At 37.6% G+C, this 72,089-nt stretch overlaps 2 protein-coding genes across 2 annotated transcripts; both read right to left on the reverse strand.

Moving 5' to 3' along the window:
• Positions 1-3,014: 3,014 nt before the first annotated feature.
• Positions 3,015-8,621, reverse strand: LOC124157859 (proteasome subunit beta type-3). Its single transcript, XM_046532908.1, has 6 exons — positions 8,512-8,621; positions 8,262-8,378; positions 7,979-8,154; positions 3,946-4,060; positions 3,437-3,594; positions 3,015-3,130 (listed from the first exon to the last, which is right to left on the reverse strand). The coding sequence occupies exons 1-6, from the start codon at positions 8,512-8,514 to the stop codon at positions 3,082-3,084; spliced, it is 618 nt and encodes a 205-aa protein (XP_046388864.1). The 5' UTR covers positions 8,515-8,621; the 3' UTR covers positions 3,015-3,081.
• A 4,097-nt stretch (positions 8,622-12,718) lies between these two features.
• Positions 12,719-31,820, reverse strand: LOC124157860 (DNA helicase MCM8). The gene is made up of 14 exons (XM_046532909.1): positions 31,589-31,820; positions 31,272-31,424; positions 30,959-31,191; positions 30,002-30,155; positions 27,340-27,596; positions 26,847-26,951; positions 26,119-26,277; positions 24,115-24,364; positions 22,680-22,840; positions 21,838-22,050; positions 21,017-21,147; positions 15,060-15,282; positions 13,998-14,159; positions 12,719-13,591 (listed from the first exon to the last, which is right to left on the reverse strand). The coding sequence occupies exons 1-14, from the start codon at positions 31,710-31,712 to the stop codon at positions 13,388-13,390; spliced, it is 2,529 nt and encodes an 842-aa protein (XP_046388865.1). The 5' UTR covers positions 31,713-31,820; the 3' UTR covers positions 12,719-13,387.
• Positions 31,821-72,089: the final 40,269 nt, after the last annotated feature.

The following is a 72,089-nucleotide window of genomic DNA, read 5'->3' on the forward strand; positions in this document are numbered from 1 at the left end:
TACTTAGCTATTATTTTGTTCACTAAGCTCAATCTGAATGCTAGGTGATCTTTGTTATTACCAGCCTTACGGTATAAAATGTACACAATTAACACAGCCGTATTAACTAAGTGGTTGAATAATTTCTTGTACCACACTTTTGTCCTTTTTCTTTCCAGCAGGAACGATTCTAAAAGTTGATCTTTTAAATCTACACCACCCATATATTTATTATATTCTGTTACACACATAGGTTTGTTTACATTCTATCCTGCCCTTTCGACTTACGGGTTGCATTTGGTCTGAATGTTTTGTAGTCAGCAATGCAACATCGCGTTTATCCTTCAACTTCAAAGCAACCAATTTCCCATACTTTGCACTAACAACTTCTCCTTTCTTTAGTTTCTTTTTGAGGTTTACTAGCATACCTTTACGCGTGATTTTCACGGTTCCAACAGTATCTGTTGTCCTCTGAACTAACCTATGGAAAAGATCAGGACTACTATAAAAATTGTCCATATAAACACATCTACCAGAGTCTAATAGTGTCTCACACAAACTTAGAACAACTTTTGTTGAAAAAAGATGTGTCCTTTGTGATTTCACAGCCCAATTTTGTCCCTGAGCCACAGTAAATAATAAAGTTCCATAAATACCCTGCGGAGTCACAAAGTTCAAACAATTTTATCCCTAACCGTGAAGCTTTCATGGGAATATACTGTTTCCACAACAGTCTACTTTTCCACAACAACAAAGACTCATCTACACTGATTTCCTTACCGGGTATATACACTTTATGGAAATTATTTTTCAAATATTCAGTAATTGGTAAAATTTTATACAGTTTTGTATCCTTTTTTTACAAATTCCTCATCGGTATTATCTACAAAATGGAGAAATTTGGTGAGCAATGAAAATCATTGCTCACTCATTACCTTGGGAAAAAATGGAGTCTCTAATAAATGCTTTCTGGTAAAATACATTCTGAGGCTTGGTTTCTGAATTATTCCCATCAACATCACCAAATCTAAATATGTACACCCTTATTTCCCCCAGAGTTGTGGGGACCCACTTTTGGAAGCACGATTTTTTTTGCTTCGTAATTTTCTCTTTCTCACGAGCAAGCAACTGTGCTGCGTAGCGGTTTGTCTCAGTCACTATAATTTCATCATCAAAAAATAACTCAAAAAATGCCAAGGGATCATCTATACATGGAACAGGCAATATTTTTTTTCCCACTAATCCACACGCAAAAGGTTGAGGAGGGTCAGCACTGTCGATCTCTTGCCAATTATTTTCTTGAAGATTCACAGAAAAATGAGAAGGTCCTTCGCTCTCTTCGGAACTGGAATCCAGAGAGTATCCAATTGGATTTTCCGAAGTAGTATCTGAGCATCCTGTGCTCTCTTCTTCCAAAGCATCAAGCACTTGCTCATCGCACAACTCAGGCGAGCTAGAAGCCATGGTCAACTAAAGAGGGGTATAGATATGGAGTGGATTCAAGGCCAAAAAAAAATTTAAAAAATCACCAAAGCAAGCGTAGGTGTGAAAACACCCCAACCCTTAGCCTCAAACGTCGTAAATAAGATACCAAGATGTGGGGATGCTGGCCGGTCTTTGAGGGTCTGAGAGGCATTGAGTGACAATGTCTGGACGGTCCATGCCTTCACTATCATTGCCTCGATGAAAGAGAAAGGAAACGATGAGGCAGAGAAGCAGATGATAATGAACCAGAGACGAAAGCATTCAGCATCCCCACACGTCACACACAATCGCTAAGAAAGCACATAAACCAGAGCGTGAGTGGAAGGATATCTTTCATTAGCACCCACCAGACGCTGACCCTAGAGGAAACATTTCTTTCCTGACATCAGCTAGAAAAAAATATTCTAAAAACTACGAGAACGCAAACACAGACCACACAGGGGCACAGAACGATAGCAGGCAGATGTGTCTCACATATATACTCACTAAAACTACATATATGGAAGCTTAAGAGATAGGAATACCTAATGAAACATTCAGACGCCTAGGGTGTGTCGTGCACTCTTGAGGCATGGCAATCAGATGACACAAACACTGTGTCGCACACACTGAGAGAAGGTCCACGGGCATTTAAAGTCACGCTTGAGGGGTTAAATGGCAAGTTCCGATCCTCAGAAACACTGCCTTTCTTTTCACTCCACATTCCCACCCGCTCCTTCCGTAATAACCAACTACTACACCAACCTAAATTCCATCTTTCTCTCTCTCAGAGATCACTTTTTTACAGACTCCCTACCTCTTTCAATACAATTTCGACTACTCACCCTTCCCTGGATCTTTCCATGCCCTTTCAGATCATTCAAGAGGCAGCTTCGAAAAGTCATCCTCTGAATTCCTTTTTTTTCTTTTTTATATCCTTTTTATAGTTTTTTTATAGTTTATATTTGTTAAAGCTGCAGTTTTTATGTTGTGTATTCAATGTAAAGGCCGTTTTGTCCATTTTTGAATAATTCGATAAATAAATAAATGGAACAAATCCAGCTACATTAGATATCAGACTTAAGTAAATTTGTAGATTACCTGAGATCCCTAAATTGTTTAGCATGTTGCTGATCGTCCATTCAATTTTTGTTATTTTTTTTGGCCAGTGTTTCTGTATTCCAAGGAACCAAATCTAATGATGACCTAAGATCTAGATATGATCTACACAAAAATAATAACAACCCCAACATATGGGAAAACAAAATCCCCAACCCTCACTGTGACCAAATTCTTCAAAACTATTTCATTTCCCAACTTTTAGTCCACCTTACTATAAGCTAGATTTGGCTAATCACATGATATTGAAGAACTTGATCTAAAAATTTTCACAGATTATTTTCCAACAATTGAGACATAAAAATTGTATTTCCCATACCCCTACAGATTCTTTTTCATGTGAAAGTATGACAGCTTGAGGATACATGTACTATAAGGTACCTAATAGTACATAATCTAAACAATAAAACATTTTGAAACCAAATAAAAAATTCAAGGACAACTTCAAAGAATGAGTTGAATTTGGAAATATTTATTTACCTTACAAGGGATAAAAAGAATTTTAAGGAAAAGGGGAATTTAATCCATTCTTGTTTTAAGGTGCTTAGTGGTGATTTTATCTTTCTCCCTGAAAAGAAGAGTAAAAAATAACTTTACCATTTAGAAATTAAGAGAGGTAATTTTAACATACTTATTAAACTAAACCATACTCATGATCACTACAGAGCAGAGCACATAACCACGTCACAACAATGCATCTTATGAAGAAAGGCTTATCAAACAACTTTGCAACATGCCTTTAGGCATGCCTTTACAACATAGATTTCCAAAAACAACATGCCTTTAGGCATAAACATACAATTACAAACTACACTATGAAGGCTATATTCAAAGCATTTTAAAATATGTTGAAGAGAGAAAATAAAATACTCACAGAATATGAACCACAGCACCCCAACCTGAAATTGCATCACGATCACATGCATTCACTAATGCCTGAGAAATTGTCTCAAAGAGATCTTCTGGTTCCAAATCAGGCTCCCAAAGAGCCTCACACATACCATACAGCTGCTCGGTACAAGTACCACCAACCTAAAAGAAGAATTAGAATCAAATATACTGGACGTAATTATTGAAGAATCCTGGATTCACACATATATGCATAAACTGGCTATCTCATGGGCTATTTTTACTGAAAGAGGGAGTGATTACTCCGCTAATACATATAAACAAACATCGAACACAAACATGCCTAGCCCTAAAGAAATCAGCTCACTAAAAGACAGAATCTCAGCATGGAATACACACAAGTTGAATCACTCGATACATATGTACATATATAAAAACATTTAATATTGACAAAAAATATACACATGCAATACCAAAAAACAAACTTCTAAGTTCAAAAATACATTTATTTGAGAAATAAACCTGAAAACATACCACAAAATCTTCAGGATTGTTGGGACACCCTATCAGATCCATATTGCAAACAAATGGTTCAGATGTCACAGGATCGAGACCTGCAATAACTGGTTCAATGAAATAGGGGCCAAACCTGAGAAAGAATTGAGAAAAATACTATGACTATGCATATAATTAACAGAGAATAGCTGGTTGAGTGAAATTCATGTAGCAGGTCTTAACAAATTAACAGTGAAACAATATCCCAATTGGCAGAGCATATTAAAAAACAGGAATGATAAAAAGGCAAGTAGCGTACCAATTTCACACCCAAAGTATGTGTATAATATATTCTGAGTCTGAGAAATCAACATATATCCACTCAAGGGAATGGGTTGATTCTATCTCTTTAAACAAAGGTGAAATTTTGTTCAAATTCCTACGCATGTAATGTGAGAGCAGTCAAAAGTTTCACCTTCATTTGTGAGACTACGATGGGATTCCTTGACCTTCACCAATACTCATCAATGATGAGCTTCTAATAGAAGAGCAAATGCATGTCAAAAAATTAGGAAATAATTACCTAAGCTTATCAAATACATTAAGAAAGAGGTAAATCATTTTACCAGAAAGAGCAACCAACGTTACTGGTGCAATTATTACACTAATTATCATCTGCCTGTCCTATTCCCCAGATCACTTAAATTATAAGCCTCTATCTGCTTACCTAACAGGTAAAAGGAAAAAAGTTGCCCGAGGCTACAGATACGAAAACCTTTGGAAATGAAAGGGCCAATAAAATCTGAGGAAAGACCTCAGTAATATTACAATGCACTTCAAGGTTCTATGAAACTTAACTGAACATGAATAAGACAGGAATAGTCGGCACAAAAAGGTCATAATAGCAGGCCAAAAGTACGTACAACACACAAAATATCACTGCAGGATTAATTCAAAAGCCCAAAACTTTCTTTCAAACTTGAAAACTTCAAAACAGCGGTGTGCCTCCACTCCTCTTGAGCAAGTATACTGTATACTTAAGTCCACATACATATCTACTGGAGTACGCATTTCACGCTCTTAGATTTTCGAATGACGATATCTATTTTTTGCGATGAAAGGAAAAGTGAAAATTTTCAAGCACACGAAAACGCGACGGCTAAGTAGGAATGCTGGGAAAGGTTCGATGACATACTTCTGATTCCATCTGTCCCCGTGTGAGGTGACCTTGGGGCAAGGATGTGTACGCTGCTGAGATGCAGGCTGCTAACCGGTAGCAGAGTACCCTGCTAGCAGGTAGCGCTTGGCTTAAATAAGGATTATTATTACCCTATCAAACGAAGAAAACTTTCCGAACTTAGGTAATCTTAATGGGTGATTATTAGCTAGCCCTAAGCTCTATGCCTCATGCATGCATTGGCAATCTCAGACAATGTAAAACTCTTATCTACTCGTACAGAAACTAGGTTCCTGTGACGTCACGTTGAGTGGAATCGCATGGGCGCCAATCTGGCCTTTTCCAAATGAGGTTAAAATTGACCAATTGTCATTCGCCTTAACTGGGATTTCTCTAAAACCAAATAATTAGTATATTATTAATACACTAATGGTGGGTAACGAGTCACAATCAATGCATTTCGTTTTCTTTGATGAAGGAAACTACCCTATTATGATTGTGATTTACTTTGCAACATAAGGGCAATCTTAGGAAAATATAAATTGTGATTAACTACCCTCAATGGCAGACCTTAATTCCCTGCTGACTCTTACACCCTTTTAAGGCTACACCTAGCCACACCAGTCTATGTCCCTTCTCCAGCCACACAGCAATTTCCTAAGTCTTTCGCAGCAAGGTAAGGGCTTATACATCCATCATTCCATCCCAATCTGTAACATTCTTGAATCTAAACATAAATGAGACCTAATTTGGCACAGTGCAAAACAATGTTTTGTCAATCATGCTTAACCCTTTCCTGCTGGCACATACAATTAGAAAATGTTTTCTGAGCTACAAGTAGCATGAGAATCTTTTAAACCTCTCTGTATGGAGCTCTTTTTTGGGTGGAGTTACCCTGGTATTTTCGTCCATCATATCTGAGACCCAGTTCAACCGTCCATGGGACACCATCACCCAATATTTGATACCAAACACTTCACTTATGCACAATATCCTATCTCGCCACAGTCAGGTAACAGAGCCTAATGAGATTCACATATGACCTATTCCTGCTCCTGGTGCACATAACAACGCTTAATACCGGCCTGCCTACATTGCTACCTTACTTAGCTTTGATATAGCACCAACTTTTTAACGATATGTACCTGTTTTTCAGAGCTTTTTATCCCATTGTTGGCATCTGAATGCAGGTAATTTTGAAATTATTGCAAAGCATTACTGTACATATTATTTTATATCTCCTGACAGTCAATTTGATTTTTTTCCAATGTAGTATAGTTTAACACGAAGAATAAAATATATTTTTTCACAAAGTTTGAAGGCGACACGTTTTGAGATATTCGAGGTCTAAGGTCAACGTCACTAACCTGTGAGCATTCTTCAATACGACAAAATTGCACATCATTGAAAAGCTTATTTCAAGACTTTTCCAATACATACTACCTATTTCAATGTTCTACCTTTATTAGAACTGAGGCTACAGTCGTTTATCTCATGAGTGTTTGTCAAATTTTTCGCACATTTTTAGAGCTTTGAGAGGCACTATTAGTCCATTACTCTTACGCTACTGGTGATCAAATTCAGTGACTTGGTATTTTTCATTCTCTTATTATGTGCAATGAACACCCCATTCCCAAATTCCATGAAAATCAAAGAGGGTAAGGTTGAAAATTGTACTTCACTGCGTTGAATTGGAATGGAATGATCCTGATGTCTTATGTTTGTTACTATGTATGGTGCGACCGGAGTTGGAGCCCCTTATTCGCCAATTGGCGGATTGGCGGCGGTTTCTAGAACTATTTTCCCCATGTATTATGGTTACTAAATTTTTATCAACAAATCAAAAATGTTATCAAATTTTATTTGTAATTACATATCTGTCATATTGTACTTTTGCATACACTACCCTTATCATTGACTAGTCCATTTTAAAATGTGACTTATACTTAGATGACTATTGAAAAACCAAGAACCCTTTCTTAAAGATCGTGAACATTCATGCGGATTATTTTGAGTTTGATTTTTACATACCCATCAGTCTTCATTGGTCTCTTATTTGATTTCATTTGCCTTTCACACGAAGGACATTCATAACTTGACGCAATCAAACATTCATTTATACACCATTTTAACACACACTTTTGTCCGTAAACAGGCAATAAAGCGAAATATCCGCTAGAGTATTTAACCTCTCTTGAAAAATATTCATCCAATTTTTTTTGTAATCCACTTCCATCAAGGTCATGTTCGAACGTTTCATGAAATGGTAGCTTCGATAATAAATCCGATTTGTTGATAAAAATTTAGTAACCATAACGCGCGGGGAAAATAGTTTTAGAAACCGCCGCCAATCCGCCAATTGGCGAATAAGGGGCTCCAACTCTGGTTCACCCTTACGTATTTTCTTACTTTCATATTGCAGTAATCTACTACTGTAGTAATGCATATTGTCATGTCTTATAGCGTTCCTTTCTGTTTGTATGATAATATTTCACATTCATACATTTATTGTTGCTACATGCATGTCCTTGCCATCTTGGAATGTATATCATATGTAAATTGGCTGCTTCTTTAGGTAAATAAATAAAATAATAAAAAATGAATGCTTGGTGTTTTAGTTATTTTCATAGATCGCCATCGTTAACAGCGCGTCAATCCTCTTTGAGTCATATTCCACATCCCCACACACTTACAAAAAGTTAGTTATTTTTTATTTCACTACCAAAATAATCACTAGAAATAATTTATAAGGCAAAACAACGTTTGCTCGATCAGCTGGTAATAATAACAAAATTACATGCACTAAAACATTCGGGCTCCCATATAAGAACCAAGTATGAAGTCAACGACACCCCTTGACACTGTCATAACAAACTCAACCATGACAAAGCTTACCTTCTCTCGTACAGCAAATTAGAAACCATAGCAGCAAAGGTTTTCGGGTGTATCCTACGATTTTCCCGCAATTCGTACAAATTCAAACGAAATTTCAGCCTCTGATGAACCGTCTGTGTATCAGTTGCGAGTCCAGGTAATCCCAAATACAAGTGTGGACCCATTTCGAAAATTTTCTGAAATAATAAAGTAATTCATAAGTCTAAGTAAAGTACTAACAAACAAATGGCAGCTGCATCGAAACCTCATCGAAGTAGCTTAGCACATCATAGTCAGTACTTGCCTGAAAATCTAGAGCTAACGTTTGAGCTTGAATACCGAAACGTTTATCGGCAGCAATTGCTACACAGTTCTTCCCCTTCATGGCCACAATGGCCCCACCATTATATGCCATAATAGACTGAAACGTAAACATCATGAGCTAAGAAAATCTGCTCAAATGAATTACACCGTTTATTTACGCTCTCCAAGTAATAGGAAGGCTTGGGTATCAATTCTCTATTACCCAGAGATAAAATACTAGCATTACTTACCATTTTGGCTGTTTAAGAAATGACACTTTCTTTAATAAAACAAAATTCTTCAAAAGGGAGTTCGTGATGACAAGGATTCCACCAAGCAAACCTCGCCGTGACAATTGAGAATCGAATTCTAACCCGGTATCGATTACTATTCGCAACGTCGATATATAGTATGTATCGTATCTATCGAAATTGGCGTACTTTTGGCGGTTTACTCAAATTCATTTTTCCTCGGGATTCCTTAGGTTTACTTTTGACACAAAAGAAATACACACAATTTGTAAGGTTTTTCTTTTCAATAATTTTTCTTAACCTCAATAGATATATGGTGGGAAGTGGTGGAACACCAGCCACCTTCCATACTAAACAAAATGGTAAGGTGATTAGTGCAAAGCCCAAAATTTATTAAGCAGTAGCAGACCGATCATGGAGATTTCCGTGTTTTCACATATGATGACAGAACTTATTCTGCTTCTTTCAGTATTGATTATTTATGTCCCCATTGGCATCTGGTGTATTTGAGAATGAGCTTTCAATGAATTAGATTAGTTTTATACAATTCAAACGCAAGGGCGTACCCACAGGATCAAAACTCGCGAGAGGTTCCAATATTCAGGAAGAATCCCCAGTAGACACCCTACCATCACCTCCTGCTCCAACAGCAGGCTGTCAGTTGAAAATAAACTCTTTTTTCCTGAAACATTATACTTGAGTCATTGATTCCTAAATTTCCCAGCCGGTCCATTTCAATTAATATGAATGTCTAGAAAATATCTTCTCAAGTTATCTTGTAGATATCAGAAAAGCAGACATTCAGATATTTACAAGATATCCAGAAGATATTACAAGATATTTTCTAGGCATTAGCTGAAGTCGTTCTAGATATTGCGCCCAGGGGCGGATGCAGGATTTTTTTCTGGGAGGGGCACAAGCAAGGCCGTATCCAGGATTTTGTTCTGGGTGGGGCACAAGGATACCTCCTGATACAAAACGAACGCAATGATAATGGGACCGAATTAAAAATCTTGCATATTTTTGAGGGTCTGGGGGGGGGCACGTGCCCCCGTGCCCCCCCCCTGGATCCGCCTATGATTGCGCCCGATTTTATTTTTTTATAGAAATTGTGGCAAACGTCAAAAGGAACTTTAACTCGAGCAAGGATAATCCACAAACTGGATAAACTGCAGCCTGATAATTGGGAGTCTGCTGTATTCACAAAAAACTGGAAAATGAAAAAATGTCACTCATTTTAATTAATTTGCTCTGCGGGAACAGATTTGAACACATTTGGAATTCTTGGCATCTCCATGAGGTGGACAAAGAAAGTTCTTTAGTGATTAATCAACAGTGCCCCATTAAATTCTTTTGTGCTGTAAAAAATGTTGAACCCATCTACTCTTGTGACTTTCAAAAATATTATTTATTTTAAGTACCCAAGGGTTGGGCTAAATGTGAGGAAAGAAGAAGTGAGTCTTCCTGCAGTGACGAATTAGACAGCAAGAGATATAGGCCAACTCAGCAAGCACCTTGTCAAGATAACCCGGCAAGACTGGTGGGAAAATGGTGAAACACAAACAGAGGCTAGTAGTATGGGAAGAAGAAATATCCATCACGGATGAGTCAATTTTGTTCTGCTAATAAACTTACGAAGGAAACTCAGTATATTTGTGGATTCTGCAATACTACCCCTTACTCAGGGCCATATTTCACCATATACTGTGCAAAAGTACTAAATTCTTTGGTGTGTAAAACGCTTCAAATTTTATTAAAATAAGATAATTATTAAGCATACTGGACCTGTTTCTATGTATTCACAAGATTTAGGTTAAACTCCTCAGAGTTAATTTAGACTCCTTCATATACCATGTCCTACCCGAAGAGATTGGATAGAAATACCCAGTCTGCAAGGTGTTAAAATCCTTTATTGTCCACGAGGAAAACAAATTTGTATAAGTACCTATCCATTCGGCATAATACCTCATACTTTGGACCTGGAAAAATAATGCAGTTCTAAGATTATAATGATGCTCTCCATGTCACTCATTAAGGTATAACCGATCTGTTCCAAATGACCCAATATTTTACATTAAAGTGATACATGAAGGCATGAAAGATTATTACAAGGTTTTATTACAATAAAAAATGTAGAAAGACTTCAATTGTACACAAGGGCGAACCCAGGATCAAAACTCGAGGGGGGGCAAGCCATGGTCGTTGTAGTACAGAAAAGGTTAAGGAAACCAAAATTTTAAGAAAATTATAACACTGCTTTTTTAGTTTTTAAAATCATTTGCTCGAGAATAAAATATTTTTATTTTAATTACATGTTTTATATTAATATCACTTTTCTTGGATTTAAAGAAATTTTTTCAAAACTTTCGTTTTGAACTGAATTTACTTTCACTTCTAGGAGGGCAGCTGCCCCCTCCTGGGTACACCCATGATTGTACACAGATGGAAAAGAAGAGACTAGATTTTTGACATATTCTTACCATAAAATGGAATTCTTTTTCGATACTCTTTTATTGTAAAAAAATATTGCAATAATCTTTCATGCGTCTATTTGATGTAACCATTATCATTCATAGCTCTGAATAAGATAAAAGGAATACCTCGAAATGTCGGCAAACAATTTTGCATTACCATTCTCAGACCTATACTCCGAGACGTTGATCATGGCTCCGGGGCATAGCCAGGAATTTCACTTGGGGGGTGTCCAAAACCAGGGGGAAAATTTTTGAAAAATGGGGTACTAAGTATGTATTGGGTTTAAACTAATTTAAACGCTTTTCATAATCGAAAAAACTTCATTTGTAAATTTATGATTTTTCTGATGATAATGATAAACATATTATTTTGCTTTCTTTTACAGAGAAAAATTATTAGGTTTTTATTTTTCGTGGGCGGTCCAGGTCCCCCCCCCCTTGGCTATGTCACTGGTTGATCACCATTGGTATTACCCTGAATGCTTCCTCTACAGTTAGAGAATGCTTCATGAACATCTGAAAAACACCTCATGAACAGCTGGGAAACCCCTCGTGAACAGCTTATTGGAAGTTTGTATCACTTCATTTGGGCCAAAATAGTCCATGAACAGTTCCACAACAGTTCATGAACACTTTGGGAACAGGTTCTGAACATTTGGTGTAACACTTCCGGAACGGTTCCTGAACAGTTCATTTTCACCAGGGTGGCCATTGATCACGAGATGTGGGTATGAATAATGTTGAGTCTAATGATTTTTTCACAGCACTTTCCCTACTTGGGTGGACAATTAAGTACATAAGTAAAAATTTACTTGTTTTTGCAGTGCTTTGAAACTCATCAAAAGAATTTGAAGGACTGATGAATAGGGACAACCTTTTTTATATTCTAAGTAATCAGTGGCATAACTATAGGGGGGAATGAGAGGGATAGATTTCTCCCCCCACCCCCAGAGCCTCATAGAAATAAAAAAATTATTTAACACTATTGTCCAGTTTCGATAAATAACTGCATTTGCAGTGAAACCCAAATTTTAACTCCCAAAATGATGTAAGATGTAGGTATTTCCAGGCATGTCATTTTTCAAAAATTTTTCTCTGTCTATCCCCTCTCAAAGCACATTCCTAGTTACGCCACCGACAGTAATTGGTCTTGAGGCCTGTGATGGCTGCAATAATGGCTCCTCATAGATCACTACGATGATTCATGGAATTTTCATTTTGAGTTGTAGTTATTCCATAAAATTAATTATTTTAAATAGGCGAATGCAGCATCAATCTAGCTTTAGAGAAAGGGACTTTTTAATGGCTTACCTGCGAAAAAGAGTCATAAAACTTATCATTTCTTCGGGGTAAATCTCTACTTCATACTAATGCTCATTAACTTTGGAATTTTTCCACCATGTTAACTATGAACTGTTATTACACACACAAAATTTTAGCTAGCTAATAAAACATAGGTATCGTATTGTATTTGGAGGAGGCGACCGACAGCTTAGGTCAGCTGAGAGAAGGGTAGGTAAGGAAGGGTGGAGAGAAACACAGCATCAGCATTAGCTTTCTCTTAAAGAAAGACACCAAGGGGGCCACAGCTTAATATCCCATCCAACGGACAGAGTGCTGCACTTGAAATGTCCTCCAAATAGCATTCAAGCAGGGATCAGGCAGTCTCTGAAAATTTTCTGCCACCGCCGGGTTTTGAACCTGAGCCCATGGCGTGGGAAATTACACACAGGTTTGAATAAAAATATAACTCATGGAAAAATATATTTTGTACACATTTTTGAATAGTACTTAATAAATAGCAACCATTTTCAACATGTCTCAACCCAAATGAGATCACTGAAGTTTCAATCTCACTCTCCCTCATCATTATAAATTGCTCGTAGATAAAATATTTTGAACAATCAAGTTTTTGCAAACACATAGAACAAATATACAAGAAATAAGGGACAACAAACAATAAAATATGTAGTAGTCTGCATAGTTTAGAAGGAGTGACAACTAAAATCTTTGCCATTATGAAGTGAAAGTGTACCTTAGTACCTCAATATTTGTTACGAATTAGATTTTGTCTTGTAAAGTCATCATCAGGTTCTGGGGATGAGAATTATTTCTTAATTAAATATGTAATAGGTTTTTAACAATATATATGTAAAATTACTCCGTTACTAACAATTCAAAGGGGTAACAAGATTCAACAAATTTTTACAGGCACAACCAGTCTGCAAAAGTAGACTAATTTTGAATAGAAGGAGAATTATGGAATTTCATTGACATCAATGAATTCACCCATTCCACCATTTGATAAGATATTAAATGACGTCAAACATGACATTAAATTGAATAAGTTGAGAAAATAGCAAAATCTAACAGGAGTTTAGGAGGTTACATGATGAGTCGGCTCAATAGTCAACTGTTAATAGCTGATAAACCTGACTACCTTTTTTTATCAAAAAACCCTGAGTGTTGAGGGAGGTGAGAAAGGAGAAGAAATCAGTAATCTGTATTCCACATGTCTTCACAACTTGCTTCATCTCAGCAACAGTGAATACAGAGCGAGACTGCATTTCAGCCAGCCGCTGCAGGGCAGCTATGAATTTCTTCACCTGCAATGATTTTGAGATAAATTTTAGCCTCAGCAAAGCCTTTTACAATTCACCAAAAAGAAACTTTTCACAATAAGAATAAAGTAAAAAATAAGTCACATAAAATATTTAAGGCAACACTATGTAAAAACATCAGCACCTTTCTACAGCTTACAGCATAGTGATTAGTAAAGCTCTATAGCCTGGGTTAGTGGTTTATAGCTTCGAGGTTATAGAGAAACCTAGCCAAAATCCTTTTCTGATCAACAGACAAAATATCTGCAAATATTCATTTTATAAGGCTTAGCATACTAAAGATGATGAGAGTAAAACTGATTATAACGTGAAATGCTGACATTCATATCATATCCCACTAATTTTGGCAGCTGGAATAGAAGGACCACAAATCACTTCTTAAATTACTAACCTGGTTTTTACTGCTCATGCCAGAACCATTCTGGGATCGCCTAAAATCAAGGCTTCCAAATTCATCAGCAAATGTGTCAACTAGGCTGCATCTCATGATTTCAACTACATCTATGGCATCCTGCTCAGTAACATCTTCTCGAAGTTCAGCCTTAGCACGAGCCTGGAATAATATTCAAAGCAAATACAGAGTTATGATTCAAGATGACATGAACTACCAAGCACCTACAGCAAATATTCCATTTCATCCCATTTACACAGACTTAAACTGCAAACAGTCCCACAAATTATCAATAAATATTTTGAAATTTTTCGGAACTCTTAGATACATTTCATGCCTGCCGAATGAACAGCTCCGCAAATAAGTAAATATAAATAAGTAAAAATAACAGTAATGGTCACAAGAAAAAATAAAATATTACCATGGGAATCAAAGCACCTGGGCAGTATTGTGATATGCTCAGTTTTGCAGAAAGACTTAGGTCCATAGTTTGGTTTCTGGTCTAGAAAAACTTTTTTTCCCCTAGTCAATTAATGTGATTTTGAAAGTCATGCATACAATCAATACAACTGACTCTAAACAGGTGAAAAGAAGAAATACTGATCCAAAAATGATAGATTACACAGATCACTTCACCGCAAGTTATAACAATAGCAGAGTTGGATTAACACCTCCACAACTACATTTGGCACAGTACATCAGGGCAAAAAAAATAAGATACAGAAATAAAACCTCAAATATCCTTAAGCAGAGACCTGGTGGGCACAAGCCAAAGTCGGAAAGACCATGAAAAGAGGTCAAGCCTAAAATATTAATTTAAAAACAGTAGAAAGCCAGAGCAGAATTAGGAAAAGGGAAAGTACAGTCACCAGTCCAGGAAAGGCAGTAGCAAAGGGACTCTAATAAAAAAAATAAAAAAAATAAAAATGAGTGGGTTCCATGTCTCAGCCCCTTCCAAAGTTGACTAGATAAAATTATCTCCAAATAGCATTATCAGATTTGCAAAAGGTGTATTAAGAAATGGGGCAAGCTGTTTGGGGTAAGAAGGAGAAAGTCAAACACCTCTGATAGCCGAATAAGTGACTCTAGCTGCCGGGTTGTAACTGGTGTACAATCCGGGCCCTGATGCTTCTCTCGTAGCTTAAGGTAGAAACGCCTCAGTACTTCACCAGCTTCTGGACTGACTTTTGGATGGACATATTTGCGTGCATAGGCAATGTACTTCCTCAGCAGCTGATGAGGGATGACATCCAGGTTCTCATTAGGATTAACCTTCAGTCTTTCACTGCAAAGCAAAAAATGTTATAACACAACTGAGCCAATATCTGCACATACACCTTTATACCAAGTTCTCTTTACTTCCTTTTGCTTTTCATTTCAATCAATTCCATTTCAGTCCATTTACTCTCCAGTGTAACTTGAAAATTAATTAGAGATAATTTAAATGTAAAACTACTTTTTCAGAAAAACATATTTCCTTAATGACCCCTCACAGACATATTGATACAGTGCACAAAACAACATTCAAAGAAAGAAGATAGAGCCCAAGGGCAAAGAGAAAGCATAAAAAGCCTTATTTCATGAACTGCTCTGGGCTAGTCGTGCACGACTCATACATCTCTGAATGCCCTATTTGAGTAAGATATGACGTTTTATACAAATGTTCATGAAATATTTGAAAATTCAATGATTATTCATAACACATATATATATTTCCAAAAAGCCTAGAATAATATCATACCATTAAAGAGAACAAATGAATAAGTCCAGAAGAAGTTTGCCAAAACAAGAATGGTCTAAAGTAAGGGTAGTGCTATAGCGAGGGATTTTTTTGTTGTTGGGGGTCACTCTATGAATCATAGGATAATCATCCTACTATAACGACCGTTCGTGTTTGCATTAGCACTATACTGAGTCCATATCCCTGTGGATGTTACCCAGGATGTATATAAACTCACACTAAAATTTGACCGTAGGATAGTTGTAAGTCCATTTCAGATGCATTTCACCAAGGTAAGGCACCATTGGGGAAGGCAAATGAAACCAATCTTCTCCTATACAAGTCATTATTATCATCATTCACTGTACGTCTTATTTCCATGCAAGGGATCACCTTGAAGATAGATGCAGATGAAAACCATATTGAATCTAAGAGTCCAGCATGTAGTGGCACAGCTGCTCAAAGAATTTAATAAGATTACAGTGTAGTGATGGCATAAATGACTCTTTTTGTGGAGCTGCCTCACCGCTCACAGCACACTCCTGAGAGCCACTCGCACAGTGCGACTCAGCAAAGAGCTCTTGGGTTGAGGAGAGAAGAGGGGAGTGGAAGAAGGGGGAGCAGGGGAAGGTGGTGAGGGGGGCATTTCTGAACAAATATTTAAAATGCCACATTTCCCAAATCACAATTTGAAAATTTGATTTCAAATCAATCACGTATTGCATAGTCACAATGTTTAACAGGTGATATAACTGAGGAGTGTGTGCAAAAAGGAGTCGTGTGCGTATGGAGTCCAACTCCCACTGCACACATTGTGCGCTAAGGGAGTCGTGAGCACCGGGAGTCTTAACCTTGCCTGGCACAATTCCAGCATACAATGTGCGTTAAGTAAGTCGTGTGCGCATGGAGACAACTTCTACCACTCACGACTCCAACACAGATAGTGTGTGCGGAGGGAGTTGTTTGCAGAGGGGAGGGAGTCGCGTGCGGTCTGCGGAGGGGAGGGAGTCGAGACTCACCAAATGAGACTCTCTCACCTCACAGCTCCATCTGCTGAGTCGCACATTTGAACTGACTCACTCGCACAGTGCCCATCACTACTACTGCAGCAATCATCCATGCATTTTTTCCAGACTTTCGAGCCTTCTCCTGCAAACCCTCACACAAATAATGTTTGGCAAACCCTTGCCACCACCTCGACGTGGCACTCATCATGTCACGCTCGGCCTTTACAACCTCGAGACTTCACAGATACAGTAAACTCTTGATTTTACGAAGCAGGATTTTACGAAGTTTTCGATTATACGAAGTGATATTGCGGTCCCGGTGAAAAGCCTATGCTAAATACATGGCGCTATTCGATCATACGAAGTTTCGATTATACGAAATTTTTTAAATTTACGAACCTCGGCTCGGTCCCTAGGAGCAAATGGCATTCGTTTATACGAACTACGGCGAAAAATTTGTCAACAAAACTAGTTACACCGGCGTAAGTAGCTAAAAAATCAGCGCTTCCAACTTTGGTCCATCAAAAGTGCGAAATCGTAAATGATAATGCAACTTTGGAGAGAAATGGGTCGCCAAAAACCTCACTGTGGGAATTTAGGGGGAGTAGGAGTTCAGTTAAAATATCGCGGCTGACATTATGCCCCTATTTACGTGCCTGTTCGTAAACATAGCATCGACAATAATTCGTAGTTTAACATGTCAGGAAGGTCGCGCGGAGTATTTCGTACACCCCTAATTAACCCTTTGCACTGCTGTGAACGTACTTCGAAGACTACTTGACTACTTTTCGCCGAAGCACTTCGAAGGGTCCCTAATTCGGGACCCTTTCCTCGACGAGCTCACCCTCGTTGGCCCCTGAAACTGGGCTATTTTTTAATGCATTACCTGACGCAACCCTGGGTTTCAAAGGGCAAAGGTGCCATGGGGGGAAAAAGAGTAAAGTGCGTGTTACTGGGGGGCTGTGCGTCAACCAAACGGGCACGGACAAAATAAGCCCGTTGTCATTGGGAAATTTGAAAGGCCACGGTGCTTAAAACATGTAAAATTGGAAGCCCTCCCCGTTTTTTACCATGCAAATAAAAACAGCTGGATGACCCGAGAAATTTTCCAGCAAACGGTTATACGTCTACAGAGAAAAATTGCTGGAGAGAACAGCAAAATTGTTTTAATAATGGATAATGCCACCGTTCATAAATACGTGGAAGATCTAAAATTGGCTAATGTTCGAGTCCTCTTTTTACCCCCGAACTCGACTAGCAAGTCCCAGCCCTTGGACCAAGGCATTATCCAGGATTTTAAAGTCCAATTCCGGAAGAAGCTTGAGCGGTATTACTTGCGATGGATCGGTTTGTATACATTCATCTATTTTGCTCATGTGCGTTTGGATATCGATTTAGATATTTTTATTCATGATTATCATTCTTTCAAATCTATTTGCTACTTTTATAAATGGGAACAGAAATTAATAACATCCCGAAATGGACGTTGATACATGCAATCCGCGCCATAATATCTTTTCGTGTATATATTGGCCTTTGTGAATGAACAACTTAAATATCTTAAGTACTGGGCTCTATTTACCGCCAATTTATATTTCAGGCTTCTCGTAATGAAGACGCACTTCCAAGTCTAACCATGAACTTTCTTCTCACACGCTTCCCCGTTCTCCCATGCTGGGGTTCTGTCTTTCCAAAGCCGTCCCTTCCCTCCTGCCGCCTTTGGCTGATCTTGCTGACACCCACCTTACGCATCCCAAACCCCTCCTTCCCCAGCATTTCCCATTCACTCCCTCCCTAAGGAGACTGAGCTTGTGTGCGTCGCAAAAAAATACGGCCCCCAAAAGTAGACTGAGGCAGAGCTGAAGGCCATTTCCCCACCCTTCTTTGTCCTGCCCCCTTCACCAGTCCTTGTGCTGACCACACTTCTTCCCTCAGGCAATCCCCATCCCACTCTTATTCACCCCACCCACTGGGAACGTTCCCCGATTGTGGAGAAGGGCATGGTTCATCTTTACCTGCAACGGGGGGAAGTTATTAACCGGAGAGAGGCGGAAGAAGTATCTTCCACTATCGGGAAAATTGTGCCGCGCTTATAATTGTCTCTCTTCTTCTCAGCTGACTTTTCAATTGAAATTAATTTCTTTGCTCTTTCCACACTATATTTATTTACGATTATGGCGCGACTATTTTTTAGTGCTAAAACTAAGAAAATCTTTTCTCTATGTCAATGATCCTTTGCCTAACTTTCAATACGGCGGAGAAAGGAACACGAAAACTAAATGAGGTGACGGTACAGGTTTTTGCGTGTCATTTTTTGGGAATTCACGCTAGCGAACCAATACTTAACCACGTTGAGAAATGATAAAACGTCTCTTGTAGGAAAACAATCAATGTGGATAATAACGTTTCCATCTATATTTCTCCGATACTGTAAGATGTTTCTCCTGTCGTTTTCCGGTTGGAACCTTGCTCCTGTCGGCATAAAAGGAGAGAAACATACTATATGAACAGGTCACCTCACACCCGGTATGAAGAATACAGTCCTGATGAAGAATTAAGTCTTTTATGGCAACGTCTGCGAAGATGATGGAACACAGTAGTCGGACGGAGAACTCAAACAGAATTTACTTCAAATATTCGCCAGAAGATAATCACATCCTACGTTATTTATGATCGTAATTGAATCTCAGTGAAAATAGAGCACATTCTGCTGAAAATACGAAGTAACTCGAAATATTAACTTACGAAGGTTATTTTGGAAACGGGCTAAGACCCTTGTTTTTCTTTTTTTCTCGTCACTGAGCGATAGAGGGCGACATAAATGGCGGTTAGGCCGGCTGCCGCTAAAATTCCGTGGGTGTCAGAAACAAATATCTATCTTTTGCATACTTAATAGTAGCTATTGGCTCCTAACCACAAATTTATTACTGTTAATTCTTATAATAAACATTGCAATTCATAATTTGATTACGTTTTCTAAACTGGTCGGGAATTTCTTTAGCGATCGTTGATGTTGAAGTATGAACAAGAAATGGGAATTTTATGGTGGTATAATTATTTAACGATTATTCACATCATAAATCGATAGCAAAAAGCCTTTTCTATGAATTATACCGAGAATAACCACCGAAAACATTTAAATAAGACCACTAAAGACAAAAAACGGCGGAAGAAACAAAAGCGAACATTTTTTTCGTGACTTATGAAAAAGGTTTGAATTTACGAAACTCGATTTTACGAAGTGCCAATTTTCCGGTCCCACTGACTTCGTAAAATCAAGAGTTTACTGTAGTACTAGTACACATGATCCGGCGTGTAGCTTCATATATTCTTCCTGTATGGAATAATTTTGCATATTTCATGGATTTTCCCAATGATACTTTGAGCCCACTGAGTGAGAAATCACTCAGTGATGCCTTGAGATATAGACGTATGTTTGCCTCTTTTGCAATCCTTTGCATGAGTAGTAACATGTGGAATAAAAGACTTACACCACATTCGCGTGTTTCATTCTTGCCATTATCACCTGCACAAGTGCAAGGCTTTCAAAATTGTCAGAAATGCATCGTGTTTGGGCTCTTTCTTTGAATTTTGCATAAACTATCATCTTTCCAACCCCACAGAGATATAACATTAACAGTGAAGAGTTGGTGTTAAGAAATGCTATAATCAAAAGGCAACATCCTTGGCTGCCCAGGTAATAGAGATTGGAATTAACAAGGTAAGTAGTCTGTCATCATCTGCAAGAGTAGGAGGCGATGCTAATCCATTGCAGCTTTCATGGGAGCTTTGACAGATATTAAGGACCACAATGTAGTTTTTTTTTTGCAAGATTTTCTCTTGTAACTTTCATCATAGAGTAAGTATGTAGAATATACTTACTCTATGCTTTCATGTATGTGCATTTGTACTTCTCACTACAAATAATTCAAGCATAAGCAATATAACTTGATTTTTAAAGATATTTTTACAACTCTAACGTGAATTTTGAGTGATTTTTTAAAATAATAGTAAACTTGTTTTTGCGCAAAATTATCGAGTTAAACACGAAGCATTCGAGTACATACACGCTTCAGGTCTAGTGATGGAAAAATGTTGGTGAAAATTGACTTTTTCCATTGATCAATCTTTTGGTTAAAATTCTGATTTTTGTTGAAAAATCAAGCTTTTCATTGTAAATCGATTATTTGAAAAATCAATATTGACCAATATTTTTCCATCACTATTGGATATCAGACTTATTGCTGTTTAGCTAAATGAAATTTTCCTGCATGTAAGGTGAACCCACTTACCTAAGAGGGCGATCAATGTCCAACATGCTCTCATTCATTCCTTTCTGACTAGATTTGCCAAAACTGCCAACATTTTTCTTCAATCCAGAGTGCAGAGCCATAACATGTTCTGAAAGAAGGCTGTCCAAGTGCTAAATTATGTATACAAAGAAAGAATATCATGACAATATGAGTAGAGGAACTATAGATATAATATGCTGATATACATACACACCTTACACTCAACTGATCATCACATATGCCCTTTAAGTTGTATTTGCACTCCATTTCAATATGACAGGACAAATGCCGTCACTCCATTAGCAAATATATTGTCTAAAAAATTCCTAGTTATTACCATTTCATTCATGCATATAGCTTCCCAAAAATGGTAGCAGCTTATATGTATATATACCACTGAGAATTCAAAAGTCTAATCAGGGTACAAAGAGGAAAAATCAAAATTCACTATAGATGGGACATTGTTTTTGAATAAATATCAATATTCCAGAAATGCATTGAACTCCTTCCTTAATTATTTAGCCAAAAATGCAAGTACAGCTGTGCAAGTCTCAACTTCTTGAGATTTGAGCAAGAAAAAATTGCTCCTCAAATCCCACTCAATTTCTAAAGAATAATATGCTTAAAAAACCGATTCGCAAGCTTGTCTCGAGATGGTCAGATATCTCCGTTGTAGTGGATGTATTTTTCTGGGCCTTGCAATATAATGCAGCATAGTAAAGCAATATTAATTCATAAGAATAAGGGGCAATGCACAATGGGAAGTAAAAAATCACTTTTCATAATTTTTACAAGAGCACACTTGTAAGACGAATACCAACCTCATTTGGCTGATCCATAAGTATAAAAACTAGGTCAAATCTTGAAAGCAAAGGAGATGCCAGCTTCAAGTTTTCCGAAACAGTCTTCCCACGATTGTAATGTCCCCCAACTGGATTGGCTGCAGCTAAGATTGAGGTCCTCGCAGGAAGGGTGCACAGAACCCCTGCTTTGGCTACACTGATGCACTGTTGCTCCATTGCTTCAAGAAGTGCCTGAAATATACATATTTGTTTAGCTATTATAAATATATAATTGTAATCAGTACCATGTACAGCACAATAATTGTACGGAAATCAAATTGCAATCATTCCGAAATACCATACGACTGGCCACCATTACATTATTTCCGAGTCATCCATCACTCAAGAAGTGTTTATAAGGGGTCAAAATTTCACTGAGGAAATGTATTAAGCATGATTAACTTCACATCTACCACAAGTACAGCGGTGAAATCCACATTAAAATCCATTGGAATAAAAGCCATGGACTAGAGAGTGGATTCACTGGACCTTTGGATTTCTGGACCACCACAGAAACCATAACTCAATCCAGCTTACTTATTCACACCACAGTTACTCAATAATTTTATCAAGGCTTAGGGTGCGAGGTGTTATGCCCTAATGGTCCATGGAGGATGACAAGGCAAGCGAGAAGGGACTTCACAGCCACCACAACAAAAAAATTAGTTTTTTCCCTTAAAAATGATTCAATACCAATGAAATTGGTTGAGTTATGACTTATGATTAATAAATGCAATGGAAAACCACTATGTACCTTATATCTCCAGCATTATCTATGTTAAACTTGCTTTAGCAAGTTGGATAGAAATTGAAGTACCAACCTGATGCTGAGAGGACATCTTGTCAAACTCGTCAATGCAGCACACACCTTGATCAGCAAGCACCAATGCCCCAGCTTCCAGAGCATAGTCTGATCCACTCTCCCTTGTAAGGGTCACTGTCAAACCTGAAGCAGTGCTAGTATTGCCACACACATACACTCCTGAAAAGTTAAAGATGTCCATCTCAATGCAAAATGTATTTCGTCCACCTCAATAAATTATGATAATATTGGCCCAGAACAAAGACAATCAATTCTATCTCAAGTTACAAATAAAAATACAGCAGACTCCTGATTAACCGGCTGCAGTATATCCGTGTTACAGATTATCCGTGCATGTTTTTCACTCTTGCTCAATATTTTCCGCGATCTTCATAAAAAAATAAAGTCGGACGCAAAATCATTGGCACCGGCAATCAAACGCATTAATGCTAGGATACACCAGATTTATTACTTCCATTAGAATCCCCTTCGTAAAATAGAAGCGATCGCACGCTAGCTGCATTCACGGGAGCACCATGTTCCTGTTCCTGTTTTCCAAGCCTTGCAGCGCACAACCGCACTTCGTGATCACGGATAAACATCCCGCAGCAGTTGCAACCTGGGCAACTACGTGGTTTGGTGGCCGACAGTGCAGTTTCCGACATCAAGCAATGGTTTTAAATCATTCATGCAGACCACTTTTCTGCATCTGTGATCACAAAGCCACGGATGTGTGGTTTTCGAAATCAGGCATTACTTGGAGCATTAATAATATGAGCACAACCATGTTATCGCCGCTAAAAAGATCATGAACTGGTGAAGAAAACTCTCAATGAGTCCGGGAAGCACTCTATAATAACAGAATAACTGCCTACATAAATATATATTGTTTTTTTTTACGTAAATTATGAACATTAAAAGACAGAGTGAAAGTTTCGGTTATCTGTGTTTTCTGATTATTCGTGCCGTCTCTCCCCATCATTAGCCAGGATTATCGGGAGTGTGCTGTACTTCATTTGCAGGACTGTCAGCCCAGATAAAAAATTAACAAGACAAATGGAGCCTTATTTTAAGCATGATATAGTGACATGACATCCCATGAATCCAGAGCAAATTTTACATTAAATATTTTGGCAACAAACTTTTATAATCTTCTTGGATCAGTGCATATTAAGTCAACAGTCAGGGTTTTCTTTTAATGATTCTGCATTCTACACATGGAATTAACTAACAATTATATGCAATCCAATGTATGCACATTTAAGTTGTGGAATTTCTTCATGATGGAAATAATGAGCAGAGATACATAATTTTTCCCATTAAAACCTTTATTACCCAACCCAGGGTCTAATAATTCTATCTTTAATGTCTGTAATAAATTTATGTATATAACAACAATTTGAGTCCTATTTCTGAGAAAGCATTATCTGGATAAAGATGATAAATTATGGTACCTCTTGGAGCTACACTTGCACAAGCCTGAAGCATCTGTGATTTTCCCAGCCCAGGATCACCAACAACAAGAATATGAGGGTCTGATCTAGTGTCCAACGAGCCAGTTGAGTTGGATGCAGTCAAAAGACTATTGCTACTTCCACCTAAAAGACCCAGGAGAAGCCCAGCTTTCACCATTTCATGGCTGTATATAGCAGGGCAAAGTGATGCCACCAACAGGCGGAACAGCTGTGGTTGGGAATGAATTTCCTGGAAGAACAGAACAGTTAAACACACTCGTACTTCAAGAGCAAGATGCATCTAAAGACAAGAACTTAATTAAATAACTCGACATTAGGAACAGATACGATATGATTTAGGTGCCAGGAATTCAAGTTAAATATAACATACACATTCTTACGCATAACACACAACAAAAAAGCATTCAGCTTATTTTGAGATTAAAAATACTCCTGAAAATACCCATTAACTCTATAGTAACTTTTTTCCAAAAGAAAAAGTAACAGCTAATTTTTTAATGTAGCTCTCAAGGGAGTATTTTTAGCACTTAAGATGCAAAAGTTTATACATTTTTGTGGCCAAATGAAAGTGGCACTTGTTGCTGAGTGGAAGTGCGTAAGTACATCCTGTCTCAGTAGAGTTTGATGCCATTGCACTTGAGCATTGGTGGTGAATTGTTTCAAACCATCCTATACATATGTACATATATACATAAGTAGTAGATAGACAAGTAAGTTAACTTAAGGAATTTTAATTGAACAAGGTTTACAAGTTTGCCACTATGATATCTTTGCTGTATGCCTAATAACTCTTTTCTACACTGCAAAAACTCTACAAAAAGCCAGGTGATGATCCCCAGAAAATGATTCCATAACAGAAATGGGATTGGAAGTTCCCATAATAAACCATTTCCAGCACATTTAAATCAAAAACCTTAACAAGATTCCTCAGAATATATAGTTACATTAGCTGCGGTATTTACCCAAAATGTTTATTGCTAACAGGATATCTTGCACTTAGGCACTTTCCCTGACCATATGGATTGCTAACGGGCTTAACTCTACCAGAAGAACCCTCATGGCAAGGGGTGCCTCCTGCACATGAAGACATTAAAATGAGGAACTTCCCTTTTTTTAATTTAATAATATTCATTTTTTTAAACCTTTAAAGATAGTTTATTCATGTTGAACCACTTATCTAAGAGCAATAATGAGCTCTCCACGTTGATTTGCAGCACCCTTGAATCCCTGCGGCTAATAGCGACAGATGAGTCATCAAAGTTGCTGTTTTTAATATACATATATAGGTAGATCGATAATAAACAGTAAAATAGGATGCTCTGATTGTGACTACATATTTATAAAAATTAGAACTAAACTATGCTGTTATGTAAGCTATGTTTTACAATCCACAGCCACACCTCATTCAAAACGAATTCCCAATGTATCTGCATAGACAGTTATGTTGAACAGATAAAGGATGAACAAAGAAGCAGAAAAACGGGTGAAAACTATCAGAGCTGAGTTACAGTTAATTTAAATGTACATATTAATTTAAGTATACAGGGACTAGCCACAGTGATAACTTTACGGAGTGACCCAAAATGCACAAATTGTATGAAAAATTGTACCTCAGTAGCTCAACTGGCTTAAGCACTCGACTGGAAATCAGGAGATCTGGGTTCAAATCCTGGACGAGGCGAATGATTTTTAAAAGCAATTATGACTTTATTATCATATACATACTTTACAACACAGTACTCTAATATAAAATATAAATTTATAGCTAAAAGTGGTTTCCAAACTCTGCACTTTTTTGATTACTTTAATTTACTTCACAGAGATAACAGAAAGCATATTTATCAACGAAGCATTTCACGATCACAGCATACATATTGTGACTACTTTAGCGTCTTTTTATGTACATGGCTAATTCAATAACAATAAACTTCATTTTATAAAGAGTGCTAAATTATATCATGACGAATACCATGATATAGTTACCTGAATAGCATAATAGTCCTTCACATTGAATTCAATTCCAGCTCCAGATGTCCTGCCAGCAACTGTGTTACTCTTGCTGTTCTGGATAGAAACTCCCTCGATATATATAAAATACATACTGGGAGCATTCTTTTTGACATTTTCTGTGGTATTCCTCACCTAAAAATTGATAGAGATAAAAGATATTGCATAGATATATTTACGCAAAAATCATTAAATAATTGAATCCAGATACATATGTATTTAATTAATAATAGAATGTTAAATTTCAGATAAAAGAAAGCGAACAAGTTTCACTTTTCATCATAAAAGAATGAATAATCAGAAAAATGACATCGATACTTTAACATTAGGAATTGCAAAATAAGTTGGAGCAATCAAATAACTAAATTAATAATAATTAAAAAATATCTTGGAGAGGTTATGTGTACATTCTGGTGTAATACGATGAGGTTGTCTACCAGAAAAAGGGAAAATAACTTAGTCATCCATCCACAAGTCTAAGTTATGTATCCACAAGTAGTGTCATCTTTAGTTCAAGTCTAATTCAGAAGAGACATTTTGGAACCTATGTTATTCAAATAAAAGTAATAGCAGAGTTTGTCAAGTGATTACTACAAGCTGTCTGGCAAGGACTCTTCCCTTGCCGAACCAAACTAACCTTTGGCTTATAGTACCAAGTGATGTAGATATAGGTATATCTGAGAAGATTGAAACAATAAACTAACCTTAACAACTCCAGAGATGGTAACAACATCACCAGGAACACAAGAATCAACCAAATCTTCTGTTAATTCAATTTCAACAGTCCTTGGAACACGACCACCTTCTCTCTGAAATTAGGACATAAACAGGAACAACTCAAAAACGTAATTCTAAATACATTTAATCATAGGATAATAAGGACAGAACTTTAAAATATAAATTTAGATATCATGCACAGAATTCAAAATTTCTCCTATTTTTCTGCCTCAAGAAGCTCAAGTCTACAGTCAGTCAAAAACATTCAAAGATCCAACTTATTGATTTCCCCCTTTTCAGTAAGAATTGCTGTCATAGCTCTAACATACATTTCCTCATTTCACATTTATGCAACAGATCTGAAGAAAAGAATTTCTTTCAGATATTTCAAACCAGCACTCAAACTCACTTAAAAATATGTCAAGAATATGTACACATTGAGAAGAAAATCAGCTGTTAGAGTAAGTAAATGACTCATACCTGATCATCTCCCACTATTTCCTGCAGCCTCACAGACTGCCAGTTGACCGTCTGAGTGAGGGGCGATGAACGCTGGGGAGCAAATGATTTGCTTCGACACCCCTTTGTTATACACTTATGAGGCTGTGTATACACCCCCTCCGGTTGCCGCACACACTGCACTTTCTGGCACGTGTTACACTCAAATGCTAGCCAATCACAAAGAAGTTTGATATTTCCAGCTCTTATGATTGTGCCACGAATAGATACAAGCTTTCCTGTTAAGAGCAAACCACACTATTCATTAGTTCAATACATAATGATTCCAACATTAAGATTAGTATTCCAATACCATAGCAATGCTTTGAAAATCCTTCAAGGAGAAGAAGTTTCATAAATATCAATTAATTGAGGTTTTAACTTCATTATTGCGTTTTGATGGGCAGGTACTCATTTATAAATACATACTACAACACACAACCATGGTTGGTGAGAGCTGAGCAAGTTCTAAAGGCAAAGTAATGGTACCTAGGCACTATGTATAACCATTGGTCTCAAAGAGTCCATAGCCAACATGTGATGAAAAAAATTAATACATAAAGGCTTTAAAAACATCGAAACCTCTTAGTGCCACCTACTAGAGAGGTATCAGTCAGAAATGCTAAGGGTATTCACATAAAATGTAATACCTTAAAAAAAATGCATGTGACATCATTATTCAGCATCACGACATGCCAGTTTTTAAAATCCTACTATTAAACTATTTACGGATGCAAAACATGGTCAAAGAGATGGGGATAGGATCTGCTTTTGAGACATGGGTTAGGAGGAGGCTGGAGAGAGTGAGGTGGGTGCATAAAGTCAGGAATGAGGAGATGTTGGAAATGTTTGGGGAGGAAAGAACATTATGAGAACTATACAAAATAGACAGAAAATTGGATAAGGCATATTTTAAGACAGAAGGGGATTTTAAATATAGCAGTAGCTGAGGGAACTGTGGAAGGAGAAAAGGGAAGAGGAAGAAGAAGGCAGAAGCTGACACATGAAGAGAGATTGTAAGGAAAGTACGGAGGAGGCACGGGACAGGAGAAGCTGGAGACGAATTTGGTGTTTGCGACCTGCCAGGGGGCAGAAATCCAGTTGATGATGATGAAAATTAATTTATAGCAGTATAAATTATGATTTTTTTACTAAGCAATTTAGCTACAGTTTATTTATTAATTTTAAATGTGGCCCACTCAAAAGGCCATATATATCGGCTCATTGTACATTTTGGCTGAGAAGTAAAAGCCTATATACCCACAGAGCGTGAGTGTTAAGCATCAAAAATACCCTAATTACACCACTAACATATCCTGTCATTCCACTACTTATTCTTTGGAGAACAGAGTACATTTCTAAAGAGATATATATTGAAAGAAAATATATATATATTATATTTTGTGAGTGAAAAATATGGGGAGCGTGGAAGATACAATGAAATGCACCAATCAAATATTTTTCCCATGACGAGATGAGGAAGATCACCGTTTTGCCATTATCATAGTTTTTTGCTTGTTCTTCTTCACTCTCTCGACCGTAGAAGCCAAACGTTTACGTTTAAACAAACAAGTTTAATGATTCATTGTTGTAGTCAAATAAACAACGAGTAAAACGATATATGAAAAAACCCAATGGCGCTTCGGCAGAATTTCGTACAAATGCTTGAAGTTCAGAATTCTACCTTTATTGCGGCAAAAGTAGTGTTTAGAGCGCTTGGCTGCTGATCAAGGGGCTCTGAGTTCAAATCCTGGGAGAAGCTTTCGGACACCCCCAAACAAAATTCTTAACGTGATAGGTGGCTCAGGAAAAGGAACTGGTCCCACTACCTGAATATGCAAAATTCACATGCCTGTGGCTTAATTTGGGGTAATTTCTACCCTCACTTTTCCAAACCAACCTTCGCGTTGTATCACCGAGTGAGTCAGTCGATGGAAAATAAATAAAACTCATTCTGAACATAAATTTTACAACTGCTATTTAAAACCTTTACGCCTTAATTCCTCAAAAAAATTTATACCGCAAGGTCTGACATTTTACAACATACTAAAATACCTTTTTTACCCCTAGGGTCTCTTTCCAGAAGTTAATATGTAATATGTTACACTTCAAGTTAGCATACAGGTCACCTTAATTTACATTCTGAAATATGTGCTTAGAAGCATAGAAAAAATCATCACGTTAAACTGACATTAGCAAAATTTAAGTCCAAAGAACAATGTTCCAATTTCAATGTTGAAAAACGAAAAATAAATTCTGCACTACTTTGCCTCAAGGAATGCCGGTATGAATGGCAAATGATCCAAATAGCATTTACACTTTTTTGGAGCTTATTTTAGTGGGGTTAAACATGGGGGAATGGACCCCACGTCTGATGCCATTGATGAAGTACATTTTTTCTTTGCCTCTGACGTCAAGGGTTGAGTCCAGCAATGCCACAACAAAATAACATTTTCAAGGTTAGTAGGTCAACTAAAGACTGTTATCTCAAAATTGCAGGTAGTTCGGTATCTCTTGACAATTTCAAACAAAAATGGATGGGATATGCTACCTGGAAAATTTTAATGATCACAAGCATTTCCTAATAAGGAAATTAGCCATCAATTAATAATATTCTAACCATGCTTATGAAAATTTTGATTACCATAGTAATTGGTTTTCAGATTCTTCAAATGGATAACTGGTTCATAATTCAAAACCCGAGCTCGAATTATAGGTATTTCAAGAGGAGAGAATGACTCTTTCTCAGCATCAGGGAGATTAGCAATGAGTTCGTCATCCATTGCCTTGCTTACAATCTGGAAAGATTTGAAAAATGTGTAAGCACATAAAAGTTTTATATTAATTTAGCTAACAGATGATGAATGAACGTAAATAAAAGACTCAAACAACTTGTCCCCTGGTAAGATTTGTTTTTCCATAGATAGCATTCATGAGAACCACTTCACAGGAGTAGATATTAAAACTAATTGATCGCAAAATATCTTCTATTGATTGTACCATCACCTTTAAAGGATATGATTGGATATTTGTACCTGAAATTAAAGAAATTACCCTATTTTCACTGAGTGGGGGGTGAGGTGTTTTGAGTTTCTGATAGACAATGCGTATCATAGCATCTTTTTAAGTTTGTTGCAACCAAGTGGCATAGCACAATATAAGGAAGATGGCATTAAAAACACATGGTTTTTATCTGGATAAAGTAAGCCATTTAAATATGAAAAGGGGAAGAAAACATAGGGTGAATAGAAACGCAGAGCTAGGTGTAGCTTAATCTTTTAGAAATTAATCAGCTCAACTGCTAGTTTTCATGAAATGAAGTTGCAATCATTGAGGCCTAAAACAAAAGGCTGATAGGTATTTGTCATAATTTTATCAAGCAAAGGACTGGGTTCATAAAGACATTATAATGCTGACTTGACAGAAATGGAATACTGCGAAAATATTACCATTATTATTTTTAAATTAGCACAGTGAAATATAAACATCCAAGAATAAATATTCGGTCAAAAACATAGCAAAAGTTTGCCTAATGAAGACATAATGCAAGTATGTTTAATTAATACGCTTCTAAATACAGAATATGGCAAAATAATAGAACCTGGTGCATTGCAATCCCGAGGCAGCTAAGAGAATGCTCCGGCATATCACTTAAGTCAGTCTCAAAACCTGACCAACTGCTCGTAAACTCTTCGTCAGCAAGTAATTTCTTGAAGTCGACGCTAAAAGTCCGCCTTTCTTCAATCTCTGCTGCTGGATACAACTTGCCATGCTTCTTGATGAAACTTTCAACTGACTTAATTTTATCCACTGTTGACGACGTTTCCTTGAATTCTGAATAATATACACCGCATCAGCGAAGGATACAATTACACAAATGGTAACATAAGAAATTTAAAAAAAACTTAGATAACCTTCTTGTGGGAAGTAAAGCTTCCAACCACGATACGGGCCTTTTAGGACTTTGAATGTATCCACAATCAAAGTTTGCGCGTTACTATCGTCCAAGTAAACAGGTGATTCAAATACTGAATTGTTCTCCCCATCCACTGGTTTCCCAATATTGCCTAAAAGAATATGCTTGCTTAGAATCAATGGGTTACACCGAGATATGCGTTAAAGGATTTTATTAGAAACACAAACTATGATTGAGTCAAATTATTGATTAATCAAATAATGGAATGGCAAAATTGATTAATTGCGATATTCTCAGCATTTTTAGAAGACTGACCGTTTCTATTGTCATTTCCTGGCTTACGAAAATTTTTGTTTCTATACCAATTATTACGCCCGCGATATCCTCCTCGACCTCTTCCACGCCATTTAAAGCCTCTATTGGGTTGATTGGTATTCATTTTGAAACAGACGATACACCTGTTTCATTGAGAAGTCTTGTCAAATTATTAAAAAACAACACTAGCAGAAATGTTTCTTCTGACTTCATGAGTAAAGGCGCGAAATGCGGATGACCGCCATGATAGACAAATGACAGCGAGGGCCGTTTCAAAGCGGCACTTTCAAAATCTCCTAAGGATGATTTCCCCAAAATTTTATATAGGATTTTGATAGTCTCTAATATTATATTCACAATATAGACTGTTTACTATCCCTAAAATAGAATAAAATAGTTTAATATTTAAAAAATGAAATGAATACAAAAATTTTGCTCTTCAAACGATGCAATTTAAAAAGTAATTGACAGTTGGAGGTGGCTCACCTTTTAGTTATGATCGAGAAGAAAAGAATTTATAAACAGGAATTAATGAAACTAAAAACTCATTTTTATTATTCTATATTCAATGAAAATAACATTTGGTTTGAGGTATCACCATTGAAATGGAGTATTGCATCACTGCACTGCATGGAGTACTTCGGTCGACTTTGCGCTGTCTGGAGAAAAAAATATATTATATTATAAAAATATATTAAAATTCCGGAAAAAATCGGAATTTATGGTAGTTGAAATATAGCTAGATGAGTCAAACATAAAATTGGAATGACTAGTTTCCGGAAATCGCAATCTCCGAGTTAAAAGGACATTTTGTTGAATCCTGCTTTTGGTGATACTGCGAAAAAATCAGCCGACATTTAAATATGTGGAAACACAGAATACAAAACCCTTCATATTGAATCGCACGATCTAGGAGGAAAGCTTCGAAAACCCATCAATTTACACTGAAACAACGGTAAATTCCTACTTCCAAGAGAAAACTCATCGACGGTTACAGTGGCGGACTCAGAGAGAAGGAACTATAGCCTCCCTTTTGTATCCAATTTACACTAGAAAAAAAGTTAGGCCGGAAGGCCACAATGCTCCACGTGAGTTTACCATCACATCAATAAAATTTTTAAAAATATACACAACTTCCAAGTGCAATGATATTATTGGTTCAAAAGTTCAATCAATCAATGCGATTTTTCACATTGTCTATTTTTGACGAGTGTATTGATATATATTTTATATTGTGTGGCGTGATACAATATTTTCTTTAGCCTCTAGGGGCCGCAATAAATCTGCCGGTAGGAAGCATGCGGCCCGGGGGCCGCGGTTTGAAGACCCTTGTGCTAATACATTACCAAGTCCCTATGTAAGGACCATGCATATTACAATAGAGTCCTGCGCGTGTATGCAACCCACAACTCCCTGGAGTTGCATCTATTGCCTAAACAAGAAGGGGACCTAAGATTTTTTGGCATTGTATCCTTCTCTCGTTTTGCTCATAACTGATAAACTCCACAATAATCCACTCATAATCGAAACCATGTGTTGATATTTTTTTTTTTCTAGGATAATTGACGATGAGGAATACTGGTGAACTGTGTTGCAGAAAAGATGCCCCTCGATTCCCTTGTTCCATATATTCTTTGTCTAAGTACTCTTTCTTAAACTTTAAAATTCTTTTTGATCAATTTCTCTGCACTCCGCTTAACTTATTCGATACCATATAAAACATTTAATGAGGCACAAGAGATATGGTGGGAGTTGTAATGGCAAATTTCATCGTGTCATTATCATTATTATCTACGACTCCGGCCTGCGATGTGAGAAAAGCCAACAGCTCTGCGTTGTACAAGTTGGAGAACATAACTGAACAATGACCTCGACGGAATCCCAAGGTCGCACCCAATTTATTTCCCACGAAGGCCTACCGCATAGCGCAATTAACGATTCTGGGACTGGAAGGATCTATCATCTAAAAATCATTTGTCACGGGATAGATGGGGTATGTGAGAGGAGCCGGTGGGGCAATGTTTACTTTTTCGGTCGCCAACTTCAAACCCTCAGCTTTTATTTTCTATGAAATTGAACTTCTCTAAATATTCATCGCAATGGGTAATGGAAAGCTAGGGAGAGATAGTCAGAGCGTTGAGTTGGTTCCTCCTATTTGAGCGCACGAGGGGGTCTCGACCTTGAAGTCTCAGACCATTGTATTTGAAATTCAACATAAGGAAAACCAAGAGGCTATAAAACAAACATCAAGCCATTACGTTGACTCTTAGCCGTAAATACATCTTATGACCATTCATTCATAATGCATTTGTCTCAGTTGTTGAAAGTGAATCGAATGGAATTTAATTTTCTTTCAATCAGCTAGTGAGGGAAAAGGAGATAAAGGAGATCAACTTTGAATATTTTTAATAGTTCCAGAGTTTTGAAATGTGCCAAAGCGAGACATTTCGTAAAGCTTTACCGGAACCCTGGCCGCGTAACAGTGGAGCGACGGGATGGAATCAGCTGCCGGTCCATGATCTTCAACAAATTGGATAGTCAAATAGAAGGCAAAGCGCCAAATGGTCATCCTGACGACATTCTGACTTGATTTCACCCCTGGGTTAGTGGTACTTTTCTGGAGCCAAGAAATGGTCAGCTCTACTGGACGGAAGGGCGACCCTTTTTCGAACCCTTTCTCGGGCTCTCAGCTATAATCCGGGTCCTCGAGAGACGGGCGTCACAGTATGAGGTAACCGCTGCCGATATGACCTTTCGTATTACATTTTTTACTTTACTAATGCCAGTACTTGGAGGTAAACAATTACACCTATCATACTCATTGCCGTTGAGCGATTAAATGCGTCTTTTGATCGAGGTTCTACGATGAGAAATAAGGATTTTACGAAAAGTGATCAAATTGACGCCCATTGCCTCCGCTGAATTGGCAACGCCGAAATTTTGTGAGTGGAGGGGGGAACGCGAAAAGCTCCTTTTTCTCCCCCCACCCCAATTTTTAGCTTGTCCACGTGTTTCAGGAATTCTGGTGTCGAGGTTCCTCAAAGGTGTTTGGCAGGGTGTGAGCTTTCGCTGACCTTCACTACTTCATTTAATCTTCTGTATCTACATAACTCCATGCGAGCCAAGGGTGTCTGGCAGGGGGTGACCAATCACCAAGATTACCACAAGCGCATGGTTTCATTCCTGGTGAAAGGGGTAAAGTGATCTGAGAGTCGTTAATACATCAGATTCATTATTTCAAATAGCAACCGAACGAAATAGAGGAGAGAGTATTCTTAATTTATTAGCGACAAATACACCTGATCAGGCAATAAACGTGAGCACTGTTGAGTGAATAAGTGACCATGAGGTAGCAATAGCAGAGTTTTCTCTAAATACCATTGGAAATTTTAAAACGGAACGTACAATTTTCATTTTTAAAAAGGCTTATTTTGATTGGGTTAAGAGTTATCTGAAAAATGCTTTCCCCGTGTTTCAATAATCAATGGTAATGTTAAAGGTAGTGGGTACTTGGAAAGCTTTTATATCGCTCGTAACTTTGGGAATATATAGCTACATCCCTAGTAAAACAAAAAAGAAGGTAGCGAATCGAGATGGTATTACGCGGAAAGGAGAAATTCATTGAGGCGACAGAGAGTATGCCATACTAAAATGAAAATATTCAGCACGGATTTATCCCCTAATGATCTCTACTTAATAATAAACTAAAAAATGTAGGTTACCTAAAGCCGGCACGAAGGAATGCGTTCACGAATTTTAAAAGAAAAACACTAGTAGAGCAGTTACGGGATAACCCAAAAGAATTTTAGTCTTTTGTTAGGGAAGTTCAAGGAAAACGATCTACCGTGTGTTCGCTGAGAAACGATAATGGAGATTTGTTGACAAACAGTTCCAATAAATCCAATTATTATATTCCAACTTCAAGAGCGTGTTCAGAGAGACCTCTGAGAACTCACCCTGACAGATTACAATCTGTGCATACAAAAGATGTCGCTTATTAACATTTGTGCGCACGGAATAGAATATATATTGAAATCGCTCGGTCCAAATAAATCACCTGGTCCAGACAAAATCCCCTCTCGCGTTTATAGTGAACTAGCCTCAGAAGTTGCCCCCTTCTTGCAGTAAATATTCAGTAAATCCATCAAGCAACACGATGTAACCCCCTGCCAAACACCCTAGAGGTGGCTCGCAGGGTATTGTGTACATGTAGATATTGAGTACCTAATGACTAGAACATTGCGAATGTAAGGCTTATATTCAAAAGTGGACACAAGGGACAGCCATCTAATTACAGACCGATATCTTTAACGTCCATCTCATGCAAAGTCCTTGAAAACATCGCAGTCAGCTCAGAAATGAAACACGTCGTGCAAAACTTGTTAATGAGAACAACATGGATTCAGGAAAAGCAGATCGTGCGAAACTCAGTTAGCGCTCGCGCACGAAAAATCCATGCATTCGTAGATGATGTAGCTGTATACAGAATACTGAAAGAAGAATAACTCCCAACAACATAGCTGTATAATTCGGGGCACCCAATTAGAGGCTGTTGAATCCGTGAAATATCTCGGAGTTACACTCAATAATGATCTATCGTGGAATAAACATATTCGAGAAATAACCAGTCAAGATAATCGTAAAATGGGTTTTGTTAAAAGAATATTAGGAAAGTTCGAAGACAAAGTGAGAGAAATTAGCTACTTTTCCCTCGTTAGACCACATTTGGAATACGCTGCCAGTGTTTGGGACCCTCATTAAAAAGGCTTAATAACAGAGTTAGAACACGTGCTAAGAAGGTATGCGAAAGGTCGTTACGGTAGTCTTGTAAGTGTAACTGACCTCTTAGAAAAACTCGGATGGGAATCTCTGTCGGACCGTAGATTGAAAAATAGATTAAACCTTATGGATAAATTCAAGAGCAGTGTATTTTCTAACGAAGTTAACCATATCTTACGGACGCCAACATATTACGGAAGATCAGATAATATAAATAAAACGAGAGAGATAGATTGTAGAACAGACAGATTCCGAATGTCATTTTTTCCACGATCAATAAGAGATTATAACAGCAGCGATAGAACTCGTAAAAAGATTGCATGACTTGTAGTGCAGCCTACTAACTTATGTAAAACTTAACGCATAGTTGTGAATTCTATTATTATTTCTAACAGCAAATGGTAGTATAATTTGTAAGTGTAGGTGACGGTTTTTGGACCGTGTGGTGGCAGTTTTCAAATAACGTGTATACTTATGTCATGAAGCTGGCCTCGGTGGCGGCGGGGTAAAGTCCTCGACTGTCAAACCGTAGGTCGCGGGTTCGAGTCCCGCCTGGGTAAGTTACCCTTATCCAGAGCATGGACGTGTGTGAATGTCCTTCATTGTTAAATGTTAATTCCCCGTTGTAAAGGCCGTAAGTGTGCTGTTTATGGGGTAATGGAAATAAATAAATAAATACCTATTTTATAAAAAAATTTGAATAAACCCAAGAAAACAGGCAATGTACAGTCGGATTCAAAAGTATTGCAACAAATGGAGCGGCGCCACTTTCGCCGCAGTTTTGAAATCGAGTTTCGGTATTTTCTATTGCACCAGTGGGAGGGAAATTTGAACAACATTCCCACTTCCCGCAATATTTTTATAACAACATCATTAAAGGGAAATGTATGCGGGACATGTACAATGTTTAATACCACATAAATTGTGCAACTCATGCTAGATAATAAATCTACGTCCAGAACGTCACTTTACTTCATCTCGTAAGTTAGCCGATGCGTCGAATTATATTGTCTTACAATTAACGCTGAAGCCTTTCCATCAGCGATAGTGAACAAAACATTCACATTAAATATCCGCCGCAATACCACAGCAAATAATGCCCCTGAGTGTTAAAATTCAGTTTGATTTAGTGACACCAGAAGACTGGTTCATTCCCTTTCCTGACAAAGCTCGTAATGAATCCTCAACGGAATTAACGACTGAGATGGACAAGTGGTAAAGGAGAAGGCTTACTACGGTAGTAATCCTAAGTAGGTGTTTCGAACCTCTCTGTAATAATTTTTTGGTTACATGGTATGACAGTAACAATTTTTTAAATCCACTTTAACGCATATTAACTTAATTAAATACTGTTGTCGTTATAAAATTTTTAATGAAGAATATTCTTTTTGCTTTCCGCAGCTATCTTTTCCTATCTTTGGATCCATATTTGCACTCACTTTTTACCTCTTACCAATACGTGTCTCCGAAGACATTTAATCGTAGCCGAATGGGTCCATACAGTGCGCTGTAACTCTATGAGAATCCTGCGAGGGATCAAGTCCGAAGTAATTAATATTTTTTTCTTCATTTTTTAAACATAATATATTAAGAGAATGCATTTTATTTTATCAACATAATAATAGTGGCGACTAAGAAAAATTCGATACTGAATTTTTTTAAGGAGTAAAGTTTTCTAAATGTAGACTCCGAGGTGATCCACACATGCGTAAATCCTTAAATCACATGAAGTAAATTTGGGAGCAGTAATGCAGAGAAAGCTATTATATTTAAATTGATTAGCACTTATATAGTGATACACTCATCTTATAAACAGCGAAGAAAAGAACCGACCGAAAGGTAATCTATAAAATATGACATTAACTATGTCGCAATTAATTTTCATAGCGTTCCATGGAGAAAAAATTAGCATGCTAAGATTTGTCGATGACATAGCCGTTATAGCAGAAACAGAGACGGATTTGAAAAATATTCTGGTTAATATGGGTAGGGTAATGGGTAGATATCAACTGAAAATAAGCACGAAGGAAACCAAGATCTTATTATGCAGCAGAAGAGAAGAAGGCAAGACTAACATTAAAATAGGGAAGCAAGAACTGATAGAGGTTAATGAATTCTGTTATTTGGGAAGCAAGATAACTAGTGACGGGAGAAGCAAGAAAGAAATTATCAGCAGAATAGCCCAGGCGAAGAGAGCATTCCACCAAAAGAGAGACTTGCTTACAGCGGGAAACTTAAATATGGAAGTAAAGAAACAATTTATAAGAACCTACATCTGGAGTATGCTCCTATACGGAAGTGAGGCATGGACAATGACCGCAGCGGAGAAAGCAAGGATAGAGGCCTTTGAAATGTGGTGCTACAGAAGAATGATGAAAATCAAATGGATCGACCGAGTTAGTAACGAGGAAGTCCTAAGAAGGGTAGGAGAGAAGAGAAGCCTCATGAAAACCTTAATAAGAAGACGGAACAACCTTATAGGCCACATCTTGAGACATGATGGCCTGATGAAGACAATCGTTGAAGGACAAGTGGAAGGCAAGAATGGAAAAGGAAGACCTCGAACAAAATATATGGAACAAGTAAAGAGAGATGTGAAAGAGAAGAGATGCGTAGGTGTGAAAAGAGTAGCTGATAGGAGAATAGAGTGGAGAGCTGCGTCAAACCAATCCTAGGATTGTTGACCAATGATGATGATGATGAGCGTTATAAACAAGAGTGCTAAAATCGGGTGTAAATTTCAGGACGCAGACATGGTCATAGGAACAGAGAGTTGACTTATGAAGGATATAAGCGACAGCGAAGTTTTCCCTCCAGGATTCTCCAAGTCCGATCCAGTGTCGATGAGATGCTGCAGTTCAGAGGTGGCGTCAGTGATGAAAAGGCGGCTGGCTGCAGGGCGCTTGCCGCGCTTACCAACTACCCTACATGTTTTCCGCGAAGTTACCTGGGGACTCACAGCGATGCGCCTTCTCCGCAAACCTCGCGTGGTACAAGCTTAGCCCGTCGCTGTATGTGGGACGGGAGTTCGCACGGGAGCGGCAGCGGGAATTACCTCGCCGCTCTCGCTGGCGATGTATTACACATAGTGACAATGTGAGATTGCTCTTGCTGCACTCAAATATATACATATAATACTGGATCTTACCGCATCTGGTTTTTTGGGGTAGCTACCTTACCCTCCTAAGAAGTGACAATATATAAATATAACTAATAACTTACCGTCATAGGTGGATCTAGAGAGGGGGGCACGGGGGCTCGTGCCCCCCGTGCCCCCCCTTAAAAAAATGCAATATTTTTAATACGGTCCCATTATCATTGCGTTCGCTTTGTATTACGAAGTATCCTTTTGCCCCCTAGAACAAAATCGAGGAACGGTCGCGCTTGTGCCCCCCCCCCAAGAAAGAAATCTTAAATCCGCCCCTGGTTACCATTATATGTAAAAATACTTCATGAAATTCTTCTATGAGGTGTATAACACAAAAATGTCCCAGGTTGGGCACACACAGTAAAATACACATTTAAAGATGAAAATTAATAAATTTTCAGGGGCACCTACCACCTTCCTCAGAGTTAGGAAAGATTTTTATTAAATTGTGTTGTACTGTGTGGGCCCAACCTAGAATATTTTCATCTTATATGTATAAATATTCGAGGCCGATATCCCAAAGCCCCTTCCGCTCCATCTTGCTGTCTAACAGTGTTATATATTTAAAAAACACAATGCAAATTTGCTATGCAAATGAGGCTCTAATTTTCATGGTTCAACTGACCTGGCAGATCGCTGCTGACTTCTCAGTCAGCCACATAGCCAGAAAGGTATGAAGAGGTTGGGTGTTATGTAGTTTGCCTGGACTGATACTCTTTTGTCGTCGCTTTGGAGGTATCAGACAACGATACACTCGTTACAAACTTTTCAGCTACTTAGCGATGAAATAATCTTTCAGCATTATAACAATTAATTGATTACTGGAATACATAATGAAATGTAACAACATAATTTGAAAATTGGAATGCTGGAGGGCTTGTGGTCTTCTCAGCAGATGCGTTGCAGGTAGTCACCTCCAGGGGAGAAATATTGGGGATGCTTATGCCCCCAAAACACCCCTATGGTTATAAAAAATTAAAACATACATTATTAAAAACAATTCATACTGATCAAGATCATAAGAATTAAATATATTTATGCACACAATATATGCCCAATGTAATTGCACCTTGATGGATGGATGGAAGAATGTAAAAATTTTTCAATACCTTAACGACATTCCATTTTACTGGATTTGTAACAGCACTTTAATTTTCACAAAAATTACATGTAAAATGTTTTTATTTTATGTCATCAATCACAAAGATATTTTAATATTTTATTTTTACAACATCTCCTACGTAACATAGTCAAAGGTATATAGAAAATAGTTTCATTGCCTTTACTTGTACAAAGTAGTAAGGAGAAATTACATGCACACCATTTAGTAGCATTTAAAATTATTAAATTAATAATTTCAATTGCTTTAAAATAATATCATTAAAAAATCGAGAAAAAATATCAACAACAAAATACAAATCGACCTTAGCAATGGGTACAATTTATTCTGGTCAGGGTGTTAATTATATTTTCATGGTCGCAAATACGAAGACCTGCCTATTTTGAGTAATTTCTTAACTTTCAGATGCAATATTAAATCCCTACTCTCCTGCCCCAAGTCTAAACTATAGCTGGCAAACATACAAGCAATAGTTACAAAAATAAAATAAGGCTCTGTACAATATTATCGAAATACATCACAAAAACAGTACTGTAAATAGTACTTAGCACTGGAATAAAGAACACAGCAACATAGAATATATTATATTCAATGATTTCACATATTTAAATACAAATCACAAATGCACCAACTGTTTTAGCCAGGGATAAGTCATATTTGCATGTTATCAAATATCCTTTACAGTATGCAACTCATGCGGAAAAACCATAAACTTTGAAAGAAAAAATATTCCATCACATTCCCAATAAGGGTGCAATTTTGTAAGCATTTGGCGCAAATTAATGACTTATCCCTGTTACACCCCCTCCCCACGATGAGGGAACAGTTTGGATTTGAGGGGGGCATGCACTACACTACGACCAAAATTAATAAGAATAAAAAAACTACACAAAAAAATAATTAGCAATTCATAACAATCAAGCACTACTACTACTAATATCATTCATTCATTCATAAACCACATTCCATTCACTCATTCATCATATCACATTCCACTCTCTCATTCATAAAATCACATTCCATTCACTCATTCATAAAATCACATTCATCCATTCATACAGCCCTGCCTACCTAAATACTTCTTTAAACGCCTGAATTAATTAAACGCCTAAATACGGAATCGTGGCCACGATATACGAAGACCTGCCTAATCTGAGTTATTTCTACTCGACGGTAGGACGCAATATAAAATCCCTACTCTCCTGCCGCAAATCCTAACTATAGCTGGAAAAAATACATGCATAAATAAAAAATATACAAACACCCTGTACAATAATTACAACAAAAAAGGCAAAAAAAAAAATTATCTTCAGGCTTGGTGTCTTCTCTCTTCCTATCTTCATTCTTCCTTTCTTCACGATAAATCCTCAAGTCAAGATAGTTGTCGGCGCAGTAACCTTCAGGTGTCCATTTCATGGACCTCCACAGTTTTCTCCAAAAGCAATCGCTGCCGTTGTCCACAGGTATGACCTGTGGTAACATAACAAAAAATTCTCAAAATCCAACGAAGGGGAGACCTAAAAAGTTAACTCTAAGCTAAGAAATATCATTTCGAGGAAGACGTTCAGAAAATGTTAACTTTTTAAGTGTCAAGAAATTTTTAAAATTAAAAAAATGCAAGAGCGGGTAATTCCAAATTATTTGACGCTTATCTCATCGGCGATATTTCAATGTATTTTCATTATTCTTTAAACATTTTAAAGGTATGATCGGGCAATATATTAAAAGTTTTCCCGGAAATCATTATAGTGAGCTGAGTATATATATATATATATATATATATATATATATATAAATAGTTAAAGTTAATATCGATAAACACAGAGACACAAAAAAGAAACACTCACATTGAATAAATAAACTCGGTTAAAAAGTTATATATATAATATTTTTTTACGACTTACTTAGACTTCATGGGTATTGCTAAAAATTGATAGTAAATATATACCATTCTGCATTTAATATATGTACTATTATATGAGTTGGAAAACAATAATGAAACTATATAAATCTCAATACGATGAAATTATTAAAAAAGACGAAATCAGAAGTTACAAATATTGCCTCCATATTAAGGACACCACACCTATCCAGGAGGATGTATTTTAATAATTTCTTGTAGGATGTAATTTAATACTTAAGTCTTCTGATACGAAAGAAATAATATAAGTTAATTCTAAAGATCATGCAAAGAACCAGAGGTCAAAGTATCACTTCAGAAAAAAACAGCCGAAAATAAAGAAAAATATAATGATTTTTCCGACACCATTGGCTTAACAAATATTTAATAGCAAGGTAAAACGCGTCACCAGAAATTAAGTACCCAAAATTAAACACAAAAGAGTATCAATCATTGTAACATTATTGTTGCGACTTTTTTTTAAATATTTCACTTATACTCATTAAATTCACGGAAAAATTCAGAAAGGTAGAAAATATTACCGGAATCTTATGTTTCCCTCAGGTAGGGTCTCCGAGGAAGTAAGTACTTGAGCGCGCATGACGGTTGCTGGGTTATCAAAAGCAAGGCCAATATGGAAACCACGACCTCCACATTACAATGAGAAAATTAAAGAGAAAAGTAAGTACTTATGATAGATTCACAAAAATCCCCATAACTGTCCTTCATTCGAATTATTAAATTTTATGTAAATTAAGTATCAAACAAAAATATATGAAAACAAACGCTATCGTCGTCGTCAACCAATCAATGCCTTGAGATTCAGCGCGAGATTTAAGTATTGTGAGTGTTGCAAAAAAAGCGCGAGATCTTAATTTTTGGTGCGGTTTAATTAAATATTTTCGCGTTGGAAAGGTGAAAATATCTATTTATTTTATCACACATTCATTACTTTTATCATCGAGGTTCCTGAATATAAAAATTATAGTGTACCCATGTGATCACTAAATAATGGTTCTGAACTGAACTCAAAACTTGGAAGAGGAATGAATGAAATCTTACCCTCTGCCTGCAGCAACGAGCTGCATTCTTTCGATCTTTTTGCACGTGCTTTTATCGAGGCCTCGAGTAGTCAACTCACACAAGACGATCCAACGAACTCTGCAATGGAAAAAAAACGAACACTCATGAAGAGACAAATCAATGTCCTAGAAAATCGGCTTCAAGGCCGAATCAATCAATAAATTTTCTTATAGCGCATAGACATTAGAGAGTTAATAGGCTTACCTTTTAATTAGATTAAAAAAACTTCGAGTGAAAAATAACATTTCCCGTATTGCCGGGGAAATTAAAATAATATTCAATTAATTAATAATTCTTATTAAAATAAAAAATTAATTCCAATTAAATGGAACTTTATCTTTGTTTAAATAGGAAAAATTAAGGATTGATTTTGAAGTGGGTAACCTTTCACAGGATAAAAATAGTTAAATAATTCTGATTCAGAATGAAAAATCAAAATAAAATTTGTGATGAATAAACAGATAATTAGAAGCTAATTACAAATAAAAGTTATTCGCACTGCTTTATAATGTGAAAATATTTTGCGGAAACTCATAAGGAGGTGATATTTTGACTTGAAAAAACTTCTAAAGAAAATACGTTAATTGGTGATTATGAGTCATCCAGAAAAATGTTGGTAAAAAAAATATTTTGCCCATTGCAATATATTTCATAAGTTTTCAATTCAATTCGAAGTTAATAGGTCAATGAAATATCACTTCCAGTTACTAAGTATCAAGTACAATTTTCAAACTAAGTAGTCAATGACTAAATTGAGGGGGATATTAAGTTTATTCGTTAATTTGGATGGCATTATGGGCAAATAAGAAGTTCAGTATAAGCATGAGCACAATTGAGTTCCGTTAATGAATGCAAAATTGAACATTCCAAGCAACTCGTTAAGTTAAATATTTGCATGGGAAAAATGAACCAAATTTGAATGAATATGATGAGATCATACCGCTCCTTATCTGCTGCAACTCATGTATGTAGAGCTGCAAGAAGCCGGCTCGGTAATGTTCACCATCCAATCTTCTTCCAAGTGTCTTCTTTCTCCTTATCATCACGTCCAGCGATGAATCGCGCCTAATGAGAGAGCGGGTTAGTGCATACACAAATAAATAACCCTTCCGAGGATTTGCACCACTCCAAAGCAGCACACAAGAACGTGACAATGGCATCGATAAGAAATCATAAATTTCCTACCTAGCCATAGCCACATTCCTGCATGACGCGATGGAATCCGTAATGCAAAACCACGGCACAAAAAACTACAACTAACGCGCGAAAAAAAACGCCTAGCCTTACGCAAATTTTTATTCACTGGCCAGAAGGGCCCAAAGCTAAGATGTCGTCTTCTTCTGGTCCCGCGATGCCATCCACTTCTGTCTTCTCTTCTTCCGATGAATATTCATTCTTCTCTTCACATCCAGCGATGGCTTGCGGACCTAGGGAGAGAGCGGATTAGTGCATACACAAATGAATAATCCTTCCGAGGATTTGCACCACTCCAAAGCAGCACACAAGAACGTGACAATGGCATCGATAAGAAATCATAAATTTCCTACCTAGCCACAGCCACATCCCTGCATGACGCAATGGAATCCGTAATGCAAAACCACGGCACAAAAAAACTACAACTAACGCGCGAAAAAAAACGCCTAGCCTTACGCAAATTTTTATTCACTGGCCAGAAGGGCCCAAAGCTAAGATGTCGTCTTCTTCTGGTCCCGCGATGCCATCCTCTTCTGTCTTCTCTTCTTCCGATGAATATTCACTCTTCTCTTCACATCCAGCGATGGCTTGCGGACCTAGGGAGAGAGCGGGTTAGTGCATACACAAATAAATAACCCTTCCGAGGATTTGCACCACTCCAAAGCAGCACACAAGAACGTGACAATGGCATCAATAGGAAACCACACATTTCCTACCTAGCCACAGCCACATTCCTGCATGACGCAATGGAATCCGTAATGCAAAACCACGGCACAAAAAAACTAAAACTAACGCACGGAAAAAACGCCTAGCCTTACGCAAATTTTTATTCATTGGCCAGAAGGGCCCAAAACTAAGCCGCAAATATCGCACACGTCTTCTTACGATGCTCCTCTTCTTTCTTCTGTGAATACTTGCGTCCTCAATCTTCTCTTCTTCGTGCAGTCTTCACTCTTCCTTGAAGTCCAGCGATGGCTTGAATCTGTGAAGAGGTAAGATTAGTGCATGCACAAACAAATAAATAAATAACACTAACACGCAAGCCCTAACGCAACGCAACGGAAAAATACTCGCAGCACACGCAAATATAAATAATCACACGCAGAAAAATATCACACGAAATCACACGATAGATTAAAAAACACACGCAATCGGATTCTTGCCGTTCTTCGAGCTCAATTTGATGTCTTCAGTCTTCATGGCTGGAAGGGAAAGAGTTACAGACATGTTACAATTAAGTAAAAAAACACTCAGTTCAGGCGAGGGATTATCAATGTCCACTCATTCCCCAAACACACATACATTATCTTCACTCTTCATTCTTCGAGGCCCCCAGCGATGTCTTCAATCTTCGGGGCCTCAGCTACGTCTTCTGTCTTCATTCTTCACTCCTGCAATAAATGGTGTTAGTACAAAACCCACCCAAATACCTTTAAAAAAACTACACACACAAAAATACCCACATTTATTTCCTGCCTAAGAATGCATTCTTTGTCTACCAGGACCGGTCTCATTCGTAGTAAATAACTTTAAAGTGCACTTTCTGGTACCTTAGTTTCAGCGGTTTTTCGAAACCTTTTTGAACTTGCTCCAACGAGCCATTACCTTTCGTGTACTGTTGTTACCTAGAGGTCGTGCTTTGATAATAGAGTGTGAATTCACTTTCCACCAGGAGTCTCTCATAACTCCAGGTGTGTGGTTCAGGTCGGCCCTAATTTACCATTTCATGTTCAAGATAACCTGATGAAAACCTGATACGGCAATGACCAGCGTCCGAGGAAAACTTCACTCTTCCCAGCCTTCAACTCAAGTCGATGAATGGTGTTCTAATTCTTCAATATTCATTCTGAAATTGAAAAAGCAAAAATGTGGATTACAATTTGAGTCAAATCTCTCCGAATAGCATAAAAGGAATTGGCATTGGATGTCCCGCGAGGCCATCGTCTTCTTCTCTTCTTCATTCTTCCTGCTCCACCCTTCATTCTTCCCCTCACGTCCGGGGATGGCTTGCACCTAAGGAGAGAGCAAAAATTTAAATTAAATTTGGGGGTTAGATTCTTAAATATGGGTCACTCCACCTAAATTCAACAAGCGTTTGTCCCTAAGAGTCTCAGAGTTTGATATCTGTATGGGTCTACATCAACCTCAAACTAAATACCCTGAGATCTTTTTTAATGTGGTTTTAATACGTTATCGATTTTTTTCCAAAAAATTGCCTGAAGTCATATAAACCCCACAATTTAACTATCAAATTGTCGTATTATTTATTGCTTCTTTTACATCTAAGTCCTTTCGGAAGTCAGTTTGAGTAAAAATATTTATAAAGTGCACTTCCCTATTATTGTTATATTTAAATATTTAAAACATTGTTAATCAACTTTTCTCAAATAATCCATCTCAGAATTGGCCCAATCATTTATTAATTAGAATGTAGGCTCATTCATTACCTCAGAATTACAAAAATTAAATTTAAATCACCTCCTGAATGATATTTTTTGAAAATATTTAAACGTTTACTTTTTCTCCCGTGCGGCTTTCCGATTACTTTTAATACCAGTCTATGGAAGTGCACTCATAGACTGGTAATCTATATCATAGTAGTATGACCTACAGCGTCAACTATAAAATATCAACCATGAATTCATCAAAATCTGAGACCCTACGGGACAAGCGTTTTTGGAATTGAGGTGGAATGACTCAAACTATTATACCCGTCTGTCTTTAAAAATCGTAGAAATGGATGCTAAAACAAAGGCTGTTTATTTAAAAAGAAGGACACCCAAAAAATTCTATAGAAATTCACATAATTGTTCAATGAGTTTTAAACAACAGGCTATTTTTAGGGAGCTTGCTAAAGTGATATTGAATAGGGTAAATATACTAAAATCTCTCGTACACAGATAAAATTACTGTAATTTAATGTGGAATTCTTTATATCCAATTGATTTTAGCAGTGAAAGATTTGTATAAATATGTAAAAATGACTAAGAAATATAAAACTTTAATTATTCTAATAGCAACACTAGAGAATTCGTAGAATAAGCAGTACCTAAGAAATACATAGCAAACAAACATTTTGGGAAATAGTACATCGTATTAACTATTTTGTTTTAAAAAGTAGGCAGACAACAAAATTTAAATTCATGACTAAAAAATTGAAGTTATTGACCACACGATGTTAGTATATTACAAGCTTTGAACGTAGGTTTTCGCAGCGAGGGGCATCGTTGATAATGGCTTATTAGTTAGTATTAGTAGTTATTTGTTAGTATATTACAAGTTGAGCAAGATTCTTTATCTATATTGGATTTGTACAAATATTCAAAGTTGCTTTGTTCCACCGAGATCACGATTTAACTTTATCTAGTTTATCTTGGATACGTTTATTTTGGATACGTTTCTTTTGGATACGTTTATTTGGATACGTGTATTTTGGATAAATGAGTACGGAATCTCATTTTTAATCAATAATCAGAGTCAATATTTATATAAAAATTTCCTTCTCTCTCCATATGAATCGTTGGAATTGATACTGGAAACAAAGGAGCCAGTAAAGTGAACCTTATTTCTATATTTCACGGATTATCTTAGTGGTAAAATGAAAAATCAATACCTTAAAACCATGACCCATAACCATGCGTTCATATCGCGACAGAATTGAATGCGTATTTTCAGTGTAAATATGTTAATCTAACCTTTATTCGTTAGATTTATTAGAAAACAATGTTTTATCATTTTTTATGAAAAAAATTACGTGACAATTGCAAGGACCACCTGTTCCCCCGGGTGAGATTGGTTGAGAATCGGCTTGACCCCCTCACCCATCCTAAACACCACTTCTAACTAACCCTTTCGCTACTAACAAAGTAAATATTCGCCTGGACGGTTTTTAACGCGGAAGACGAAAGCAATAAATTTTCGTCTAACATTTTCCTACGCAGGCGAATGAATGCCGCAAATATCCCTTACGCTGCTCTTTTATGCTGGTCAATATGCGAAGTCTTATCGGGACCCAACAAACCGGGGACATAGGCCGTGCCCTCGAAATCCGGGAGCAGGTACCCGGACACCTCGTCTTCTATTACCCCCTTTTGTGGTAAGGGATAGCGATCATTTTGTCAGTTTTTGAAATGCGCATTTGTTCCTTTCTCAAAAAATATAAACTAATAATTGAATTCTTTTTTTGTCTTTTAAGGAGCGTTTACAATTTTTAAATGAAATGTTACCATAATTATTAACTTATATCTCGATTTCGATATAAACATCAACATAGAAATTGTTGGTGCATTAAATTCGTTTATTAGGACGGTATAGCTCCGTTCAAAAGTTGACAATGCACAAAAAAAACGAGGAATTGAATTCGAAATCTGCAACATACGCGCAAACAACAATTATCCTTGTAACTAACTCACAAAAACTACAGTCCGGCCGCCGAGAGTTGTCCGTTGACAGCTAGAAGGGGTATGGGGCAATGTTGCCAGGTCAGAAAGGGAAACGCCCACATTGCATGTAAACAAAATGGTTCCGTGAAGAAAGGAGCCCGAAGGGACGACGGGCGTGAAGGGCCAACGGAAGAGTCGCGGTCAGCATTACCTTTTTATCCTTTTCTTTCCTACTACTCTGCCCTCACTGAGAAAAATAGCGATCGCGCAAATATCACGAATTGCCCTCCAACGAACTGGTAATTGAAGTAATTATAGAAAAATGCTGCTAATTTAAATACCGGAGTGTAAATGATAACTCTAGGCAAAAAAGAATCATAGAAAGGACTCCAGTGAACCAAATGCAGTTTCTGATTTGAAATTAAATAAAGCAAGAAATTTTCCTTCTATTCGTTTTATCCTACGATTTTAAAACGCAACATAATTGAGAGTAATCCCTTCCTTCGAGAAGCAAAAACTTCAAATAGATCTGCTTCTTTCAAGGATATCAACAGTATCCGAACAGTTGGATATTCCCTTCTCTCGTAGTACCTAACCGTGGATATGCCTACGGACTGCTTCCTCGTCGAAATTGTCAATGCTTATTTTCTGACTTCGTCTGCGCCTTTTCTTTCCGGGTGTTCTTAAAACAGGAGGATTTATGCTTTCACTATTACGGTAACCATGTTTTTCTTTCAGGATCCTCGAAACTGATTTGGAACTGATTCCGCATGCTTCAGCTGTTCTATCTATCACTCTTGCTAATGGAATCAGGGAACTGCCATGGAATTTTTCCTTTTCAAAGTATTCATAAATACTCGCGATTAATTCCCGTTTTTGGGAATTCAGTGTCACACCATGACATTGGCGAAGTAGTACACAGTAAGTTACGATTATTTGCAGACGACGCTGTAGTTCCGTGAGAAATAAGCTTGAGAAATAACCGGTCAAGCTAATTGTAAAATGGGTTTTGTTAAAAGAATACTAGGAAAGTGCGACGACAAAGTGAGAGAAATTAGCTACTTTTCCCTCGTTAGACCACATTTGGAATACGCTGCCAGTGTTTGGGACCCTCACGAAAAAGGCTTAATAACAGAGTTAGAACGCGTGCAAAGAAGAGCTGCCAGGTATGTGAAAGGTCGTTACGATAGTCTTGTTAGTGTAACTGACATCTTAGATAAACTCGGATGGAAATCTCTGTCGGACCGTAGATTGAAAAATAGACTAACCCTTTTCGATAAATTCAAGAGCACTGTCTTTTCTGACGAAGTTAACCATATCTTGCGGACGCCAACGTACTACGGAAGATGAGATCATATAAATAAAATAAGAGAGATAGATTGCAGAACAGACAGATTCCGAATGTCATTTTTTCCACGATCAATAAGAGATTTTAACGGCAGCAATATAACTCGTAAATAGATTGCATGACTTGTAGGGTAGCCTACTAACCTATGTAAAACTCAATGCATGTTTATGAATTTCTATTCTATATTCTATTTCTAACAGCATATAGTAGTATAGTTTGTTACTATACGGGACGTTTTTTGGACGGTGTGGTGTGCATGTGGGAGTCCAAATGCATGCTGCATGCTGGTGATTGATCACCCCCTGCCAAACACCCTAGAGGTGGCTCGCAGGGTATTATGTAGATGTAGATGTGTTGTTTAAATTGGTTGATGGAATTTAAAAGCCAGAGTGATCACTAATGTGGCGGAATGGATGGCAACGTCGCGACGTTGCCATCTTCACTTCCTCTGTAACCTTTACGTTAATACCACCTACAGCATTAGCATGGTTATAGTTGGACGAACCCTGCAAAAAAAATGCACCGACATGAATTTGCTCAAATTAAGTTCGAGTCCCCACTCTTGGCTTCACAAATGAAGGTTATTTAAATTCGATTATATAGATTAGTGATCACTGTCAGAGTGATCACTAATTTCGCGATAGATGACGGCGTCGTTTGCAAATAAGCGTATTTTACTGCTAATGCTAGGGCATGGGTCATTTATGTATATGCCTAATGAACAAAACGGGGCCCCTTACGCTACCTTGTGGGGCACCTTATGTCACTTCAACTACATCAGAGCTAATTCCGTATTGAACTACTTGTTACTTACGATTACTCAGAAAGTCGCGTATCCAGTTTACCACTGTTTCATCTAATCCGCATGACTGTAAATATTATATGAGTTACTTGTGAGGTACCGTGTCAAATACTTTCTTAAAATCTATGAATAAAGTGTAATCATGTCTTTTCGATTCGACAGATTGAAGGACATAGCGTAGAAAGAGAACGAGCTGTATTTCCGGAATCCGTGGATATAAAACATTTTCTCAGTAATAAGGTAAAAGGATAGATTAAATCGAATTCCCTCCGTGAAGGGATTCAGGGCAAATTTTTGGCAGGTGGCTCCTCAAGTTTATTGAAGCCTTATGAATCATCTAGTTACGACGATTATAATATTTCACACAATCATTTTATTTTCGCTTCATATGTTTTCTTATGACTTATGCCCCTGCCTGTCCTTCCCGTATTTCATTTATAGTTTAAGGGTTCCAAGAGCCCGTATATATTACGATAGCATTACTTACATTAAAATAAGTCATCAACCACGTATTCACTACAGCGTATCAGCATTCAACGCCCACTTGAACACCTTACAAAAACTGTAACAACTGTCATGTAAAGCCTAAATAAGGTTTTAAAAAGGAGTACTGATACCCGTATAAATAATCCGTTATAAACTAGGACTCAACAACAGCTGTCAGCTCCGAGTTCTCAACGCGACTCAAGTTAACGGGAGAATAACCAGTCCGAAAACCTCATGCAGTACAAGACTTCGGAGCCTCTGATGAGCTCAGTTATACTCCCAGAACTTTTCCGTAACAACCGCACACAGTATAGACGTACTCGGCGACGGAGCCACGTAGTAGTAAGAGACCAAAAGGTGAGTCCGAATGTGAATCTAAAGATAGGCAAAACCTCGCCACGGAGCCCGAAAGAAAACACTGCGACGGCCCAACGTGAGTGTGGGCGTGGGTTACCTCAGTACATTCCATCCGCTTACCTTAATTATGATTGGGCCTATGCTAATGGAGTTTGACTCCAGATTCGATGGCTAGGTCGCGTCCACCTCTGTCCTCGTCGGCTCTTGGTTGCTTACGAGTGAGGGATGCAGGTCGCTCTATGTGCCAAGTTTTCACCGACCCGGCCCCATCAGTTAAGTAGGACTACTGGGTGTCTACATACTTTGGAAAACGATAGTACTTACATTCTGCGTATGGGGGAAGAATGGAAAACTTTCCGAGAAGTAATCGTGCGATAACCAAATGAATCCTAATGTAAACCACCTCTAACATTTTCTGTGCAATGTATAGGGCCATCTTACGATTATTCGCGAGTGTATTGGAAATTTTGTGGCTTGGCTACTTTTATGACGGCGTTGATAGAAATTCCTATTATCAATAAAAACCGTGAATTACTCTCACTGTAGCGTTCATGTTATTAAAATATATTAATATGTGTTGTTAGTCGTGATATCTATTTTTAGAAATTGAATTCAAAATGGTGTAGCCTATCTACACACATGACGATGCTGATGTAAATACCTATTCTATTTATCAATCGCTGATTGATAATAATCGTGAAATATTTCAAATTCGTGACGTTATGGCGTGTTGTGAGACTTGGACGTTGACAGCAGCAGAGAAGTCAAGAGTGGAAGCATTCGAAATGTGGTACTACCGGAGAATGATAAAGATAAAGTTGATGAAGCGAATAGGTGCTATAGACGAATGATGAATATGAAATGAATCGAATGAGTAAGTATAATGACGAAGTGCCAAGAAAAGTGGGAGAAAAGAGAAATATTCTAAAATCCTTAGGATAAGACGGGAAAATTGAGTTGGCAATAATATGAGCCATGATAATCTGATGAAAATCTTATCTTAGAAGGACAGGTGGAAGGAAAGAATGGCAAGGAAAGTCCCCGAATGTGACATTTCGGATAACATATTTTTATAACATAACGAACAGTTGTTTTTACATAAAGAATTATTTCCTTTGCAATAGAGAAAATTAAAATATCTTTATCGTTGAAAAAATAATTTTTTTATTGCCTGTCATGGAACTTTGTTAAAAAAGGTGGATTTCTGAAAAATATCTGCATTTCTAGAGATTGCATTTAATATTCTGTAAATACTTGAAGGCCCTTACGGATGAAGGCACAAGCATTCTTCTGCTTGACAATTCGCAGTGTGAATGTCTCGTCCTTCGAAAAATCATTATCAGCCCGTTGCGTGCGAGAGGTGAGTATGTCGTGTGCGAATCTCCACGTCCGCCTTCAAAAATAATTCAGCGTGATACCTCTGGCTTTAAGCCAATCTATTTAATGTTAACAGAGTACTTTGTTGTGTTTCACGGTTAGAATTTTGTGTATTGGAGTGCTTGGAACGGCAGAGCAAAACGTGTCTCATCTCATTTGATGCCTTATCTATGCAGTGAATAACCCAATATGGAATAATTACCAAAGTGTACCGGAGTTTTTGGTTGGTTATCGAGTAAAACTCATCGGATTTCATCAAACGATTACTTTTGCAGTAATTTGTATTTGTAACAATTACTTTTACGAAATGCAAGTTTTATTTGTAATTTACTACTTACGTTGGAAGAGGAATCGGTACTATCGATGTAATCGTTAATTGCTCCTAATCGACGCTAACATTATAGATTTTACTGATTTGCCTAGGCCTACGTATAACTTCTAATCCTTGAGTGCCATAATTTCCTTGCTTAGGTTCGGCCACTCTTCTGTTGTAGCCAACAACATAAATATCTGAATTTGCACGCAGGTAATTTGTGTTGTTACAATAGTTATCATTGTATGTATCGCGAGTTAAAGTGCAACTTTAGCTATTTCTGACTCTAGTTTTCCATATTTTTACTCCAATACTCGACATTAATTGCCAAGTGGTCTTTAGAGTGAACAATTTTGCAAAAAGTAAATATAATTTTACTGATTACTTTTAAAATCAGCAATTTATACCCGTAAATGATTACGTTTTAAAAAGTAACTGCAATGGAGCCCAGTTTCTTTTTCTCGGCACTTTTACTAACACTGTTAATTGGATAAATATACGATAACGGGCAAGTGGTGGAGGGGTCATTTCACTGGCATCCGAGGAGGTGATTGATTACCAAGGATCAATATGAAATATTTGACATCTGGTGAGACCTGCCTCCATTTTCAAATTCGCTGATTGTCATTTTGGTACCGCTAGATTTGTGCAGCCGAGCTTCTTAACCAGGTGAGATTCTACAGCCTCGAATTAATATTGATATGGCTCCCTTCATTCTGCGTAACGGAATTAATTACATTCGACTGTTTTAGTTACTCCGGTAATCAAAGGTTCATTTCCGTGTCTGAAAACTTCGCGGTGCCCCTTCGCTTGATTGAACTGTGGTATTAACATTAAAGCAACGGACGAAGTGAAGTACCTGGGAGTTATGATAGCTTACAATCAATCGTGGGGAACACATATAAGGAATATTTCTGGCAGAGCCCTAAAGAAGTTAAGATTCGTGAAGCGTATTGTGGGAAGATTTTCGGATAAAAACTGAAAGAGAGGTGCTATATTACGCCCTTCCTGTCCACACCTTGAATATGCAGCAAGCATATGAGATACGGTGCAGAAAGACATAATCCGCGAACTGAACAAAGTACAAATAAAAGCTGCGCTATTCGTAATAGAACTGCAACGGGCGTACAGACAGCGTTATCTAGCGAATTAGCCACCGGAGACTCTAGGAGCGGAGCGCTAGGCTAAGATTGTTTGAACAATTGACAATAGATATCTTTAAGAGTGACATTGAGAACATAATATTAGAGCCCCTCTATATTTCCAGGTCCGATAGAAGCAATAAATTAAGAGAGATATTTTGCCGAACGGATAGATGTGTGAATTCGTTTTTCCCCCGAACCATAAAGGACTTTAAAAAATGCTAGTCTTTATTTCGTTAGAGCATTTTCTTTCATATGTAAACGGCTGGTGTTCTAACACCCCCTGCTGCACGCCTTTTTAGGCGGCTTGCGGGGTAGTATGTAGATGTAAACTAAAGGGCAGTGAGTGCAACGAGGTCCGGTGCTAAGATTGGCTACATTCAGTTCGTGTTCCGCTCCCGTCGGGTATGGATGTGTTATCACTCCGTGTGGTTGACTCAACGCTATGCGTCGCCGGTTGCGAGCCATTTAGTTTCCGGCTAAATTTGTGAAAATAGTTGCCTTCATTGAGTGGGAGCCTTATTTGTGTAAAGAAAAGTGGGATAAATCGAGCTTACAGGAGTTATCTCCGCCAGGCCTACAACATCTTTCTGGCATTAGTTCGTGTGCAAAGTGTAACACATCTACACGGAATACAACTTCCATCAATAGCACCTGCCGTAAAACCTTCCATGGATTTTCTCTATAGGAGTCACTGACATCGAAGGGATTGAATCAAGAGGACAATCCTGGAAATGTGTGTACTGCCAAAATTTACGAAAGACATGCCGTATGGACAGAAGTAAATCGGAAGGTAAATCCCTTCAGGAAATATTTAATTTGTTCATAGAGGTTATAAAATAACTAAATATAACGGATCAAAAAAACTAGGGAACACTATTCATAAGCCATACGATAAATTGGGAGACAGGTTGAATTGAATCGCAGGGTAAAATATTAGAGAAATTTTTAGATCAAATATCCAAATTGCAAAGTGAAAATGTGGTGCTTAAGACGCAACTTTCTGACGCACTAAACCGTTCTGATGGCCTTGAGAAACGCATGTTAGGTATTAAGACGAAATTTCATGGCATCCCTCGCCAATATGATGAAAATATGGAAGTAGTGGTGAATAAAGCTTGTGCTGCATTAGATGTAGAAATAATGATAGCCAAATAGTCTACTACTACCCGGTTTATACGAAATTTAGTTGGGAAACAGGAGGAATTCAACTCCGAATTCTGAATCAGCACGTAAATGATAAGCTGTTAGCTAAGTGCCAAGTAAAAATATTTTTTTTCTGTTCGACTCTTGACCTTGTAATCCTACCTCTTAGTGAGGTACAATCGTTTTCAATAATATCATAGACATCCACGTGTCCCATTTAAGTGAGTTAAAATAATTTTCATACCCTAGGGCTATAAAATGATTTCAACTACGAATGTAGCTGGTTAGTTATCGGGTATTGCCGATACTATAAGTTGGGATTTTACTCAATGGATATTTGACAGTGATTAGCCGCCAGGAAATTAAGATACAACCACTGCCATTTCCCCGACTTATTTTACCTCAGTGATTTAATCTGTTCAGAAAGAAATGTGTTAAGGTAGATATAGGCATTATTTTTATAAATGTAGTAATAACTCTTGTATACTCTATTATTTTATAAAATGAAAAAGAGAATAATTAATTCGAATTTAAACCCTCCCACATTTCACCGCAACAACCGCACATGTAATGAACCTACTAACCTATAGAGCCCCAACTTCTTAAGTCAGAAACGGTGAGTCACGTATGAATATGAAAAGAGGTTATACCATGCCGCGAAGTCAACCTTTTTCCGGGGAGATACCGCGGAACAAAATATCGAATTGATGCAAATATATCGTACTGCCCACTAATTTCATTCCACGGCACGTGTTTCGACTCCTACACAGTCATAATCGGGTACAAACAAATTACGATTTCGGACAGAAATTAATATCTTCAAAAATAGCAGTGGCGAATACATATGCCCCCCCTTGCGGGACCGCCCTCATCGCCTAATATTTCAGAACCTAAATAGGGTGGTTTCCTATTATTTTTTTATTGCCTAAATCGAAAGATTATTACTCCTGGAGTACGTATTTCACGCTTTTAGATTTTTAAATGACGATATCTATTTTTCGCGATTAAATGAAAAGTGAAAAATTTCAAGCGCGCGAAAACGCGACGCGTAAGTAGGAATGATGGGAAAAAGTCCGTGCGACGCATTTCTGGTTCCCCCTCCCACCTTGTGAGGTGACCTTGATCGAGGCTCTGAGCGCTGATAGGACGCAAGATGCTTGCGGGTAGCTGAGTACCTTGCTGGCTGGTAGCGCTTGGCTTAAAAAAGGTTTATTAATACCTTATCAAACGAAAAAAACTTTCCGACCTTAGCCAGTGTTAATAGGTGATTATTAAGACATGTTTCCCTGAGCTCTGTGCCTCATGCATGCATTGGTAACCTCAGACGATGTATAACTCCTATCCTCTCGTGTAGAAACTAGGTCCCTGTGACGTCACGTGGAGTGGAATCGCATGGGCGCCAATCTGGCCTTTCTCAAATGAGGATAAAATTTGACCCATGCCATTCGTCAAAACCGGTATTTCAAAAACCAAATAATTTGTGTATTATGAATACACTAATGGTGGGTAACGAATCGCAATCAATGCCTTTCGTTTTCTTTGATGAAGGAAACTACCCTATTGTAACTTTTTATGTCATATGATAGCATTGTCTTGTATATGCGCATAATCATTTTGCATAAAACTATCTTAAACTTTGCATGTGACTTGATTATTCTTCATTACGATTAAAGTATAGGTATAGCTCAAAATACCTTTTGCGCTCCCCCTTGAGATTTTTCCATATCCGTTACTGAAAAGTAGTGAGGGGGAAGGATCAGAAGGAAGTAGGTGGAGGGGTTGTAGGAGGAGGCACAGACGGTAAGTCAAGAAGAGTTCTTCATACAGACAACCAACATTCCGGACTATCGTCATGTCACGAGGTAAAAAAGGTTTTGGGGAAGGAAGTGGGGTTAGGTAGCAGTCAGGGGAGTACATATAAGATGGGGGAGTGACTAAAAAACCCATTTCCGTTCAGTAAGTCAAATTTCTTCCTTTTCTTTTTCACCATTTCCCACTTTTCGGCCCTATCTAAAATAAGCCCTTTTTCTTGGAACCGAATAATCTTAATATCGAAAATTTGATGTATTTTTTTGTGCCAATTGGCGTTTTGAAAAGTTGGGTCTCGGTTCTCTAAGCACCTTTTGCGTTCGGACACACAAGTAAAGAAGTTCCTCCCAGTGTGGCCGATATACACCCCCTCAAGTGAGTCACACCATAGTTTGTACTTGCCGCTGAGCCCGAAAGAAAAAACTCCCACGGCCCAACGTGTGCGTGAGTTTCCTCATTGCATTGCAACCGCTAGGATTTTTGCCCCGGGAGTTCGACTCCCATTTCGCTAGCCAGGCTGCATCCGCGTCCGACCTCGTCGGCGACGTAAAGGCAAAGGAAGAAGCTTGAATTGAGTGCCAACCCTGTAAGTGGTCACTGACACGGCCCCATCAATAAAATGGAATATGGTGGGTGTCTGCATATTATTGAAAACGATAATACTTGTTTACATTAATGAGACCCTTTGTGCTGGTAGAAAGGTGGGGTGGCGCAGAATGATAAGCACTGTAAGCATCTTTGGATTCGTAGAGGTAAAATTTATTTGAGAAAAGTAGAAAAGTAGCCAGTAATTGTAGTTAGCATCATGGATGATGTAAAACATCTTTGATCATTGCTTTTGTGATTCATACTTCAATGGTATAGAGGGTATACCTACACTATAAGCCAATTTTATGGATTTAAATATTACTGTAAATGCCTTTAATGGAATGAATTCCCTATTGATCGTCCATCAAAATATCCGAAGTGTTACATGCAACTTTAATTTACTACTTTAACATTTAAATAGCATGTCACAATTACCCGATATTATAGCTTTGAATGAAATATGAATACAATCTGATTAAATTTATGTATATACAGTGAGTGGGTAGGTACTATTCTTATGGAAGTTGTAATACTTCTGAAAGAGCAAGAGGTGTGTTAGCTTTTATAAGACAGGACATAACAACCGTACTGAGGCCTTGTCATATAAGCCCTATTGATTGCTTGTTGATCAATGTTTCATGCAAGTTTTGTATATTTGATCTCTTTGTCGTCTACAGGGACAAAAAATTTCTATTGATCAATTTGTTTTAGACTTTGAACCCTAATCAAGGTGCATATCTCAAAAATTAGTAATGGCCAGTGATATGAATGTTCAGTTACTAATGCCCAGCTGCGATTCCAAGCAGTTTACAAATCTCATGAGTTCATGTGGCTAGACTACCTTAATCACTGAAGCAACCAGAATTACTGTACAATGAGCTACCAGTTCAGATCAGGTAATCACTGGGTTCTTCAACACATTTAATGTAGACCTCCAAGCCAAGGTTATGCATTTAGGTATAACGCATCACTCTTGAGTCCAACCCAATCTCCAATCTTTCTGCTCGCGAAGAAAACGAAAGTACACCATCTAATGTCACTTTGCTATAGTATTGCTGCCGTAAATCATTAAATGAAAATGTGCGACTGTATTTTAGGGAAGGTAGGTAGAAGGGTTTAGATATGAAGAACATGAAAATTCCTAAACTTTTACTACATTTTCAAACATACTGTCAACATGTTTAAATGAGTCATAAGTATGGTCAGGAATGAACGTGCCGTAAAATTAAAGCCCTGGATGACTGACTCCTCGATGAGCAAAGTTGCGCGTAAAATAATCTTTTCAAAAACTACGTCATCACCCGCACAATAACGGCTTGAGAAAAGAGTACCAAAAGATAAGAAATAAACTGTATATGTGTCCGTAACGCGGCTAACTCCTATTACATGAAACAATTGGACAAAGTAAATCGAAATAAAAAGACACAGTGGAGCATTTTCAAGGAATTAACGAGAGCGAAACAAACTTCGGATACAACTAATACAAGGAAATCGGACCTTAAATGACCATTGCCATTTCTTCAATCAAAGCATGCCAAATGTAAGGTTCCCTGCATCCTTGAAGCAAGAAATTATTGTTCCCGTTCACTAAAAAGTCGAACTACGTGGTATTCACTATTACCGCCCGATTTCTTTGCTCTTATTGCTCTTTGCTTTGCTCATTGCTCTTTGCTCTAATTATAATCTAATAAATATTTAGATCATTTTTGAAAGAAAATATTATAGCATGCATCAATGAAGATTCAGAGGATGACGAATAAAATTGTTTAGTGAAAATTCACCAAAAATCGATGTTTGACCAGATATTTTTTATTTTTCATATGTTTTTTTTGTTATTTGTATGCCAAACAGTAAAAAAGTTGAAAAATTGACGTTTTGTACTCTTCATTTTAGCACGTGCCTAATATGAACCTATGATAAAATCCCAAGGGTTATCGTAGTTGGGGTAGTCTCACGGAGTTCTTTTCATTTTGGAAAATCTGACTAGTAGGTCCTCGAGGACGCAGGATAAATCTCGTACACTTACAAATTAAATTTATTATCAGCTTTGAAGGAGTGGGGAAGGGGTTTGGGTGTGTGGAATCTTTTGATTTGAAATAGCTTACTCGAGTCCTGAAGCCATTTTCGGCACCAGCATCCACAAAGCTCTGTCCCTGGAGGTTGGAATTACAATCGGTATGAGTTTGAGCGTTAGTGAGAGGACTAAATATGTGCAAGATGGTATGAAACGGGTGTTATGGGGGCAAAGGTCATGGGAAAAACAGCAAAAAATGGCCAAAATGGCATATTTTATTTTCTTTCGGGGTGTTCCACCACCTAAATGTTCTTTTCTCATGGCATTAGCCGAAAGGTATTTAAATACTCCTTCGAAACACATTTTTTAATTGTGGCCCTCTCAAAAATATTTTATGAAAACTAGCGTTTGAAATTTTCAAATCGACGCCATTTCTCCTCATGCCCCTGAAAAGTTGTGAAAAACATTGGGCATATGCTCCATTAAGAAAGCCATCAAATGGCGCAAATTACATTGAAAAATATGCTTTCTATCTCGAGATATTTAAAAAAGAGTGGAAATCGAAATTTCGAGCTGGCCGGCCCTAGTGGGCCTCTAGCTGGCTGAAAGTGTAGGGAGGTTAGTCCTATTTGATCCCAAATCCTATGCCCCAAGTCTGGGAAAAATCCGTGAGGGGGGACTTTCCAATTTCTTACACGGCTATGCCCTTTATACAACAGCTTCCCCATTGACTAATATTGTGTAACGTTCTTCCAAGCGTACTAAAATGACATGCTGACGGTTTCACACTGGATCGAGTTGAGGAATACGAAAACCATGGTTTAGCAATTGATGAGCATCTAAAATGGAAGCATTATACAAATAATATTGCAAATAGTTTGAAAAATTGTATAATGAAACACTACTTGATTCGTAATAAGTGTTCTTTAACTGTAATTTACAATATTTATTATGCTTTCGTATATCTAGGGTAAATTATGGTATGTTGAGCTGGGCTAGTGCATTTAAAAATTCGCTCAAGCTTCCACATACAGCTCTAAGAGCAATTACACTTGCCCCTGCAGCCGGAGCAGATGGCCTTTCACTCTCTTTTCCTATAATTTTTAAACTGCAGGTACTTACTACCCCTGAGATGAATCTATTAGATGCTAAGGTTTTCTACCTTCGTGGAGGTGGAGGTAGTCCAAAAGCCTTGGACAAGTCACAATAATACTATCTACGAACAAATACTTCATATGTATTGCCCAAATCAAATGTTATTTTTTTAAAGGCAGCTTTATTTTCTTGGGACCAAAAATGTCCACTAGTTTGAGAAAAACAATCAATGAGAGAAACAACATGCATGCGACTACGAGAGTAACAACATATATATACCATCCTTAAGCAAGAGAACCTGGCTGTATACTAAAAAAAATATTATAGGGGATATCTAATAGAAGTATTTTCAAACCATATTCCTTTTTTATTGTTAATTCCATTTTTTAGTTCACATTGATTGTGTGTTTCTAATGTATCAAAAGTTCATCTGGAAGGCATTTCTTGTTTCGCAGCAATATGCAAAGAATTACGACTGTATTTCTGAAGGTGATCCCTCCAATAGACAATAGACTCTAGGTCAACAATTGCTCCAAAATTATTTATGTATGTATGGTATATAACTTTTTAAATTGTTTAAGGAGAAATACATGTAACTATTTTGGAGGACTGATGATAAAAATAAAAGGTAGGCATTTCACCATTGCAAGTCAAAGCCAATGGTTAAAATCAACGGGAAACTTAAAACGATAAACACGTTTTGTTAAATTTGGGTTTTATACGCTTGCATTAATATGGCGAGATGTATGAATGAAACCGTAGGAGAAAAAGATGACTGAATAATCGACTCACTATTGTACAATGGGCTTCAAAAGTAAATGTCTAGTTGCGACAGGCCACGCAGATAGTAGGCATAATTCGCTCGACATTTTTCCACTTTGGAAAACAGGCACGACAAGAAGAGGAAGACTCAGAGAAAATCGTATTAGAACAACACTATATTTCCAGGTCCCTCAGAAACGATAATAAGAGATATTTTTTCGAATGGATGAATAATTGAATTTGTTTTCCTCCCGCACGGTAAAAGAATTTAATAAATTCTGGGTAGAACTTCGTAATAGCCTTTCCTTTTTATTCGTTAACGGCTGGTGTCTTAACACCCCCTGCCATACGCTTATTGACGCGGCTTGCTGCGTAGTATACGGATGTAGAAGAGTAGGTACTGAGAAGAAGTAAAAGGGGGAAGCTGCGCCTAATATATTGTGCATAAAAGTCTGCTCGTAGTCTAGACCCTATGTGGTAGGTCAATAAAAAAATCGCAAAGTAACCGATCTACCACCACAAACGTTTTCACAGGAAAACTCCTGATTGGTTTCACAGGATCAAATCCAGACCTCTAAGGTCTCCCCTGTCATCACACCACCGACCCTCAGCTCACTATCCATATTACATCCCTTAAGTCATGGAACTTCCCCTTCAAGATTTTGAAACGACATTCATTTGATATGTCTTTCAAAACTACAATTATGCGAACATTTATTGAAAGAACGAAATTTGAGTTGCGGTTGGTTCGGCATAGTTATCATTTCAGGCATTCGAGAGAAAAGAAATCAAAAATTAAACAAAATCATATTTTGTAACAAATGAAAATGACGAGTCATTATCATTAGTCAATGTTGACCTGTAATTGATTGAAACATACCAATAATGAGTGGAAACTATTGTGCATACTTGCATAAATGTGGAAGAAGTGTACTTGGTATTTTGTGACGTGTCCTAGATCAATGAATTTATATCAGTATCAAGAATTTCTTTTTCTTACAGATATCCTTATAGATTGCCTCCTATTCCCTTAGGCAGCAGAGATAAGAGGTCTTAAGCATTTTCACGCCTAATTTGGGGGAAAGAAACCCTACTCATGTGTATGATAACAAGTAAGTTTTAGCGATGATGAGAAATACGAGAACAGGCCGGGGCGTAGTGCGCAAGTCAGTCGAAGTAAGCTAAAATCATGCATTGGGCAATTAAAAATAAATGGCTCTTAAGACAGTTATTTGACTTTAATGCCTACCGATTGAGAAATTGAAAAAATTATCACGAAGTAAAAGGAGAGCCTGGACTGCCCAACAGTGAACCAAGCACTAGAGATCCACGCCGCCAAGTATTTCGCTGCAGCCCTTGGAAGGTAAAATTTCACAATAGGGTCGATTACTCAGAAAAGAAACTGCAATTCATTATGAAATTTCGGTTGATGAAGTGGGAAGATTACTTACGAGGAAAAATGATCTTCTTCATTCAGCCATTCTCTGTTTAAAATGAAAAGATACGAGAAGGTACCGCCCACATATCATGAGTTGGTGATGCCATTGCATCTCTGATAAATCAGTACCGATCAGAGACGGAAAGCATTTCTAACTAGAGAACCGCCTAGTTGCTCTCTTATAATAATAGCCTAACCTTCCTAGACTAATATTTGTTGTATTTATTTTGTAAGCAGTTATTTTTTAATTGTACGCACAGTGGCGAATCTATGGGGGGGGGGCCATAGCCCCCCCCTTGGGGGTCCAATTCACACTAGATAGAATATTAATTTTTTTCGGACCCCCACTACTGCTGGTCGGCTAACCCCCACTTAGCCTCCCCCCTTTTCCCCATTCTGGATCCGCCACTGCTGATCCGCATCTTACTATATTTCTACTGTTTTCATTCTAGTAATAAAAGTGTTATCGTCGGAACAAATAAATTAAATAAGCGGCAATTAACTTCGCATGTTAGGCGAGAGATGCTTGGCAGTATCTAGGGGCGGTGACTCGCTCCGCATTAATTTGTGACGGTATCAAATTTTCTGCCAAAGTCTCGATTTTTTACCGAGAATTGCTCGATAAGTGGACGACGGGTTGTAAACGGAAAAAAAATTTCCGTGCCATTATCAAAATCGACGATAAAAGAAAGTCCTGAACTGGTGTATTGTGTCAAAAACAAGTGTGAGCTCAAATAAAGACGTATCACTCGAGCTGAGAAATAGATCGAAGTAAGAATGGTGTATAGGAGGCAAAGGGGACAAGTAAGCTGGGTAAATCGCAGTACGCAAGTAATTAAAATTAGGCTATAATAATGATTATACATGATTATAGGTAAACCTATTTATCTGAATGAAGCTGAACAAAACTGTAAATCCTCGCAATGGATTAACATGACGACTGTTAAGTTATCACTGTGAAGCTGAAACGCGTTTCATTCGTTGATGATTGAAACATAATTCTAATAAGGTTTCTTGAATCTTCTCATGATACATGACCCTACCTAATGCCACCTCATTGCATAAAATTTTTGAGCATATTTTGGATATTTTTCCTGGGAGTCTCCCTCACGGAGGAACAAAGCAGACAAAGAAATCTACGTCGAGAAAAAGTTTACAATGCCCGTGAATCACCAAATGAATGGTCACTACGTCATTAAATAGTTCTACTTTGCGAGTGCATTGAAGCAATGTGAAGTAAAAGCAGAATATAAATGAAGCAAATGCTAAAGGAAGAGAATGAACCACCAAGGATATATAAAATTGAAATGAACGAAAATTTGACTGACTTACCATATCTTAATCAGCACACCTCTCCCATGTGACCTTGTAAGGATTTCCCGCAAAATCTGATTTCACTTCACGCGATCGACAGCGACAACGGATTTGCATTGCTGTAAAGAAAGAAAAATAACAAATTAAATTTCGTCTCGACTTAGTAATCGATTAAAACGATTACTATACTTTGTAAACCTCTAGTCACACTATAAATATTATCACTAGAAACAGGATTAAAATACGCGACAATATCTGAGTGAGCCATATTGATAAATGTTTCAAATAGAAGTAAACAGAATTAAAGAAAGTTATTGGAATTCGATCCCTACTGACTGAGAATTTTAAAAAATTTCGTGCCAAATAGTGAACCAAACGCTACTAGTAGTCACTCACGCTACCATGTATTTCGCTGCAGTGTTTAGGAGGCAAAATGCCACAGTAGGGTAGATTTTTCAGACCCGAAATCGCAATTCATTATACCTACGTATTCGGTAGATGGAAGTGGGGAAATTGTATTAGTTACGAGGAAAGTCCGAAGATTATTAAGTAACGAGGAAAAATAATCTTCACAACTCAGCCATTCTCAGTTTAAAATGAAAAACACGCGATAGTAACGCCCACATTTCACGAGTTGATGACGTCACTATAGCTCCGGTAAATTTAACCGTTAAGGTGTAACCAATCATACAGGGAAAGAATTTCTAACTTCTAGTGGTCTAATTTCTAATTCTTATTTCCAACTCCCTCAGAATTATGGCCCAACCTTAGTTTCAAAGAAGCGTTTAATATTATGTATCAATGTACTCATTTCCTAGACCAATCCGTGGAATAAGTGGCAGCAAGGTGGAATATTCCAATGAAAATTGACAAAATAAATGATGTCACAGATTCTGGTTCACATCACTACATAGTTATGGAATTTACGAATACTATGATTAACAATTTTTGACGCAACCAATATAATACACCGGTGAAAACTTGAAAAGACAACGTCAGTACCAACTGATTATGACGGTTTAGAGCGATGTACAGTCCCGAGAATCGCCGATTCAAAAGCTTATATTGAAACCCCGGTCAAAAAATTTCTGGAGCACGTCTCACGACCTTGGTTCACGCTTGCCGAGAAATAGTGAATTTAAAATTTGAGAGGCGAGAGAAATTCACCACACACAAAAATGGATATTTCATACGTTGCAAGTACTTTGCAAGACCCAAAACATGATCAAACGAGAACGGTTCATGTACACGAACGATGGAAACTTCCCTCCGAAAAATATATTCACGACCAACATATCGATAACGATTACATTACGTAGCCTCAAACATCGAATAAAATATAAGAATTAATTGATAAGCTTGAAGACTATACGGGGTCACTGGTTCTCAGCACTTCGTTGAACACCATTTTCCGTAAAATTAATTTACTCTACGGGTTCCATAGTCACTCGCTACAACAATTATTTCACATGCCTAAAGTCGAAATCACACACCATCAGCACCGGAGAGGAATGTAGAATGTGCAAGCTGTTAACTTTTTGGGAACACTCCCGTACTCACCTCTTAACTCAATGCAAGTTGCCGCCAGACTGATGGAAGATTTTCAGGAGAAGCATTGTGGGCCTCTTCGAGTGTCACGTGACAACTAGCCACCACAATAAATAGTTCCGATAAATTTAAAAAAACAGTAAAAAGCAAGCGACAGCATAACTTAAATAACTTATAAAATATTTAAATCTATTAATTTTAATATTTGATGTTGATTATTAATTTAATAATACGCTTAGGTGCGATTAGAAAATGGATTCGTTACGCGGAAGAACGAATTTAATTTTAAGACTTCGCGGAATAACTTTAGCGGAAAACATTTAGTATCCTTCCGCGAGGGTCTCGATGCAATTTTTTCAACCTTTTTTCGCGCCTTCTAGAAAAATCATCCATTGTGGGAGGGGGGAAATCTGCTTCAAAGGTCATTCAAAGACGTCATCCGCAAGATTATCATCATTTCACGAAAGTATTGCATTATTCCATTGCCTCTCGTAACAGTCTGCTCCGCGACGTAAAATTGGGCAGTAGTCATTGCTATTTGATGTCGAGCCTGCCTTAATTCGACGGCCTCAGTAACTGCACTACTCCGCCTCCTATCAAGTCTTACCCCCCTCTAGTATACTCATCACGAACCTTGGTGCCATTTCAAGCAAATTATTTCTAGATTAGACAGCTGATAAACAAACCAACCCTCTTCGTCAAGATCGCCTTCTTCTCAGCAGTTACGGAGTTAGTGTAAGAAGACAGAGCGAAGGAGACTACGAAAGAAACATAAAAACTCTTCGGATGGCCATTTACGTGAGTACGAGAATGTTTTACTGGCGGTAGAACAATTCATAATATAAACTTACTTTGAAAAAGTCATGCGGGCTATTATACGATAATGTTCGTAATTATTTTACTGGTTGTATCTGTAGGGTGGGAAGAATCGAAAAAAAAGTAATAGGCATTTGTAAAATCTCGCTATTTGAGGTGTGATTTTTTCGTCAAAATAGTAGTGCAATTAAAGGACGCAAAAATCGGTCGCTAACTGATCTCCATGACAGTGTTGAAAGCATTAAAATTATTATTATTTAAATGAGATAATTTGCTGCACTTTTAAGTGGGTGCTTGAGTTGTACGTTAAGATTCAATCGGATTGCTGTTTTTGTGTTGCTTATCACTTTCCATATATTTACGGTTTCGGTAGTTTCACATAGTACATTAAGAACTTAATGGTAAAGATCAACTCATCCGCATTTGCGAGCATGTGTTTGGTAATGTTTTTTCAATGAAATAATGGTAATACCTTGAGGCCATTGGCGTGGTAGCGGTGGGAAAGTCAGAGCGGTCTCAATTACTCTTCCTATCGAAATTCTAGAGAGAATGATCATATGCGAAATCCCTCATAATGGACCCCTCCCACCCGGACATTTTCTGTGTATGGCAGGAGCAGTCGTTGTACATCGTTGTTTAGGGGGTTCATAAACTTCCATACCGCCTTGTTGTACAATACTTGTCAGTGATATTACGTATGAAGCCTGATATACGTTAACGAGTGACTTTGTGGTTTTCATAAATTATTTTTAAACATTGTTCATTAATCTGTTCAAGCGAAAATTTTCATTGGTAAGCCACCTAAAAGCAATTGCAATATTTTCAATTTTCCCAGAAATTACATGGGTGGTTCTATCCCCACTACGTTACGACTGCGGCCTTGATTTGAATAACGGTAAAGGTAATATAGTAACTCTCTCACACATGGCTAACACCAATGCGATGCCTCTTCAAGTGTTTATTCAGGTGTCGAATTACTCTATTTTCTATGCCAATTCACATATCATTCCAAAAATCATTCAAAATTCTCTGTCCATCTTGATGATTATTTTCTGCCATTTGCGTGAATATTTTCGAGACCGCAACGATTTCAACAAGTTGGGCTAAACGATGAAATTTATAGTGCCTGAGAAGTATTTTTTTCTGCTGCTGCTTTCCCGTTGAGCTGCAGCGATGGCTTTTTCTCTCTGGGTTTCCGTCCGGGTTAGGCTCCCCAATTTCTGCCAACGTTTCGATGGACGCGTCTCACTAACAGTATGTCGGAAGTCCGAGAAAAATTCATGGTATATTAATTGCCATTTCCGCAAATGCTGAGGGGTGGAAATATTTCTCTAGGGCATGAAATTAACTGCAGGGGAATGGTGTGGCCAATTTTCTTCAATAAAAACCTTTGGTTTGCATAAATGTAACTTATTTCCTATTAACTTTCATCTGTTGAGGCGTTAGACCTATTTACCACTCACAATCAGTCTCCAACTATTTTCCACACGTTGATATGACCGGTTAGGCCCAACTTCGCATTACCTCTTTTTGGGGCGAGTCAGGGCCTGTAGACTCAACTGGATCTGAACCTCTCTGCTCGAGTAAAGTGCCCATATAACAATACATACCATTCTACCTCCTAACCTTTAAGCTACCGCCTCTTGTCCTTGCTTCGGCCTTCACAAACCAACCAGGACAAGGAATGAACTTCTCAGCCTCAGCTAGGATCTTATCTTCGAATAACTCCTATATTTTAAGCTTTGGTTTTTATTTTGTCTCTAGACAGGTTTGTTTTCATTGCCTAACTCTTGCAAAGCAGCTACGGTCTTCTACAACTCCTTACACACCTCTTAGAACTCATTTTCAGTGACGTCGCCTTGACACAGCTCCGTTGCTTATCAGTTGCCAGCCCTAGTTAACCGCTTCGATTTATTATGCGAAAAAAATGTGCTCATACAAAATTTATCACGTAGTGCCCAACATCAGCGCTGATATTTAGTGTTAGTTTTTAAGAGGACGCATACCTCGAGCTCAATCGGTCTTTTTTTGTGACGGATTACTAGCTTAAAACTCATGTACCAACTTGGAATTTTCAGGGTGCATAAAAGAGATCTGCAAGGCAGCTGAGATGGGGAAACATCAGGCTGAGACCCTGCAAGGAACCAAATCCGTGGATGCAGTCAGCAGGAAAAGAACGAGAGCTGAAGCATTGAAGGATTCAGTGCGGCATACTGATAATTACCTACCTGAGACAGTAGTGAATTTGTGTAAAACGTGCAATTATAAGCATAAAAAAGGATAATGTCGAGCATTTGGTAAAATTTTCAATAATTGTGGAAAGCAAAATCATTTTGCAATTGCATGTAAAGTTAGAAAATTGTATAATAATACTAAAGTAAAATCAGTTGTCTTATCTGCCCAAGACGTAAGTGTTGAACACGATCTTAATGATTTTGTAATTGAAAAGTGTTGTGAGCAGTTTAAGTATACAGATGATTCGAATGTCTGGTCTGAGATTATTAATGTTAATGCTGTAAACGTCAAATTTAAACTAGATACCGGAGCTCTATTGAGTGTTCTGCCTTACAGAATACTGGCACATTGTAAAAGTGATAATTTGATGAAGGTGGAATTGAAACACACGTCGTTAATATTAGAATCATTTGATGGTCATAAAGTGAAGCCACTTGGAGTGGCAAGTCAAAACACTACGCAGAGGAATTTTCAAATGTTCTGAATTTCTGGATTCCGGATTTGAGGTCCTCAACTGTAATATGCTGGGAAGGTTCATCAAGAATACCTCTTTTTACTGAAAAGGATGAAAATTAACAGTGAAATCTACCTCTTTATCTAAATGAATTAATGAACCAGAACTTAACAACATCACTAACTCATGAAAAATATGTGGTAAATTTTGCTTTTTTTCACTTAAAAGTTATGAGAAAATGACTGAATGAGAAATACCTTTTTTGTCATAACGAATCTTTTCCATCCACTTACAGAATTTCCTGGTAGAATTGTAATATTGGGTTTGACTTAAATACCCCATAGGAAATGAACATGAGCTCTCGAACATGAGGTGATTTTTTTGGAGAAGTTTGCGATGAAGATGGAGTAGCTCTTGCAACTGAATGTCAGGCGAGGGAAGAGCATTGGAGGTTTCACTTTCCACCAAAATTTTTTCCTTTATAGCAACTGCCGTTGATACATCTGTTGAGGAGACCACTAGCCCAGGGCGATCCATCCTCGAATACTCCATTTTTCCAAATACATTGCAATGTATTTGGAAAAATGGAGTCCATGGAATCCAGCTAATACAGACACATGCAATCCAAACATCTGCATAATGCAAACAGCTCTAAGACAAAATATTTTCAAAGAAATTGACTTTTTTATTTACAGTATAATTATTTTCTTTAATATTTAGGTGCTAAGCATAGTATAATAATTCTTTCATGTGCACATTTTAACCCTTAGACTACCATTTTTTTCTCCTTAATTTACAAACTTTTTATTTGTTCCTATCTCTTTATTATGGTTTCAAGAGGCCATAGGGTCATTTTCTTACATGTCAGATCACGTGTTTTCGGCAGGGGGGTGTGGGACATATATGTCCCACTGGTACTAATGGGTGGGACACATATGTCCCACTGGTACTTACGGATGGGACACAAATGTCCCATTGGTACCTATGGTTGGGACATGCATGTCCCATTGGTATATAAGGTAATTCAACTATCCACACCAATACAAGGGAATAAATACGTTTTGAGAAAAACATTTATTTTGAAATCGGCATACGTGTAGGTACAAAGAAGCAAAATACACAAGAAAAGAGATTGAGATTGAAATCGTCATGAGGGTTACAATTGAAAAAAGTAGATAATACAGAGTTGAATAAAAAATTCTATTATTACAAACAAACAATACTTCAGTTTGACAAAAAAAATTGATGAAACAGACAAATCAAGTTTTTGAACCCTAGGTGTGATACGGCGTTAAAAAAAAATTACATAACGGTATGTTACACATGCAGCAAATAGTTTTTGTTCTTTTTTCCATTTTGTTCTGCGCACCTCGACCAGCGTCTCCTGGTGTTACCCTCAATAGGCAGATGGTCACCCACATTTATCATGAGCTTAGCTGCTTTCGATGGCCTCCCTCTGCATCTTTTGCGTTTTACATAGCTTTTTTCTTTCCCAGTTGCCATCCATTTTTCGGCCAGTGGAACAACGAAATGTAGCAGTTTTACATTTTTCTTTGTTATTTCCTTGTGTAAAATCCATGCATTCACCACTGCTAGCATTAGTAGTTTGTAAAATAGCTTTTTCCACCACTTCTTGGACCGCCTGTCGAAGTCATACAGGCAAACCTTTTGGTCGGAGAGATCTACTCCTCCCATGTATATATTGTAGAAACAAATAGCGGCCGGAAAATCTACCACCAACTTTGTACCATCTTTTTGTTTGCGATTTGCAGTGTGCGCTGTAGTATCGTGGAAGTTGCTAAGAACAGTAACTTCTTTGCTGTCCTGCCACCTTATTGCTATTGTCCCATG

Source organism: Ischnura elegans, chromosome 4, assembly GCF_921293095.1.
Source record: "Ischnura elegans chromosome 4, ioIscEleg1.1, whole genome shotgun sequence".
Lineage (NCBI taxonomy): Eukaryota > Metazoa > Arthropoda > Insecta > Odonata > Coenagrionidae > Ischnura > Ischnura elegans.

Coding starts and splice junctions, on each gene's coding strand:
- LOC124157859 (XM_046532908.1), bottom strand. Junction 4,061..7,978: donor AATTTGCTGTACGAGAGAAG/GTAAGCTTTGTC, acceptor ATTCTTTCTCAG/GTTTGGCCCCTATTTCATTG. Junction 3,595..3,945: donor ACAATCCTGAAGATTTTGTG/GTATGTTTTCAG, acceptor TTCTTCTTTTAG/GTTGGTGGTACTTGTACCGA.
- LOC124157860 (XM_046532909.1), bottom strand. CDS start 31,712: ATGAATACCAATCAACCCAATAGAGGCTTTAAATGGCGTGGAAGAGGT. Junction 30,156..30,958: donor TCGGGATTGCAATGCACCAG/GTTCTATTATTT, acceptor AAATCTTTCCAG/ATTGTAAGCAAGGCAATGGA. Junction 13,592..13,997: donor GCATGAGCAGTAAAAACCAG/GTTAGTAATTTA, acceptor AAATCATTGCAG/GTGAAGAAATTCATAGCTGC.